The sequence below is a fragment of the Rattus norvegicus genome, chromosome 13, assembly GCF_036323735.1.
Source record: "Rattus norvegicus strain BN/NHsdMcwi chromosome 13, GRCr8, whole genome shotgun sequence".
Lineage (NCBI taxonomy): Eukaryota > Metazoa > Chordata > Mammalia > Rodentia > Muridae > Rattus > Rattus norvegicus.
Window position 1 is genome coordinate 79,958,147 of NC_086031.1, and position 71,239 is coordinate 80,029,385.

Here is a 71,239-nt window from a genome sequence, read left to right on the forward strand (position 1 = left end):
AAACCTACTCTTCCCGCTTCTGGATGATTTTAAAATTTCCATCCAGCTATCGGTTACTGAATTCCCCCTGAGCTTTGTCTCAGATTATATGATTATAAGAACGTGCCACAGCCCCCACACTCCCGGCCATGTCATAGACAAGAAACTGAGCGTGGGAAAGCCAGGCTTAAGGACGGAGTGAGTACTCCGCCTCAGCTAGACCGTCCCTTAAGCTAAAAAGAAAACCTGGTTACATCTGACCCCAGTGGCATCCAGCTGCTACTACATGTTCCACGTTCTTCTCCAAGAACACGGCAGGGACACACATTCCCAAATCCCAAGCTGAGATGGTTCCAATATCCTCTACTCATGGCTTCCTTGAGCTCACAAATCTATTACCTTGTTTTAAAGGGTCGAAAATGGTGTCGGTTTCTTATATTCCTGTGGGCAGTGATCGTGCAATTTAAAAATACTCCTAATCTCTCCCAGAAGAGGGCGCTTGAACGTTATCTTTGCCAATGGCCCACTTATCTCCTGCTTGCTTTGTGGTACCTTCCCTCTAAAACTGTATCTACACGTTTCCCAGCAGAGCACACCACCAGGGTTGAGAGAAGCCAGATGCCCGGGCCTCCACTATGCAGACGCCACGGGTTCTGGAGCAAAAGGGATGTGTATTAGATCCTTTTTGGATTGATTGGAGAATAAATAAATAACTAAATAAATAAATAATAGGAGACTGAAATCAGAAGAGAGTCGGGGTGGGGGGTTGGGGTGGAGTGTTAGTTCTTTAATCTTGAGTCAGCTTCTCTATGCAGGGCGAATATTGAATCCAAACAAGGTTCCCAAAGCCCCTGTCCGTTACACCTATAATTTCCTCTCCTCCCTGGTGCCCATCTCTCTAGCACGTTTCCTTAGGTCTAGAGTCTAGTGTCCTTTCCTTTCCTTTCAAAGCACTACAGCAGGAGCACACACTCTATGTTCTGTGTGGGTCACAGTGCAGCTTCAGATCACTGTCCCCACAGCTGCCACCAACTCACCAGCCCCCTCCCCTGATCTGTCTTCGAGAAACTTGGCAAGGCCAGTGACTCAGCCAGTAGGCATTCCTGGGCCATGAGGGAGCATGCATTTAGCTCTTGTCATAGGTTCAATTGGGACTGTATTCTGAAAAGTTCCTGCAAAGCAACTGCCAAGCCAATAACAAATTTTATAACTCCTTTGTAGTCTGATTTTTAATAATATTTTATTTATTCATTATAAATTCCATTTAAGCATACAGTGCACTTTGGTCATACCCACCTCACACTACCTCCCTCCAATTCTTCCAGGAACCCCGAACCCTTCTGTCTGTCTTCATATTGTTGTGTTATCCTCGTTAGCGGCAGCAGTGGCAGCAGCAAGACCGGAGAGACTGCTCAGCAGTTAAGAACACGGGCTGCTCTTGCAGAAGCATCAAGTTCAGTTCCCAGCACCTGCGAGATGGCTCACCGTCTGCTGTAACTACAGTTCCAGGGATCCAATACTCACTTCTGACCTCCACAGGCATCAAGCACTCGTGTGGTACATAAACATGCATGCAGGCAAGCACACACACACACACACACACACACACACATATACACACACAGACACACACAGACACACACATAGATACACACACACATATACACACACACACAGACACACACACATATACACACACAGGCACACACAGACACACACATAGATACACACACATACACACACACATACACACACAGACACACACATGCACACACAGACACACACACATATACACACATACATACACACACAGACACACACATAGATACACACACATACACACAGAGGCACACACAGACACACACACACAGACATACACAGACATACACACACACACACACACACACACACACACACACACACACTAAATTTAACAATAATAACCCCTAAGTCTATGTTCTGAGCACATAGTCATGGATGTAGAGCCATCTACTATGGCATGCGTAGCCTACAAGATACCAAATCACTTCCCAAAAGGAAAGTGAGACCTCCCCACATCCCCCACCGACCCCTCTGTAACCCAGGCTGGCCTCACACTCGCTCCTGTCCTAGTCTCCTGGATGCTGAGGTCGTAGCCATGAGCTGCCAGACTCAGGTTATAAACTCACAAGCTTTACTCTTGTCAGCTCACCCAGTGGAACTTACCCTGAAGAAATAAAGAGAAGGGGCATACATACATATGTACATACATACATACATGTGTGTAAACATATATGTATATGTATGTACATGTATGTGGTAAGATATTCTTTGTAGCTTAAGTGTTAGCTTCACAGAGCCCCAAATTTTGCTGAAAACTTACATAAGTCCATTAAACAAAATTTTACTATGAGGCCCAGGCTGGCTTTGAACTCAAGTTCTTCCTGCCACAACCTCCCAAAGCTAAGGGTCAATGTGACCAGCTTCAGACTTTGTAGATATTTTTTTAAAATTGGATACTTTTTATTTACATTTCAAATGTTATTCCCTTTTCTGGTTTCCTGTCCATAAACCCCGATCCCATCCCTCCTCCCCCTTCTTCTATGAGGGTGTTCCCTCACCCATCCACCCACCCTTTCCCGCCTCCCCACTCTGACTACACTACACTAGGGAGTCAAGCCTTGGCAGGACCAAGGGCGTCCCCTCCCATTGGTGCCCAGCAAGGCCATCCTCTGCTACACATGCAGCTGGAGCCGTGGGACTTTGTAGATCTTAATTGTCTCTATTTGAGACCAGCAGTCTGAACCAATATTTCTTTAAAGCTTCATCACCTCACATGGAAAGTTATCTTTTCAGCCAGAAAAAAAGCAAAAGGGGGGTCAGAGATGGTCCAATTGGTAGCAGTTCCCACCTTCTCTTACTTTAATATTATTGGAACATTTGGCCACATACGACTGGCTGAGACTAAGTTACTTGTTATAAAACTGAGTCACACATCAAGTTGGATTTGACTTTACTATATACAGAGAAAACTTTAAGCTAAACTTGAAAGATACACAGCGGTTGCCTTAGGTCAAAGAATTCACCTTAAAGTAAATGGACAAGATGAGCTCTTATGCAGAAGAATTATAATAGAATGCTATGAAAGATGGGGAATACCATACAATTAAAGTTTAGAAGCTGTATCCTAAAATAGCATACAAATTGGATACAATTAAAGCTCTATAAATAGAAGATAATGTGATAAGATGGAACTCGTTCTCAAAGTAAGAGAACTGAAAGCAAATTTTTAAGTGTATTAAATTCCCTTTAATTCTGTGGCATTTTCTTTTCTACTTCAGAAGGAACACGTTTACAGAAAGACAAGTCATGCTATTTGTGAAGGTAAAAGTGTAAAGTCCTTCGAGATATGTTTTTCCCGTGAATTGTTTCTTTGTTGATACACAGTCTTACTGGGCTGGCTGGCACTCCCTGGGCATATGAAAATGGCCTCCAGCTTGTGATGATCCTCCTGCCTCTGGCTCCTGAGTGCTGCCTGTCACTGGGTATCTGAGGACACAGTCCTCCCCTGTCCTGGTCCTGGCTAGCTGTGGAGAGAGCAATGACTTTCCTAAAGGATCTCGGCCAGTGACGTGTAACGTCCTCACAACTATCCTGATAAAAGACAGGAGCTCAGATTCTCTGCTGTCCAGTGAGACAACCACCTACCCAAGTATCAGGCAGTAGCCAAGCGTCCCAACCCCTCGTCTCAGGCCAACCTCGAAATGTAAGTTATCCAGTCTCATTGAACAAATAAGATGAAACTCAGCCAACTTTCAAAACTGTGCCAGTTTGTCCACTCAACAAGGCGGGGCTGGCTTCAAATTAGGTCTGCTCATCTCTCAAGATGGTGGCGACATTCCTCTCCCACAATGCATTATCATGAGGTCAAGTGGGGGGTGGGGGAATCTAATATGGAAGAAGAGCTTAATGCTTACAATTGGCCACTCAGAGCTGGTTGCTTAGAGCTCATGGCTAAAACCTATAGCTAGGACTTGTCCTCAAAATCATTCTTTGGTTGCTTTAATAGTGGCCTTGGAATCTGAAGAGAGCATTTGTTCCTTAGTTAGATTTTAATCAGGAAAAAAATCCATTTTTCTGCAAACACACTAAGTTTGATGTACAGAAGGGGAAAATAAAACTTTAGGAGACAGGAGGCAGTGCTTGAGGGGATGGGGAAGGGTGAGGGTCAGTTAACCATCTAGAACACCATTTCAGTTAGGCTTTCATCTTGGCTTATCTTGCCACTGCTTTGTCTTTCACCGCAAGTGTACACCCAGTGGCTAATTGTATTAAATCACAACGATGTAACCCATCCAAGACACCCTCAGCCTTCCTAACCAGAAAGCCTCCCTGCTGCTTCCAGGCTCCGAGCCCTGAACCCACGTGTCCTTAGTGACTTCTTGGAGTCTCTTACCGTTACCCTCAGCATCTCTGAGGCCACCCCCTAGGCAAAAGGTAAGAGAAATAAATGTCCTGAAAGTGCTTCCTAAGTTATCAAACACCAAGCCTATCCTACCTTGGCGGGAAGGGGAGTATGCTGACTTTATACACTGGTCTAGAGTTAGCACTCACCCAGTCAGCTTCCTCATTCGAATGACTTCTGGCAAACAGGATCTGGGACTCAGCACAGCTATGAGTCAACCTCGCTTCCCTGGATTTACTTGGGCAGTTTACAAAGTAAGCAAAGGAATCCACCAGTTTTGAGGCATAGATGTAAAGGACTGGCTACTAACCAACTCGCATGCATTGCTCAGAGAGGGAAGCAGAAGCGGGAGCTTCCAGCAATGTCTGGACCAGGAAGATGAGTCTGAGGTGGATTTGCCCGGGCTGAGTGCTGTGCTGAGCTGAACAAGAAGCGAAATTCTCTCATCCCAGCAGCCGGGATGCTGAGAGAAGGTTAGGGAGTCGGAAGGACTCGGAACACAGACGCTGTTACCCCCTTTCACGGGGACACCCTGAAAGGTGAAGACATCCACACAGAGCCACACAGAGGGAAAAACAGGGCTTCTGGCACTGTGAACTCTAGCACTTTCCTGCCCTTAGGAGATGGAGAATAGGAGAAAGAAGAGGCGTCCGCCAGGAACTGCCTGCTTCCTGTCCATGGCAAAGGCCTTTTGTGTTGTTCCTTTGGAATCTCTGAATCCTGTGGCTAAGCCAGTCATCAAGCAAGGTTGCCTCTTCAGCAAGAACGCCTCTGTGAGGTGACAGCTTTAACTGGCATGGCCTCACTTCTTCTTCTTCTTTTTTTTTTTTTTCTTTATTTACATTTCAATTGTTATTACCTTTCCCGGTTTCCAGGCCAACATCCCCCTAACCCCTCCCCCTCCCCTTCTACATGGGTGTTCCCCTCCCCATCCTCCCCCCATTACCGTCCTCCCCCCAACAATCACATTCACTGGGGGTTCAGCCTTGGCAGGACCCAGGGCTTCCCCTTCCACTGGTGCTCTTACTAGGATATTCATTGCTACCTATGAGGTCAGAGTCCAGGGTCAGTCCATGTATAGTCTTTAGGTAGTGGCTTAGTCCCTGGAAGCTCTGGTTGCTTGGCATTGTTGTTCATATAGGGTCTCGAGCCCCTTCAAGCTCTTCCAGTCCTTTCTCTGATTCCTTCAACCGGGGTCCCATTCTCAGTTCAGTGGTTTGCTGCTGGCATTCACCTCTGTATTTCCCATATTCTGGCTACGTCTCTCAGGAGAGATCGATATCCAGTTCCTGTCAGCCTGCACTTCTTTGCTTCATCCTTCTTATCTAGCTTGGTGGCTGTATGCGTATGGGCCACATGTGGGGCAGGCTCGAAGACAGCGACAGTGTACTTATATATAATGGTCTGACTTCTTAAAAGACTTTGACACCAGGGTCTTTGTTTGTGTTTGTTTGTTTTTTAATCTTGCCGAAATAGCATCTTCCACGGGAGGATGCGGGTCTGATGGGGGGCAGGGTTAAGGATGATGTGGGATGGGAATGAATAGGGTGGGGCTCCCAACTTCTAAGGACTTGGTGGTCTGTGCCACTTTGTCTCTGGAGACAGAACCCAGATTTCCAGAGCCTTAACAGACTTGTACTTCCTGCCTCCCATTCCTTTCTCCTCCCTCTGGGATGCAACCATGTACGAGCTGTGTATGGTGTTTGCATCAGTTCAACCCACCACCTCCCCAAGGAGCAGAGGACCCCCAGAACCTCTCATCCTGGGTTAGAATACTGCTCCATCCCCTCATCCTGACACCTGACTGAAGTTCACTTAGTCTCAGCAAGAACTCCTGAATCGCCGATTCCAGAGCGGGCAGAGAGGAGCTCTGAAAGCCACAGCTTGGTCCCCTGGCATGCCTTTGCTATAGTGAATCGTCAGCAGTAAAGCACCTGGTCCAACCGCAGCAGCGTAGCAGTCTCCCTAAAGATGCTTCCTAAGTGGTGGTTTGCTTTAGGGCTTGTTTACTGGTTTGGTCTTTTTTTTTTCTTTTTTAACCAATCTAATAAGAATGCAGTTCTCATCCAAACTGTAGAAACAAACTCCAGTCTTATATTGGTCTGCAAGTCTTATATTGGTGGTGATCTCTAAAAAGGAAAATTATGCTGCATCACTTTTTTTTTTTTTTTTTTTTTTTTTAAGTTTTGCAGCAGGAGATCTTTACGCAATGCGGGAGGTTGGCGAGCCGGGCTTTTGCTGCCCCCTAGTGGCGGAGAGTGAGTGTCAGTTTAGAGGCTGGGACTGCGGTAATTTAGGATAAGGGCTGGAGCTTAATGGGCAATGCGGGGGACAGAAGCGATTTTGTGCAGAGTTTTGAGGAACATGATTGGCTCTGATTAAAGGGTGCAGATGACACATCTACAGCTGTGACTGATGCATTCCCAGCTACCCATCGTCAGGGCAGGCCAGGTGACACTCCCCAATTCAGCAGATCTTCTTAGAGATTTGTTGAGTTTTCCTCCCACCTAGATCACCTAGACCCAGTGTCCGCCTCCTCACTGACCACCCCCAATCCCTGACGACTACATGGGAGAGAAAGCGGCATGGCAACCGGTGGTGTGGTTTTTCTCTGGCTCTACCGTCTCCTGTGGAAAGCAAAGAGCACTGAACCCTAAGCTGTGGACTCTGTGGTGGGATAGCAAGAGGTCTCCACTCAACCCCGACACACAAACCGTGAAGGCTCTGTGCCTGACTTTCCCATGCCGAGGGCCTGGAGAGAACCCCCTCAAATACCTGGAAGCAAACACTAATAAATAATGAGAGTTACTGGTCATCCTCTGAGACACACAGCCCCAACTTGGGGACATTCACGCAAGACCTCCCACAGACTTTTAATAACAATGCCATGAACTTCCACTCCTCAGAAGGACAGGGGGCAGGAGGTTGGATCAATTTGGTTTACCGCTAACTAGGAGTTAATGAATAAACCGATTCCCTTTTCGAGAAAGTAATTCCTGACACGGATCACTCTTGCAGCCTATGGCTGCTTCTGTTAATGTGTAAGAAGATACTGAGCTGGGCTTCTCATATTTGGTGTGGTATATGCTGTTACCATGTGACAAATACTATATGGCAGAATTCCATTCAAAAATAATTCCACAGACTTATCCCAGGGGATCTAAGACTCAAGTTCTGGAAAGAGTCTTGTTTAGGTTGACCACACACAGATCGGGGATATGGGGTAGGTACCCACCTAAATAGCGCCCAAAAACATCAAAGCTTAGTGTTTGGAGGACAGGGGGTAGATGGTTCTACTGAATACAGATATGGAAGAAACATGTCTGCAAGCAACACTCTGCCAGGAAAAGGGAGGAACCACATTGACTGAAACCCTGGAAATCATGTCACGGGAGGCACTCTGAGGATACTGAATGTCCTGGTTTCATTTCTGTCTCTGTCGGAGCGACAAAAGCAGAGAGTAGCTCAGGAGGGAAGAGTTTCTTTCTGCTCACAATTCCAGGCGAGAGTCTACGACCAAGGCAGGACTGACAAACAGCCAGTCACGTCACGTTCACAGTCAACAGCTGAGAAAAGGAAGTGCGTAACGTGATCACATGCTTGTTCACTTGTGCCCAGTTTGATTGAGCCACTCTCTGGTTAAGATTGGTTCCCTTACATGTATTTGATGGGGGAGTTATGTTTTCAGGAGTACAAATGCCCACAGAGGCCACTGTACCCCGTGTAGCTGGAGTTGCAGGCATGGGTGCTGGGATCTAAACTCCGGTCCTTTGCAAGAGGAATACATGTAATTAACCACTGGGCAATCTTCCCAGGGCCAGGAACTCCACTCATAAACAGTTTAGGGCTCCTGCCTAAGAAATGCTGCAGCCTACAGTGAGCTCAGTGTTCCACATCAATTAAATAACATGAGACAGGTCCTTCACAGGTACAGCACTGGCCAAGCCAACGTAAATAACCTCTCATTGACACGCTCTTCCCAGTTGACTGTAGGTTGTCAAGACAACAGAGCTAACTATGACACCAAGCAAAGAATGAAGACTCATGGGAAACTAAAGATGTATGCTCAACGTGTGGAAGGTTATCTTGGAATATTTGCTTTTGGCTTTGCTTGAGACAGGGTCTTACTATGTAACCCGGGCTAGCCTTGAACTCACTAGGTAGCCAAGGATAACCTTGAAATTCTGATCCTCCTCCCTCCACAAACATGTAACCCTACTCGAGGGTTTCTCTAACGGCTGGAGATAGAAGCCAGCGCATGCTGGGCAAACACTTTACCAACTGAGCTGTATCCCCAGCTCTGCAGAAGAATAACTCTGAAGCGATGAAAAGAAAAACTCAAGACAAAACAAACTTACCAAATTTTATTTGGATAAGGAAGGCTTCGTGAGAGCAGCTGTACTGATGATCAGAAGTCTAGAGCATTCTGCTGCCACAGTCTTGGCAACCAGGCTCAGCAGGCAGGGCACAGGCAGAGGACAGAAAACACATTTGACTGTGGGAAGTCAACTTAGATGTTGGTGGGGGTTTCTTTTCTCTTTTTAGCCTTTTTATTTATTGGGGTGTGTGTGTGTGTGTGTGTGTGTGTGTGTGTGTGAGAAAGAGAGAGAGAGATGTTTGACGTGTGTGTGATGTGTTTGATGTGTGTGTTATGTGTGACATGTGCGTGTGATATGTGTATGTGATATGTGGTGGGGTGTCTATGTGATGTGTGTATGTGTGAGAGAGATATGTATGTGTGATGTGTGTTATGTGTGTGGGAGTGATGTGTGTGTTGTGTGTGTGATAATGTGTGATGTGTGTAATGTGTGTGGTATATGTGAGGTGTGTGTGTGTAGTGTGTAGTGTGTGTGTGTATGTATGTGTGTGTATGTGTGTGTGCGCATGTGTGTGTGTGATGTACTAAAGTGAATATGAGAATCAGAGGAAAATTCTGTGAAGTCAGTTCTTTCCTCCCACTTTTAGGAGGGTTCTGGGAATTGAACTCAGGGCATCAGACTTGCATGATGAGCACTGAGTCATCTCACCATCCACTGACCAATAAAGTCTTACTCATTTACTGTTTACAGTAGGCTTCAGTTTATCAGCCTAATGAATTCCAGTTTTCACTTTTATACGTGTATTTATTACTGTAGTCAATTTTAGCATTCCCTACAGGAACAATAGCCAGGTATGAGACTATTGACCATAAAGCCTACATTAAAGGCATCTTAAGCCTGCCCTTCTCACAGACACGGGAATTAAAAGTATGAAATGTTCGAGATGATCTTCAAATTACCCATCACCCTGGACTCACATCTATCTTTTTCCTTGTTCTCCAGCTGCAAGCCCAGAAATCACCCCCACAGACATAGCCCATGATGCCTCTGCACTCAATGACTAAATTCTTCTCTTGGCTCAGGTCCTCATTTACCGCCATGATCTAGCTTGGGAGCAGAGAACCTGGCGGGTATTTTTCCTGGGACTTTAGAGTGTTACATCTTAAACTGACCATTACCCCCCATGCTAATAGCATCCCACCCATAGAAAACACACATCAAATTAAGCAACTGGTTCCTAAGCCCAACATCCAGCATTTAACACTTCTCCTCAGCTGTTGAGAAAAATCTGGGACAATCCCAAATCCCCAAGGCACTGAGGCTAAAACAATTGCCTGTTGCCTGGAAACTCATTAGCACACAATAACGCCAGGAGAGTGCCTGGTTCTCTAGCAAAGTGTTCTTGTTCCAGGAAATGCTTTCTGAGCTGGATCCATAGACCCCGGGTATCACAACTTGCTGGTAAGACATCTGGGACACAAGAAGCATGATTTCTTTCTGCAGGAGAGCTACAGAGTAGCTGAGGAAAATGGGCCAAGTTCGTTACAGGCATTTCGAGAAAATTGTCTCATTGCGCGTTCTTGCTACAGTAAATGCTCAAGGGATTATTCAACATGAGTATTGGCCCAAATCTCAGCCTTTTTACAGTTGCTTCACTTCTCCAACCCCAGTAAAGGTTAATTCCCTTTGTTTTGGGTGACAAGGTTCGGCTCACTGAGTGTCATTCCAACTCCTCCATCTTTTGGAATTCTTGACCAATAAGATGGTTGACGTTCGGGCTAAAATAACCATCCAATAACTAACGACATGGAAATGATTCTTACCCTTCAAGACTCAGACAGCTGTCCCACAGATGAAGTCCTCCTGGTCTCTGCCCTGGAAGCCGTCACTCCATCACTCCGTTGTGCCTAGATGGTCCAGCGCTGGCGCATCATTCTCACTGCGCATGTACCTCTCTCTCCACAGCTCCGTCTCCCCTGCACCTGCGCATGCCAGTGCCCTGTACTGCACTGAGCTGCAATCAGGGGGGTTAAGCAGGAGCTTCGAAAGTCACTCATACTCCACATTTATTTCCGGCTCACACACATCTCCTTTGAAACTCAATGTAGCTTGCTAAGGACTTCTTTCGTTAACCAGATCAACCCAATCCATCTGCTTGGTTCTTCTTCTATTCTGATGTTCTCTGTCGGCAAAGGATCCGTGTGCAACTTTACCGAAAATGCTAGAAAATAAAATGGCCACAGCTGCACAAATAGATAGGATCAAGAACTAAGATTTCCATACTGCCCATGGTGGCGCACATCTTAGTCCCAGCACTCCGGAGGCAGAGGCAGGTAAATATCTGTGAGTTTGAGGCCAGCCTGGTCTACATAGGGAGTTTCAGGACAGCCAGAGCTATATAGAATGACAATGTCTAAAAAAAAAAAAAAGAAAGAAAGAAAAGAAAGGAAGGAAGGAAGGAAGGAAGGAAGGAAGGAAGGAAGAAAAGACTTCCACAATAACGTGCTTTTCTGTATCCAAGTTCATTGTTATGAAATTCTCAAAGAATTAATAATTACTTTTTTAAAATAAATTTTAAAATATTACTGCTCTAAAACATTCTTTTGCCGAAAGAGAAAGCTGCCGATTCTTTAGTCTTTCCTTCAAGAATGGGCTGAGATGGGGAGTGAGTGCGTTTTGAACACCACTATCAACTTGACTGTTTGGTTTTGACCTTGGATTGTCTGTAGTTCACTTAGAGTCGCTTTCCAGCAGTTACATCACAGTACCCGAGCACAGACACCCCAGTGGCTCCCGGTGCCTCCAAAAGGAAGTGGGGATTTTATTTTTGTAGGTAACCTCTGGACTAAGACTTGTCAGGACTTCATTAAATTTATCCTTAAGAAAAAACTAAATTTATTCATTCACCAAACCCTGCTTCAAGGCGTGAGCTCAGCCCCGTGGTATCTGCCTCACAGGAGCTCTAGAACACTAGGAAAGTATAGTATAAACCTACTTCAAAACCCCACCACTGTACCTATCAACCCCTGACCTGGAATATCAGAAACCGCTCCCAGTTCCAGTCAGACATCATTGGAACCTTCAGCCACATCCTCAAACCCTGACCAGCCACATTGGCCTTCCCTTCTGAGACATGAAGTTGGTGGAGCCCTTCACTAGAACAAATGATATTCAGCTTTGACTTACCAACAACTATCGGTGGTGGTCTTTTGGTGGGGTCAGCAGTCTATGTAGTATCTTTTTTTTTTTACATCCCAAGTGCTGACCCAACTCATGGACCCTCTCTTATAGACTCCCCTTCCCCCATTCACCCTCACTTTCTCCTCTGAGAGGGTGGAGCCCCCTGGGGATCTCCCCACCCTGGTGCACAATTCTCTGCTGGAGCAACCTCTCCCACTAAGGACAGACAAGGCAGCCCTGTGGAAGGGATTCCACAATCAAGCTACAGCTTTAGGGATAGCCCCCTTATCTAGGTGTTGGGGATCCACATGGAGACTAAGCTGCACATCTGTTACCTATGGACCGCCGGGGCCTAGATCCAGCCTGTACATGCTTTTTGCTTTGGTGGGTCAGTCTCCGAGGGCTCCCAGAGACTCGTTAGTTGACTCTGTTGGTCTTCCTGTATGTACTATCTTTTACTGAACTGAATGCTGCTGAAGTTCTGCCTGAGACTTTCCTGCTTCAGGATGAGAGCGCCTCCATCCTGTGTGAGTGTTACGTCAGTGGTGGTGTATGGGAGGGCTACCAGACAAGGAGTTAACCAATACTATTTTTCTCAGTCACACAGCTAAGGCATTGTGGCAACTCTGAGGTACACACAGAGGTTATGGGTTTTGTAGTAGAACTTTCTGCCCCAAGAAAAGGGGGGGGGGAGATGTCTCTAGGAGAGTCCTGCATTTGATTCCAAGAATGTGTGAGATGAGGTAGGTAGCTCTTGACTACCCTCTCAAGAAATTACATCCATTTGCCACAAGCCCAAGGGCCTGTGCAAGTGAAGGCCTCTCAAAGCCCCGAGTCTCTGAGATCCCACAGTTTAACCTCCCTGCCTTTATCCACAGGACTTTGTATTTTGATAGAAATTACAAACCTCTCATCAGCTTAGCCATTCTCAGTGAGACTGTTGGGGTCCGGGAGTCACCTCACAAACAAACAACATGAACAGCAGTCTCGGCCAGACAGGGATAGTTTGTTGAGCACTCCCCCAGGACAATAGACCAGGACCACAGCAGGCTCAGAAGCTGACTGTGATGCTGACCCAAAATCCTCCAGAGTGTTTAAGCCTGAAATCCATAAATAACTGTGCCAAGTTATTCCACCAATCAGGATTCAGGAATAGGGGACTTCCTTAGAAACAGGTCTTTGTGGTACCCTTATCCTGGTCTCATTAGTTGGGTTATTCAACTGTGGCGGGGGACTTGTCTTGCCTGACACTCATGTCTTAACTTGCCAACCAGGATGTCAGTTACCCAGGAACATGACTCTTTCTGCCAAGTTGAATACCAATTCCCAAGAAGATCTTGGGAACTTAAAACCTTACTCAACCTCTACTCAGAATGAAAGTTTTACTCCAAACACCTTCTTATATTGGTGCACGTGTCTCTCTTACGTTGGGGTCCATCCCAGGTCCAGCTTATAAAAGCAAAAACTGTAAAAGCTTGTACACATGTACAGGAAGTGTTGCTGGCTGGCTGGCTTGGGTTCAGGCTTATTGTAGCTAACTAGACAAAGAAGTTCCAACTGACCCCTATTGTGAGTGGTTTCCAAGAGCACCAAAGCATAGAACATAACAGAATATTCATTCAACTTGGGCATGAAAAAGTTTCCTAGTAACAGCAATAATATCATAAAATGGCAGACTAGACCGGCAGCAGTTACCCAGGCCTTTGTTATGGATTTGACTTAAAGCTTACGTTATGTCAGTTGGGTTCAAAAATTGTACACGAATCCTGCATGCAAGACACTGAGTGTCCCTGTCCCCAGTTGGTTTTGATTGGTAAATAAAGTTGCCAGTGGCCAATGGTTGGGCAGGGAGACAGAAGCAGGCAAGGGGATGAGGAAAAGAAGGAGTTAGATTGCCATGCCTGAAAAGGAATATGATGCAGGCTTGAGAGCTGCAGAAGATGAGTACCAATCAGGTAAGAGCTGGGGAAGAGCAATCCCAGGGGACATCCTCATTGGGCATTGGGTAGCAAGGATTGAATACAGATTTTAGAAAGTAATAACTCGGGAGTATTGGAGGGGAGGCATTAGCCATGTGGGAGTTTGAGAGCGGCCCAATCATCGAGCTGATTAAGGCATATTAAGTACTCAGAACATTGGGGCAGGTAGCAAGGAATTTGCACTACTGCTGCTGTCAGGGAGATTAGAGCAGATTGATTGAATACAGCACAGGCCTTAACAGAGACAATGTATCAGGTATTCGTTACAACGCAGTTACAGCCAAGACCTTCCTGAGACCAGAGAAACAGTAAATGGGAGCCAGGAAGCCTTGAGTGTGAAGAGCCAAGAGGTCCAACGTTCTCTTACTAATGTCCTTGGTGGGCAGCAGACTCACTTCAGAAGAATGAGGACAGCAGGGACAAAACAACTCAATGACTCAATAAGGAAACAATAGGACTCAAAAATGCATAAAGGACACCTCTCCAAAGAAGATGTGCAAATGCCCAACGTCAAAGCTACCATCGGAAAGCAGTTCCCACCCAACGTGGTAGCTATTAATAAAAAAACAGAAAATGGTAAGTGCTGACAAGGACTGGAAACAAATGAGCCCTGTGCACTACTGTGAAATGGCACGGTGCTGTGGAAAACATGTGTCAGTTCACAAACAATTAAAAGTAAAACTGTCCCGTGATCCAACAAGTCCACTTCTGAGTAGACACCCAGAAGAGCTGAAGGTCTCCAAGAGATATTTGAATGCTTGTGCTCACAGTAGCATCATTACAATAGCTAAAAGGTGGGAGCATCCCAAACATCTGCTGACATACAAATGCATGAACAACAGTGTTTGGCTTTATAACAAAAAGATTCAGGCACATATTACAAAAAAAAAGGATTGTATATTAAGTAAAGCACTCCAGGTACAAAAAGACAAGAATTGTGTAATCCCACTAATATAAGCCAGCTAGAACAGTCGATATCATAGGGATGGAGAGTAGAACGGTGGTTTCCAGGGGTTTCGCAGAGAGGTGTGAAGGTTTTGCTTAATAAGCGTCAGTTTTACAAAATAAACTGTAGGTCGATGTCATTATGTAGGGAAAGATAGAACGAGGCCCATCATTGAATGAGAAGGAAGGATGGGCAGGAGAAAGGTTTTAGAGAGGCAGAGAAGGGGGAAGTAATGAAGAAGGCAGCTGAGAGAATATGGCGGCAGGTGTTAAGATTCTCCTCTGGGCGTAGTTACAGGTTGTTATAGCTATTCTTAAGAAATGTACAAGATTTTGTGTCGTCTAGATGGGCAAATTATATCTTTTTCAATTGGATCAGAGGATATTGTGTGATGTGTTCTTTCATGTGGCGACTCTGAGTTCAAGAGAGTGTGTGGTGGCGGGATCTACCAGGCTCCCCACGGAATTGGGATGTGTGTGTCTGGCATGGTGGAAACCAGCCAAGACAGCCATGAATGAGGGCGGAGCGTCCTGACAGGGTGCAGTTTGGAGAGACTTGGCGACAGCAGGTCAGAAAGAACTTGGGGGCAGCGTGGAGCTGCTGAGATAAACTATCAATTTTTACCACAACAAAGAAGAATTTGGGTTGAAGAGATGGTTCAGTGGTGAACAACACTGACTGTTCTTCCGGAGAACCCGCATTAGATTCTCAGCACCCACGTGCTGGTTTGCGCCTACCTGTAACTCCAATTACAGGGGAGCTAATGACCTCTTCTGGCTTAAGTGGGTTTTGCATCCACATGGTACACAGACATTCATGCAGCTAAAAACACCCATAAACATAAAAAAAATAAAATAAAATAAAATAAAATAAGCAAATATAAACAGAAGACAAAGATGGTAAAATTGCTATGGAGATGGGTGGTGACGGTAGCAGTTGCTAACGGGGTGACATGGCCTAAAGGCAGATGAGAAAGCACAGCTTTAGTCTGTGAACATGGTGAGTATCTCAGCAAGGCTAGTATTGTGAGACAGTCCTTCCGTGTGAACAGATGGCCATCCACACATAAAAATCATCAGTGATGTTCGCTGCTCTTCCAGGTTTCTTTGGCTCATGGTGTTTATCACAGCAGCAGAAGGGGAGCCAGGCGAGCAGCGGGTCACCTCAGTTCTCTAATTTAAACTTCCGATCACTGGGACCATCAACACCCACCTGCTCAGGTTTGTAAAAAATTGTGAAATTCCTCCTGCCTCTCCTGAGTCACTCCTGTGGCCCTGGACGCTCTCTCCAGGAAATCACAATTAGCAATTTTTGGCTTATGCTGGAAGGGGTGAAGCTCTGAGGATCACCTCCTTCAGTTCCTGGTGCAGCCGATATCCCAGTTGCTGCACGAGCCCATGTTGGGTTCACACATGTGCGTCTCTGAACTCCACAGTAGGCTGACCTGCCCACATCAATCATTAATCAAGGAAATGTTCCCATGACATGAGCACAGGCTGGTTGGGTGGGCAAAATTGCTCAACTGAGGTTACCTTTCCCCAGGTGATTTTAGTTTCTGTCATGCTAACAATATGAAAGAAGGAGATAGAATTCCAATAAGCCAGCAATGACCCAACCCACAACAATGAAACTAGACTGAGGTGGGAGGTGAGGTCAGACGGTTGTTTGTGGCTGTCAATTGTAACACTGTTTCCCTCTTCTCCTTACCCTCAGCATTCAGAGTCAAGCACATCAGACGACAGGAAATATAGAAGTGTGTCGGGAACGGTTGAGATGGCTTCTCTTCCATATGTATATATTTAATGATCATTAAATTTTCATCTCAAATACATTTCACATGTTCCTTATTTCTCCTGACTTCGCTTATTCTCCACTCTTCACTTTTTAGACACACACACATCACACCACAAAAGACACATTGTCCCACAGTTTGCTAAAATCCTAGTAGACGATGCTCAGTGTGGATTTAGGGGAGTGACTCCAAACCCTTAAGCCCAGCACACATTTAAAATTTTTGGAGTCCTAGGCCCCTTTACAAGACTCCCCGCGTGTACAGAGGATAAAGTGGGGCGGCTGTGGGGTAGATCTTCATTTGCATTTGGATGGAAATAAAAGTAGAAGCATCGAGCCACAGGGACACAGAACTGGGGAGATAATTTTCCAGTCTGGTACCTTTAAAGTCCATTATGCTGAAACATTTATGTCTCCTGCTTTGCAAACACAAGAAGCCATATATATGCTAAACTCATAACATTACTAATTCATCAGACACTTACAGCCCCCTATCTCCAGGAATCACAAGGAGTCTTTAAACAACAAATGACTTTTAAAGTAATCTCAGCATATCCTGCTGAAGTCAGCAGGATGGATTCTCATTAAAGGACAGAAACATGACGTCACCCAAGAAGACAGTTCAGCACACAAACCCTGACGAAAATCTGCCATACTGTAGACGTTTAGGTTAGTCTGGGGAAATACAAGATAAAGGAGATACTCCCCTGTTGTAGAGCTTCACCCAGTGAAGGAGAATGGTGGTTCAAAGGGTCAAATTGAGACTATTATAAAACCAATCAGGACCTTCAATATACTTTATCATTGATAAAAAGCCATGAAGTTGGGGAAAGTCAAAGCATCAACTGGAAGAGGGAAAAATACTTGGAAGGTTTTCTACCCATGTCTGAATTCTCGCTTGATTGCTTAAAGCCTGGGGTGACTTAGTTTCAGCTGTGAGCTTGAGATCTGGGGGAGAGTTGGTTCAAAAGTAAAGAACAAGAAAACCAAAATTGAGAAGTTAGCAGTAAAAGCAACCCTGGACTGGTATAAAAGATTAATTTGTTGTTGTTGTTGGTGGTGGTGGTGGTGGTGGTGGAGGTGGTGGTGGTGGTGGTGGTGGTGGTGGTGGTGGTGGTGGTGGTGGTGGTGGTGGTGGTGGTGGTGGTGGTGGTGATGGTGGTGATGGTGTTTTAACAAAGCGGCCACAGTAGTTGCCATAGGGTGTGGTTTTGTATTAACCATGACTCCGATGTACCTTACCTACTATCTATCCAGGGGTAGCACTCTGTTCCTCTTTCTCCATTAGATCCAGGTGAGCTCCAATCACTGTGGGCGTGATCCCGAGTAACTCCCAAGCCTGCAGATAAGAGGCAAGAAGCCTTTTCCTGTTTAGCTTCCAGCTCACTATTTAGACCCACGTTTTAGGACAGGTTAAGGATAGTAAAGTGTGTAAGATGGGGTTCCTCTTGACACCCATGAGAGCCACAGGCTCTCACAGCCACAGTGTGTCTCCTTTCTTCTGGGTCTTCAGTGACAGCATGAAAAGCTAAGACATCATGCGGTCATATTGCTTCCATCCCTTCAGGAAAGTTCTCTCCAAGCAAGAGTCCCTAAAGCCAACAAAGGAGTATTATCCAGAAGGGATGAAGAAGAATTTGCAGACCTAGAAAACTGAGAAACTTTCCAGAAAAAGAAAGCACTCTGGTCAGAGTAAAACTATAAAAAGATACTCCCAGCTAATGTGAAAATTAAAACAACTGAACAAAATGTTACAGGATTCAAAATTGGAAAAGATTAAGAGCCAAGTTGCACCCTGGACCCAAGGTTAGAAACATGTTACCACTGGAGCTGTGACCAGGTTCAATCAATTTAGAAAACATTGTAACAATAGCCACAGGGGTAAGGTGGCAAGTGGTGAAGATCGTTTCTAGTCTGAAGTCTCTGGTCTGTGGACACTCACAGGCATTCGCAGCAGACAGTAGGAGGACCTTCACAGCAGCCCTTTGTAACAGAAAACAAGTAGAGATCAACTCTTCAGGAAGGGTGAAGAGAAACACGCTGAGGTTTCCACAGAAGGGGAAAGTTACCCAAAGACGAATTCTAAAATAATTAAAATTGTGAGGAGCAAATACCCTGCCCCACTCCTAATAATTAGCAAAGGAGACTGGGCAGTGAGAGCGACCTTGCAAGGTCAGACGCCACCCATTCAGTCAGACACGTGAGTGCAGTGAGCACGGGAAGGGGACAACCGTTCACGTCGTTTACCACTTACAGGCATGTGGGTTTATCTTGACTCTTTATGACCTGTTTAGTTTAAAGCTTTTCAAGAGTATGACCCTGTCACATCTGTAGGACATGGGACAGGGTGAGCTGCTGATAATTTTTTTCACTATGATTAAGTCTGAGCTTACTAGATGAGGGCAGCTAGAGTCGGAGTCCTTAGCCGGACCGATGTTGTCTGTTCATTTGTATCTATTTGGACCTAGGATGACTTAAGCCATTTTTGTTTTGAAAATTGACTCTCAATTTTTTTTATTTTTACTTATTTATTTACTTACTTATTTATTTTTACAAAAACGATAGCTATATTGAGGTTTATAAACATGGAAGCCATTTTAAAGTGTCTGTTGAGGGAGCCGGAGAGATGGCTCAGTGCTTAACAGGTCCTCTCATAGAGGACCAGAATTGGGCTGCCAGCATCCGTATCCGGTATTTCACAATCACCTGAAACTCCAATTCCAGGGAATCTGATGCCCTCTTCTGGCCTCCACAGGCATCTCCCCACATCTACAACCCACACAAAGACAAACTTCACAGATATGCACCATTAAATTAATTTTTTTTTCAAGAGGGGGAAGAGGAGGAGACAACTGAGAATGACCTAAGATTTCTGTCATCCTCCCAAGATAATGAGTTCTTCTTTCAAAGCTTCACTGATACTGGACACACACACACACACACACACACACACACACACACACACACGCCTACCTTCTGGGCCAGAAGCAAAGGACTTCCTTGTCAGACTAGACAGCTCATACTCCATTTTCCCATCAGTTCTCTTGCCTTCAAATTCCCATAAGGGCGCTGCAGAGTGGTCCAGGTGAATGCTCCTTCTGCAGTGGGAATGCTACATCTGCAGTGGGACTACGTCACAGCCGAGGGGGTCTCTTAATCCCCCATGCATGTGCATGGGTGCACATGTGTGTAGTGTGAGTGTGTAAATGTAAGTCAATGGTTAGCATAATGCCCAGGACCCTGTTGGAGGCCAGGTCTTACCGGGTGAGTTCCAGTCCTGTGACTTGCGTGACTCAGCAAATCTAAATTTTGATCTGTTATGTGACATCTCGCCCTCTGTTGGACCATGCTCTAAGCCTGGGGTTTTACAGCTTGAAAAAGGAAACTCTTAAGGACACATGCAAGTGTACCTAGGGATCCGGGTGCAAACAAGGGCTTGGGGGTGCTTCCAATAAAACTGAGATAAACATACAAGGTTAACTGCAATGAAGAAACAGCGGCAGCGGCTGGGTCTTCAGGTTTCCTTCCATAAATAAATGTGTTGAGCAATAGCTCCACCTACAGATGGATTTGAGAACTGCAGCGGTAGGAATGTAAGGGGTCTGGAAGCTTTCTGCTCCTTTTCCTCTCCTCTCTCAACTTTCCTGTTTTGGTTTTCCAGACAGGGTTTCTCTGTGTAGCCCTGACTGTCCTAGAACTCGCTCTGTAAACCAGGCTGGCTTCGAACTCACAGAAGTCCTCCTGCCTCTGCCTCCATGTGCTGGAACTAAAGGTGGGTGCCACCACTACCAGGTGGACTCCTCTACTTCGTTTCATAAAAATATTCATCCTCCATTTGATAAAAGTCAGGATCTTAACCCCCTCCTGGTTACCCCTCAAGCATATGTCCCCGTGTAGTAATGTAAATGCCTAGCCCAGCACGAGCCCAAGCCATCCTGGGTTTCCACTAAAAAGTCCACAGGAGAGGGGAGCTGACCTTATCCTCTGCAGAGAAAGACACCTTGTTCATGACCACCCTGGAGGCAGGCTCACCAAACAGTGACCTCACATGGCAATGGCCTCCCAATCCAGAGTCTCATCGTGACAAGTGCGAAGTTTTTCTCCCACTTACACCCTTTAAATATAAAATCAGTTCATAGAGCGCCCTGAATGTTTCGTCTGCAGCATATTTTGTGTTAAGTGACAAGTGCGCTTTTAATAATCTACTCCAAGACCAATCATCCCTTTCCTAATTATAATTAATTTCGCAAGCTTCACTAAGCACTTTTTGAGATTACATTTGCATTAATAATCCAAATTATAATGAACTCAAACCCCATATTCTACTGTTCTGGGAAATTTAGTTTTTAACAGAACCTGCCCCAAAGGGATTCTGGGAAACTCCCAGTAATGTTTTCCTGCCATGTAAGTCCTTCCTGGAACCAGCCATCTGCCCCCAGGCCCCTGAAATCCGAAGTCCATGAGGCCCTGCTCTGATGGCCATCTCTCTGTCTCCCGCCTTCTTGCTACCTCTAACAAGTTTATTCCCAAGGGGCAGGCCCTTCGCTTTATTTAGAGCATCCCTAGAGACTCAAGTTGACATGGTGAGAGGCTAAGGGAGGTCCCTACAGAATCATGTGACCATCCCTGCTTGGGTCCCCTCCCAAAGCAGCAATGACACTGTGTTGTGTGCAAGGATGTGTAACTCTATCATCAGAGGCCTGAGTCTGGCTTCCTGGAAGTTATAAGGTGTCGGGAAGTCCATCTCAGCTTTCTGAGACTCCCTCCTCCTCCGTACATTGGAGGGTGAGCTGGCAGCCTCTGGGCCACAAAGGAACTTACACACAAACATTCAAAAAGCGGCTTCAGTGGGGCTGGGGATTTAGCTCAGTGGTAGAGCGCTTACGTAGGAAGCGCAAGGCCCTGGGTTCGGTCCCCAGCTCCGAAAAAAAGAACCAAAAAAAAAAAAAAAAAAGCGGCTTCAGACCAGATGCCCGTTAACCAAGTGAATGAAAGCGTGAACACGATGTATGTTTATATGAGTGAAAGAATACCATTTGCACAGAAAGGCATGTTGGCGTGTCCTGTATCAGTGAACCAGGATGCTGATACTCCCTGCATCAATGAACCTCTAAAGTTACACACTGGGTAAAAGAAACTACCCGGGAGAGTCACCAAAATCACATGAATCCATGTCTGTGAAGTATCCAAGATGGAGAAGTCTACACAGGAAGTTCACTCATGGCTACCTGGGGCTGGGAGTTGTACAGAAACCCGAAGGGAGTAGAAATGACAACCAATAGAAGTAAGTTATCTTTATAGGCTGATGAAAATGGTTTATAATTAAATGGTGCTTGTTCAACTCTGTAAATATGCTTTAAAAACCTACAAACTGAAGCCAGCAAGATGGCTGAGTAAGTGAGGTACTTGGTGCCAAGACTGACAGCCTGAGTTCAGCCCCCAGGACCCACGTGATAGAAGAGAACTGACTCCTGAAAGGAAGTCCTCTGACCTCCACACAGAGTCAAGCACATGTGCCCTCCCCTCCGCCCCACATACATATAAACATAATTTAAAAATTAAATATCAAATACTTCAACCCTTTAAACATCTAAAGCTTCTGGTTGCAAGTTAAAAATTAATAGAGCCCTTTAAAAATGCTAAGTACCTTTCGAATGCATTTAGTTAGATAATGCATGCAAAGTACTTAACACAGTACTGTCACATAGTAAGTGCTCAATAAACACTAGCAATTCAGTTCAGCAGTCCAACCTCAAGACATTTCACTGAGTCATTCTTAAGTAGCATAAAACACAGGCGCACCATGCAGGCTGAGCTGTAGCAAGTGTGTGTTATCTGGTTAGTTTTTGTCAACATGACACAAGCTAAAATCACCTGGGGAAAGATAACCTCAATTGAGCAATTCTGCCCACCCAACCAGCCTGTGCTCATGTCATGGGAACATTTCCTTGATTAATGATTGATGTGGGCAGGTCAGCCTACTGTGGAGTTCAGAGACGCACATGTGTGAACCCAACATGGGCTCGTGCAGCAACTGGGATATCGGCTGCACCAGGAACTGAAGGAGGTGATCCTCAGAGCTTCACCCCTTCCAGCATAAGCTAAAAATTACTAATTGTGATTTCTTGGAGAGAGCGTCCAGGGCCACAGGAGTGACTCAGGAGAGGCAGGAGGAATTCCACAGTTTTCTACAAACCTGAGCAAGTGGGTTTGATGGTCCCAGTGGTCGGAAGTTTAAATTAGAGAACTGAGGTGACCCGCTGCTCGCCTGGCTCCCCTTCTGCTGCTGTGATAAACACCATGAGCCAAAGAAACCTGGGAGAGAAAAGGGTTTGTTTTCAGCTTATGACATCTAGATAAGAGTCTATCACTGAAGGGCAGGAAGGTGGGAGCAGGACCTAAAGCAGGAACCATGGGGGTCCTATCGTTCCATGGCTTGCTTTCTCATACAATCCAGGACCACCTACCCAGGGGTGACCTAAAGGGAATAAATTCCCCAAAGTTGTCCCCTGGCCACACATAGCGCCATAGCACATATGCTCCCCCAACTCCAACACTCATAAGTAAATAACATGCGTGATAAAAGCTGTAAACATCAGTTACTTAAGTACTTTAAACAGGTAAGGTTTGTAGCTTGTAAATTAGAAATTGGTAAAGCTATTTATGTACCAGTGGAAAGTTACAGACTAGCTTGCTCTCTGTGGCTTCCTCAGACTGTTTTCTTGTGCAACCCAGCCTCACCAGCCCAGGGTGGCACCTCCCTCAGTGGACCAGGCTCTCCCACAACAATCAACGAAGAAAATGACCCCACAGAATTGCCCTCAGACCACTCTGATAGAGGCAATTCATCAACAGGGGTTCCCTCACCCAAGGTGACACGCGATTTATTCTGTAAAACAGATTTACTGAGACTTCCTGTCAAGGGCTCAGGTGATAGAAACAACACACCCTCACATTCTGCCTCTCTACAACTTCCTCCAAGTTCAAGAGGCTCCCACCGAGTGATAGGAAGGAAATTATTGGTTCCCTGTAACAACTGATACCAGCATGGGGTGCAGAGGGAGGTGGCGACTCCAGGTTCACGGGGAGAGAAGAGCTGGTAAGGTCTCACCAGCCCAAATAAAAGCCAGAAAAGGAGCAGCCGGGCTTTGGACCAGAGCAGAGAATAGAATGAAACAGAATAGAGAAAGTCAGGATCTCGTCCGTAGCTAGAAGAATTGTGTCAGTCTTTCTACCCAGGGATTTCATCTCCTCAAATTTCACATGACAGGGCAGAAAACTTGATGGGGTGCAGGTTTTGATTTATCTGGGTAAAAACACGTGAGTAAGAAAACGGCACACTGGCTCCAACGTTCACCTAACATACCAGATACCATTTTATTAAACCAATTCCAAGAAACAGTATTGTTCTTCCCAAGCACAAATTAGCCCTTGGGTATTTAGAGAGAAGGGCAGAAAGTCAGTGGCTCTGGCTGGCCAGCTCACTGCAAGGAGATCCTTTATGCAGAAACCATTAACTTGTGCACTTATGAATTTTCTCAGAATCCAAATCGAGCATCCCACCACGCAGATGAGATCTCCCACTCAGCTGCTGCCCACTGTGGGGCTTGGCAGAGGATGGGAGCCACGGAAGCCAAGTGAATGAAAACAGAATGGAGGTTACTGGTTTTTTGCTGTTTGGAGCCTCTTAACCATATATATGTTGTGTTCACTGTAGGCTGGGAGGCCTGGGAAAGGTAAAGATGGGCTTACATATTTTAATACATGTAGAAAAGTATACAGACGGGGTTGGGGATTTAGCTCAGCGGTAGAGCGCTTGCCTAGCGAGTGCAAGGCCCTGGGTTCGGTCCCCAGCTCCGGAAAAAAAGAAAAAGGAAAAAAAAAAGTATACAGACATGAATACGTGCATCCCTTGGCACATAGGAATGACTACAGCAACTGGGGACAGGGCCTTCGCCGGGAACTGGAAGTGGCCATCACTCAAAGCTCTGACAGAAGAAGCTATGGCCACCATTTAAAACTTACACAAGGGGTTGGGGATTTAGCTCAGTGGTAGAACGCTTGCCTAGGAAGCGCAAGGCCCTGGGTTCGGTCCCCAGCTCCGGAAAAAAAAAAAAAAACTTACACAAACACCACCTGGCAAAGATGCTAATGCTTCCAGACCTTAATGTTGTCTAACGATGTCAGAGACACTGGGGACCTGGGTACAGTACAGCCATGGGAACACAACAACGGAGCGTCCCTTGAATAATAGTCACACGAGGATAGCTTGCCTTAGTCATACACTCCAATTAGTGGCCCCGAGTTCCAGCCAGGCAACCCCAACTGGAGGAATATGGCCTCCCAGGATACCACATAGTGAAGTATTATTGTTTCCAAAGACCTCAATTAGTCCCACGTTACAGGGAGCGCCAAGAGCCCAGTGATGCCCTCGGCTTTAGAGCGGAGGGAGCTCAGCTGATGGGGTAGTGGTGGGACCACTGGGCCTCAGCCGTGGTAGAGCTTTGGGCTCCCTCAGTGGCAGTCTGAGGACTGCTATCAGTGTAGTCTGACAGCGCGTGTGCAAACCTCGACACTTGGGTCTGGACAGTGCGTGTGCAAACCTCGACACTTGGGTCTGGACAGCGTGCTCCTACAGTTAGTCAGCAGCGGGCAAGAGCAGATGAATGAAGGATGATGTCTGTCTCACTGGCTGCAGCGATGACCTTGGTCAGGGTAGAAGTTCAAATTCATGAACCAAGGACCTGAATGTTCTCCATTCTCTTTCTCTGTTTGAAATGAATGGTCTCCTTCTTGACTCTTCAACGACTTCCCAGGATTTTTGAGGTACAGATTCCTGAATCTCAGCCCAGAGGTTCTACTCCCACAGGTGTGGGACATACCAAGGGATCTATGTTCCTGTACATGTCCCAGCGGATCCCAGCACAACATACACAGGGAGCTGTTGGTACATAACGGCTCAAGCTCACTCGTTCCCACACATCATTAGCAATCACAGAACTGGCTGTGCCTCAGGTGAGGAGACTGAGTACCATCATGTCCCCGGCTTCCATAATGGCTTGCTTCTGTATCACAGGCTAGCGTCAGACTTCGCCCTCCTCCCAGTCAGTGCCACACAGTCCTTTTGACAAACACACATGTCACATCAACTCAACTCAGCAAATGTTTATTGGGCACCTATGGTGGTGAAGGCACAATACCAGGGGCTATGGGCACGATGAGGAGGGCGAGCTCTCACCCTCCAGAGGCTTACAGTCTATGAGGGGGACAGATACACTCGCAAAAATAGAAAGCAGAATGAGGTGAGGTGAGCTCTATGCCTGAGGTAAAAATGGCGGGAAAGCAGGGGACAGAGATAGTCAAACATCACCTCAGGTGATTGATACCAGAGTGGCCTTTCAACCAGTCCCGGCCAAGCTGGTATAATACACACAGGTAGGGCAGGAGAGAGGATGCTTCAGGCACAGAAGCAAGTATTCAGAGCAAGGAAAGAGGTCTGCCTTGAGTGGAGGATACTAAGAGGTCAACAAGGAGAGTCAAAGCTGGAGGCGCAGAGGAAGGCCAGATGGGAGAGGCTGTCTTAGAATACAGGGGCATCCAGCTTCACTCTGTAGACAAAGGGAGCCACTATTGAGGGCTTAACCTCATTTCCTGAATTCCAAACACACTTCTGTCAACATGGGGCTGCCTTTGCACTAGCGTACTCTTGTTAACTTTACTGGCTCTGTCTTCTCTGGGTCTCAGCGCAGACCTTAGGGCCACACAGCCAGCTCAGGTCTTAGGGCCACACATGCTTTCCAAGGCTGCACAAAGCTAAGAAGCAGCAGCCTCAAAAGGGAGAATCTGAGCTCTCCTCAACACCATGCACCGACTCCAGAAAAAAGGAAGGGAGGCTTGACCCCAGGACCACTTGAGAGTAAGGGGCAGGGGCAGGGCGGGCACTTAGACATAGCTGACTGCAATGTAAGCATGGTCAAGATAAACTCAGAGAGAGCCAGAGAACCACAGGAAACAGTGGGAGACGCAAGTAGTAAAATCAGCATCACCCAGACTAAACCACTTTTTGGGAAGCTTTTGGGCATCACCATGCACCCCTCCAGGCCTCTGGGTGAAGAGACCCAGGAGCTCGACTGCCTGGAACCAGCAATGAGGTTGCTATGCACATACATACACAGTTCTCTGCTGGCAGCGGCTCAGAGGGCCCCACCTAACTATCCAATGAAGAGGGGGAATGGCGTCCAGCTCCACCTGGTCCACCCCAGCCTGGGAGGGGATGTGAGGCCACGGCTGTCCAGGTGGACACGGCAATGCTGGTCAGCGAAGGCTCACCCAAGACCTCCACGCCAGCTGACGTAGTTGCTTGGGTGGGGAGCAGAGAGGAAGGTGAAGTGACAGTAGGGCTCCCAAGGAGAAAGGTTCCTGAGGCGCTGGCGTGCACCTCCGAGCCGGATGCCACAGGGCCCCCACCTCCATTGCTGATGGTCCACAGACACGGATAGGGGCTGCGGAAGTGGAGAGACAGGAATCGGTGATGAGACTTCAGCAATGAAATGTTACCCACAAGCACACATACAATGCCGAGAAGAGCAGCAACATTCCCGGGAGGACTTCTGGCAATGTCTGTGTCTCTTTTTCTGCAGAAATCCAAGAGTCCCGGTGAAATAGAGATATAGCGAATAAGAAGGCAAAACAGGGCTAGAGTCTGGTGCTGACCCTGCTGGTAATAAGTTATTCACTCTCGATCAGCATTTCATCTCTCTGAGACTCCCTCACAACTAAGATAGCTAAAACTGAATGGAAGGTACTTGGACTGTATGAATGGTGGTGACATGGTCTCTCCCTAGCCAAGGCGGGGGATGTGACAGACCAGCAGAACACTGCCCCCAGAAGCCCTTGGGTGTGACTCTTCCATCACCATTAGCTCTGTGACCTTGGTCAAATTACTTCCTATCTCTGAGTCCCACCTTCTACACCCTCAAAACATGAAGAAGCAATTCTGCATACCAGAGATTGTTGTAGAAACTAAATTAAAAGGCAAATATGCAATGCCAGGCCCACAGTACTTCGAACATGGTGTTTTCTACCCTGCTTACAAGCCAGAGCCTCACCTCTCAACTCTGCTCCCTGGTCCCAACCCTGGAGAGATGGACCTGTTTACATCACTGTCCCAACCCATAAATGATGTGGCCATAAAATAAAGAGTGTCCTGCTGAACAGGGACTTCCCACCACCCTTTCTCTAACCACAAAAGAGCCATCCACTGTCACCTTCGTTTCCTATAGCTTAAAGTCGGAACAGTGACTTAAACGGACACATCCTGGAAGTCATGCATAGTCCTTGATGATACAGGAAACCTCCAAGTCCCGCTGTGCACGAGTTCCTGGCGCTACTCTTACCTGGGCCCTGGGTTGATCGGCCCACTGGTATGGGGTACAGACAGGATGCCGCCATGGGGTGCGGAGGGTAAGGAAGTCCAGCTCTCTGGCCCCGAGAAAACTTGCAGATTGTTGCTTGAGCTCTCTATTAAATTTACTTTGGGGAAATAACAAACAGTTCAGTTGACAGAATATGTATAGATGGTGAGTTTATCTCAAGGCAAAACACAACTGCAGCATAACAGTGCTTCTGAAGTACACAGACAAAATAGGAAGGTTGTCTTTATTGAATGCTAACTACAGCCCAGGCGCTATTCCGTTTATAACCTTCCCAAACTCTTCGCCGCCATCACTTTACCCACACGGCTGGAGATTGGGGAGGGGCCACTTTGCCCTGTGCAATGCACCGCCACCTGACCCCCTTCATTGTGTTCACTACCCTTCGAGAATGGACCATAAGAGCATCCCTCACACGTGGTCCAAATGCCAAAGCCCAGAGGATATTTCTCAGGTCCTAGTCTATCCTCCTCAGAGATCCCAGAGATTGGAACTTTTCAGGAGAAGTGTCTTTTCACGGGAACAAAGCACTGCACAGCCTCACTTGTGTGTGGACTACAGAGATATTCACTGCAGAGAAGCAGAGGCTGGATCGTAGTACCAGGGGAGGGGAGATAAAGAACATAGGCAGGAGCCCAGAATGAGTCAGTCCAGAAATCTAGTGTTGTGTGATGGGCTGAGGGTGTGGCTCGATAGGTTACCTAGCCTGAGTAGAGCCCAAGATTTGCTCTCCCAGTACTGCATCAACTAGACATGATAGTACTTGAATCCAGCACTTGAAGATGAGGAGGATCAGAAGTTCAAGGTTAGCCTTGGCTACATACTTTTAGGCCATCCTAGGCTATGTGAAACACTATCTCTAAATAAATAAATAAATAAATAAATAAATAAATAAATAAATAAATAAATAAATAATAAAGCATTATGTCCTGAAATTTTACTAAGAGAATCCTTTTTTGGTCTGAGACAAGGTTTCTCTATGCAGCCCTGGCTGTCCTGGAACTCGATCTGTAGGCCAGGCTGACCTTCAACTCATAGTCCCCCTGCTTCTGCCTTCCAAGTGCTAGGATTAAAGGCATGTGCCACCACTGCCCAGTGAGAATCTGTTTCATATTTTAAATGAATGCTGATTTGCCTGAACATAGAAATAATTTCACTCTCTCTTCTCTCTCTTTCTCTCTCTCTCTCTGGGGGTGTGTGTGTATGTGTGTGTGTGTGTTTGTGTGGTGTGTATGTGGTATGTATGTGTGTGTTTGTATAGTGTGTGTGTGTATGTGTGCATGCTTGTGTAGTATGTATGTGTGCATGCTTGTGTGATGTGTATGTGTGTTTGTGTGGTGTGGTGTGTGTGTGTTTGTGTGGTGTGGTGTGGTGTGTGTGCGTGTGCATATGTATGTGTATGTGTGTGTACGTGTGTGTGTGGTGTATGTGTGTGGTGTATGTGTGTGTATGTGTGTGTATGCATGTGTGTGTTTGTGTGGTGTATATATATGTGTGTGTGTGTGTGGTGTATGTGTGTGTGTGTGGGTGTGGTGTATGTGTGTATGTGTGTATGTGTGTGTGTGTGTGCGTGTGTTTGTGTGGTGTAATTATGTGTGTGTGTGTGCATGTGCATGTCCATGTGTGTATACTACATAGACTTCATGTCTACCTGTGCATCCACCACCGCCATGCCCCAGGGTTTAATTAGTAGAGTCCCACACCTGAGGGAGAATGGTTCCTATGCATGTACGCAGAAGGGTAGGGAGCCTGCCGATGTCCTCGGAGGCCAGCGTAGTGCTCACAGCCATGGCGTGTGTGGGGAGCAGGCAGAGGCAAAGGCGTCGCATACTGGTAATTGGCACTGCCGGTTGTGCACATGCCGTCAGGATTGGACAAGATCCAGCCTCCCACTAGAATAGACGAGGAGAAAACAGAGATTTCCACACTAAAATCAGGCGGCAGAAGTCATTCTGGCTTAATTAAACATTAGTTTAAGAAACATTAGATGTGTGTGTAACCCACTGACTGCAGATACAAACTAGGGCTGTTTAAGGGGTTACACAGAGGAGTAAATAAAGGTCCCTTTCTTTTCTACTCGGTGGGAAAATGATGCCTTCCAGCAGGAGCCTACAAACAGGATTCTGAGAGCACAGAAAATGAAAAGAACTAACTGCATGACAAACTTTTTACTGAATTTTTTTTGAAAGCCTGCAGAACGCATCATAGATATGGCTGATGAAGATTCTGACCAGAATACCCTACTTTGAGTGGGTTTCTAAGCAAAACAGACTTAGGCATGTCAGCACTGCAACAAGAAACCCTTCTCAGCTGAAATGAGAAATGGACACTGGACACTAGACAGGGCCCCAGTTGCTCCTCGAGCAGTGGCTGAAGACTGTCACCTAGACCTCAGTAATGTGAAGTTGTGAATGAGAGCCCGCCCTTCTGCTTGAAATGCTGTAGAAGCAAGTAACGTGTACAGGGTGCCTATTGTGTTAAGCGCATGTCAAACAGGTGGGTTTAACCCTTCCCAATCCCTTTGCCTTTCTCATTAGCTCTACCTGGTAAAGGGAGCACAAAATAGCCCACCCCAAAACGTACATTTTTATTATGTTCTGAGGTCCTTCCACAGGGACCTCCCACATAGGAAGAGCTCTAAAAACTGTCCTTGTGGGGAGATCTAGATGTGTGAAGAAGTGAGTGGCAGTAGTGAACATGCTTCTCCAGGGCTCCCCCTGACTGGCCTTCTCTAGAGCTGCCCAAAAGACTTTCACAGGATATCACAACAGATTCCCCAGAAGGCTGTCTGTCAGTGCCACCTGACCTCCAGAATGGAACTGCTTGCTCTCTTCAGCCTTGCACAATGTCTCATCATCTCCCCTCTCCCCAACCCCCTCACCCACAGAAGCCTCAAGGCTCTCTCCATAACCCAACATGCTATTTCACCTCCAACCATGCTGCCCTTTCCTCGAGTCTCAGGCGCTCATGCTCCTGCATGTGTGAAATCTGCATGCTTGGCCTTTATTTATCAGTGTGCTTCTTAGATTAAAATTATAGACATTTCTGAGAAAATGTAAAACTTCTCTACATTGATTAAGAGAATCAGGATTCAGAGGTGTCTGCTAGGCAAAACCAAACCAGAGGGCCCCACTCCCAACCCCAAGACCATTTAGTTTGCCTATTGAGAAGGTGTGCTCCACACTGACCCTAACCTAAACAAGAAATCATTTGACTAAAGTCCCTTTAAAAGGCTTTCCTGGTGTCTTCTCTGCAAGACTCCACAGACACATCCTAGAAGGTGCCTTGCCTTTTGGGGCTGGGACGGGTGAAGAATGCCATCGCTTTCACACGGCAACAAGAGTCATTCTCAGCAATCCACTACATCTGAGTTATAGACTGGGTCAGCCACTGAATCAACTAAAGCAGGGCTCGTCTGGGCTAACAGAGAATACAGCAGCAAGCACTGGGCCTGCATCGGGTCTCTGTGAGTATACATGGCTGCTTGCTTGGCGGTTTTTGTGGGACTCCTAAGAGTGGAAGTCTGACTCTTTTGCCTGCTCTTCAGACACTTTTCCTCCTATTGGGTTGCCTCGTCCAGCCTCAAAATGAAGGCCTTTGCCTTGCCTTATTCTATCTTGTTTTGTTGTGTTTGGAGGAGTGGAGAAAAGAGAAAACGTGGTCAGAGTGTATCGTATGAGAAAAAAATCTATTTTCAATTAAAAGAGTGTGTGAGAAGGTCAACTTTACTCCCATCTCTGCTCTTGGGTCACCACTGTCTCTTCAGAAGCCTGGCTATGCCACAAGGCCTCTGCTGTGCCGGGGCCAGGATAAAGTGGTACCACCAGGAATGTCACTGCTGCCTCAGAATCCCAGGTGTGATGGTCAAGCCCGCCCTCAAGTCGGCTGGGCTGAGTCCTAACACTCGAGACCACAGTCTGCTGAGGCACCTCACTAACTGGATTCCGGTTACAGAGTTCTTTGTTACATGAGACCTAGAGAGCATGCATTTGTCAATTCCACTTAAGGCCCTACCTAAGGTTGGCTTGGGCCTCTCCAGCCTACACACTTGGCTTCTCTCTGAGAACCTGGGAAGGGCATAAACTTGCCTCGGGTGGGAGAGAGAATCTGGGGGGCAGGGGGTGTTTGGAGGGGGACGGGAACAGATCTTGCTAGGCCTTATGAAATCGGGATAGTAAAATGATCAAGAAAGGAGATGACTTCCATGTGACCCCGAGTGTCCCCACACATTGTCACTCCACTCACGGTGAGAGTAGGTCACATGCTGGCTCTCAGAGACAGCCTCTGGAATTTCCTTGAGGTGGTTTCTGAAAGAGTAATGAAAGTCACAGTGTCGGTTCCGCCCCAGCATAAAGCACGTAACCCTGCCTGCCGCGGTCAAAGCTACGACCCTCCCCGAGTTCACCTTCCCAGAGGCACTGATGGGCACTGTAACCATGGCAACCTCACTTCTCCTTTCCTGTCATTTTTGCAGCCATCAGTCTTTACTTTGACTTGATTGGTTTCGTGACTCTTCTCCCTGCCTCACAAGATTCAGGCAGTAATAACAGAGGCTCAGCTCTGCACAGGGCTTTGGGACAATTCCATAGGTGATTATAGTACATCTACCATCGCCCACCCCTCTGTGTGAAAAACCACACGGTTCTTCCTTCTTTCTTTCCCTGGCTGTCCTGAAACTCACTCTTAGACCAGGCTGGCCTTGAACTCACAGAGATCTACCTGCCTCTGCCTCCTGAGTGCCAGGACTGAAGAAGGCCTGTGCCACCACCACCCAGCAGGTTTCTGAACTCTTTCCATCACAGCATAGCTACTATCTCTAGATTTTGTCACATCCTGGATCAACTTGTTCTTCAGGACAACTAAAGAACAACTATCTGAAAAACTTATCCAAGTACGTCCTCTACAGCATCAAAATGTTCTCGGATAGCGAACAGGACAGACTCCTGTGGCATACACTCAAAATGGCAGTCCTTTAAAATGATAACCTTGAAAAGGACAAGGAGAGATTAGACATTAAAAATAATAAGTGGGGGCTGGAGAGATGGCTCAGTGGTTAAGAGCACTGCCTGCTCTTCCAGAGGTCCTGAGTTCAATTCCCAGCAACCACAGGGTAGCTCGTAACCATCTGTAATGGGATCTGCAGGCAGAATGCTGTATATGTAATAAATGAATCTTAAAAAAATAATTGAAAAAAATTGAAACTTGGTCAGTAAAATTGGAACAATTCAAAAGCAACTCTGGCTGAACTTTAGGAACCATCCGTAAAGCATGAACTGGGGACGCTGCTCTATCTCATTTTGGCCTCCATGGAAAGGAAAGGTGGGAAGCTAGCGAGACATTCACCCAAAATGGTAGATCACCAGTCATGCCCCAGGAAATCTCTAACTTCTCTCCTCACAGTTGAGAAATAGGAACTTCCCATTGTTTTTTAACTCGTTTCTTGCACTAAGGATAACTTTCTTCTTAAAAAAAAAAGAAAGAAAGAAAGAAAGAAAGAAAGAAAGAAAGAAAGAAAGAGGGAAAGAGGGAAAGAAAGAAAGAAAGGAAGGAAGAAAGAAAGAGGAAAAGAAAAATTGAAAGCCGGGTGTGGGATACACGCCTGTGACCCCACTACTCCAGGGCAGAGGTAGCGAAATGGGCACTATGAAGTCATAAAGAGATCCTGTCTGAAGCAAAAGGGGGAATTTTTAGAACCATATTCCTGGTTGGAGATTATAGCCGAGTTGGTAGAAAAGCTTGTGTTACATGCACAATATTCAAGCTTCAATCCTAGCCCCACATACATGAAGCAAGGAGGTGCACATGCTTGTAAGCCAGCACTTGGGAAACAGAGGATCAGAAGTTCATTCTCAGATACACAGAGAGTTCAAGGCCAGCCCGGTCTTCCTGAGATCATACCTCAAATAAATAAATAAATAAATAAATAAATAAATAAATAAATAAATAAATAAATACAAACCAGGGGTGGTGGTGCAGACCTTTAATCCCAACACTCAGGAGGCAGAGGCAGGCAGAGCTCTGTGAGTTCAAGATCAGCCTGGTCTACAGAGTGAGTTCCAGAACAGCCAGAGCAGCCAGAGCTTCACAGAGAAACCCTGCTTTGAAAAAAACAAAATAAAACAAAGCACCACACATATTCTTAAAAGTTGGGGAAAGTACGGAGTAAATTATTTAAAATCTAAATCACATTTTAAGGTGGCTATGTTACCTTCATTAATCCACAGTAAAACAAGGATGGTGAAATACTGACAGCTGTGGGCTATCCTGGACTACAGGGCCTGCTATAGGAACAAACACCTGGGACTTGGTTTGAACTTTGTTGAGTTTGTTTGTCGGTAACCTGAGCATTGCAGCGTATTTGCAGCAAAGGCACGGCAAAGGCCAGCTCTGCTCGAGAAGCCTCGTGTCTGCAGAATTCAGCTGGCAAGATCTGACTGAAATCCCACTCACCTTTCCTTGGCATCCAAGAAGGCCTTGGCGAAAGGGTTGTACTTGATTTTGAGAGCTGTTATCTTGCAAAGACAAGAAGTGTTAGTGAGACAGTGCAAGACAGGCAGAGAGCCCTTGTCTCCCCCTGGGAACGGTTATAAAGTCACAACTCCCTCCCCATGTCTCGTCATTAACCCCTGCACTGACTAGTGTACTGTGGCGTGAAAATGGTGACCGATGTGCAAAGCGAGCAGTGAACGAAGTGGGCACAGGGTCAGGAACTGGGAGAGCCCTGCAGTGCTAACAGACTCACTGCTCCTCCTTTTCCGTTCCTTGTTTTCACTCTTTTTTTTTTTTTTTATTAACTTGAGTATTTCTTATTTACATTTCGAGTGTTATTCCCTTTCCCGGTTTCCGGGCAAACATCCCCCTAATCCCTCCCCCTCCCCTTCCTTATGGGTGTTCCCCTCCCCATCCTCTCCCCATTGTCCCCCTCCCCTCAACAGTCTAGTTCACTGGGGGTTCAGTCTTAGCAGGACCCAGGGCTTCCCCTTCCACTGGTGCTCTTACTAGGATATTCATTGCTACCTATGAGGTCAGAGTCCAGGGTCAGTCCATGTATAGTCTTTAGGTAGTGGCTTAGTCCCTGGAAGCTCTGGTTGCTTGGCATTGTTGTTCATATGGGGTCTCGAGCCCCTTCGAGCTCTTCTAGTTCTTTCTCTGATTCCTTCAATGGGGTCCTATTCTCAGTTCAGTGGTTTGCTGCTGGCATTCGCCTCTGTATTTGCTGTATTCTGGCTGTGTCTCTCAGGAGAGATCTACATCCGGCTCCTGTCGGTCTGCACTTCTTTGCTTCATCCATCTTGTCTAATTGGATACATACTGTATATGTATGGGCCACATGTGGGGCAGGCTCTGAATGGGTGTTCCTTCTGTGTCTGTTTTAATCTTTTCACTCTTACCCAAGAGTCCCCAAGTTCTGCCATAAAGGACTCCCTTTCCTATCACGCAGTGGGGAGCACAGCACCGGTGCTTCCCACCTCACCTCACTTACGGTGCTCAAGTTCAAGTCCCTTGTTCTCCTGTAACCACTTGCCCACCAGGCCATGTAAACTCAAAATCACATCATCTGTTCCCATCCACCATCCCTGTACATCATCGAAATCCATTCTGTCGGTGAACAGGACAGAACGTTGTGACACACCACAAAATGCATCTGTCTGCTAACACGTGGCTTTTACAATGAGAGGGAAGTATTAGACTGTTATAAAGGAGAGGGAAAGTGTAAAACTTTACAGTTCGAAGTCTGCGTTTTTCCCCTCACCAGCTCCATCTCTCATAGTGATCAAGACAGAGATACAGAGACATACTGAAAGACAGACATAGAGGCGGGGCTAGAGAGAGCCGGAAGCAGGGGGAGAACATCTGTGTTCATCTCCCACTAACCGGGAGCCCTGAAAAGGGCATCCGTCCTGTTTTGTTCGTTGCAGTCTTTCTAGCGACTGTGGTAAGAGCCAGCATGTGCTGATAACCAGCAAATACTTTTGAAGAAATAGTGAACAGAATATTGATGTGTGCAAGAGCCCATGACTCGCTGGGTGAGGGAAGAAAAGTAAAAGCCCAGCTCTTTCTAGAAAGGAGAGAGGGGTGCAAGCCCGGACAGAGCAGCTACCCTGGTGTTTCTCTTGGGTGAAGCCTGGAGAGGTTGGATGGAACTGAGGGAACCCTCAGCAAGCCCCATACCTGCTCAACCACCCGGGGAAGCTGTAGGAGGCTCTGTGCTTAGGTTTTACATAGCTTCATCTCCAGGGGACGTGTTCAAATTCAAGAAGTGGCTAAAAGGGTCACCATTGCCAGGAAGGTGGTTCAGGAATGACAGGAGCCAATGGCTAAGAGCAAGAGCCTAGAGGTGGCCACCGCCTAGGCCGATGAACAGGGACACTTCCCAGAGACACAAAAGTCCCTTCAACACGGACTCCGCCCAGAGAGAAGTGGAGAAAACCTGGCTGAGAGAAGGTGGGTGTTACCTTGAGAGAAGCAGCAGTGAGGGGTATTATGGGAGTATCTTCTCCTGCTGGCCCACCGCCAGGCTTCTGTCAAGAGCCTGGGCTGCTTTATAAAAGAACGGCCTCATGCTCTCTCTCTGCCCCAAACTAGGTCTGCAACATCATTTCACCTACAGAAACCAAAATGCCAGTTTCCTACCTGATGATCAACAGGGCCCTTTCTGGGAAACCAAACACTGCAGATTCTAGAAATTGTCCCCCGGGGCCAAGTTAAAGCAGCCAGAGGCTACTGGGTTTTTAACCTATCAGATTGCCAAGGGGCCGTTTCTGTGTGAAGGCTGCCAATGAGATGCCATTTTAGGCAGATGTGGCCTATTTATTAATAACGTATGCTGCAACATACATTCCCCATGTGGAGCAATCCTGTCTCTAGGTGTTCGCTACACAAGCAAATCACGATAGATTACCTGGCACGCTCACTGCAGCGTAATATCTAATAGAACATAAAACAACCTACATTCTGCTGGGGGCAGGAAGCCATTTACATGCCATGCCATAGATGTCTATAAACAAATGCTGGGAGTATTATAAGAAAAAGAGATAGGCCTGACTGTAATTTCATAGAAAGAGATACACTGTGGACTATAGAGTTGTTTAGGAAGGAAGGAAAGAAACTTCTAAGCTAAGGTTTACAAGATGAGAGTATTTATGTGAGGAAATCTCCATACATATAGCAAATGGGGGAAGGGGTTACTTTAACGATGGTCATTATAGCATCCATAAAAGTGCACTTCCAAAAGCAAAAAATAATGCATTTTGCCTTTTAATTCTTATTTTTACCTTGCATACTCTGCGCTATCCATCACTGTATTTTTTAAAATAAACCTATATTATCTTTCACATTTAAGCTTAATCAAAAGGTATCCAGTGCTGCCCAGTTGTTGCTGATGATTCTCCTGATGAACGCCCTCCCCCCACTCCCCCAGACAGACTCAAAGCAGTTCATTGAGAAGTCAGGCTTGGGATTCTAAAAACTCTGTCAATATTCAGGTTACTAAGAAAGAAAAAACCTGACTGTGCTCGGAGAGAAAAAAACTGACAAGAAGACACAGAGTCTTGTAAAAACCACAGGAGGACACAGGTGTCAACCCCACACTCTTCAGAAACAGAAGGGAGAAGCTGCCTGCCACCCTTCCTGTCCACACCCCTTTCAGACACATCAGCAAAACAAAGACTCCAGTTTTCCCATAGGGTTGAGCAGTTTTATAGCCCTATTCAACTGGATCTTGTTGGCACCAGGTGGCTTCTGGTGGGCTGCTATAGTTTGGATTGTGAGGGTGTCTCAAAGGTCCGTGTGTGAAGGTTTGGTGCCCCTGGGAGCTGGTGGAATGTTGAAGGTTAGGACTTGGTCAGAGGCCTCCAGATCACTGAGATATGCCCTTGCAAGGAATTTGAGGAGGTTTTTCTTTTCCCCATAACAGTAAAAAGAGCCTCGAGAACAGTAAGACAAGGAAAGCCTTTCTCTGTATTGTCTCCTATACTGTAGTAGCAACAGAAAGCTGAGTAACGTATGGGCCTTTGGCAGACAGACTGGCCTAGGAGCCCCTAAGCACACCTCACCGTTCAGCCTTATCACCGATTTGAGCGTCAGGATCCTCAAAACTCTAAATTCTATTTAGTCTTGCTTGCAACAAAAAGATTCCCCACCAATTCTGCATGGTCTTCTGTGTAACATTCACACGAATCAATACAGGGGGAGGGGGCAAAGATGTGTGCACAGGCGCCCGCGTGCGTGCGCGCGCGCACACAGACACACACACACACACACACACACTCACATGCACACACACACACTCACATGCACACACACACACTCACATGCACACACACACACACACACACACACACTTGTATGCCAGGCACAGGCACACACACTCATTTACCTCCTCGTTCTGATAAGCAGTCACAGCGATGAACTGAGTTTCAGGGAATGAGCAGTTCATGACCATTCGATGGGCGCCTCCGACGCGCACTATGTGAACCTGAGGTTCATATTTATGCAGAGAATTCAGCATTATCTGTTGAGTGGGAGGGGAAGACATTTTAAAAAGCAAGGCTAAGCCTGCTGTGTCACAGTTGATCAGCAGCCAGCACCCTGGGGTCCTCCCAAGCTCGGCACCCCACCCAGACTAGGGGCACCCATGAAATCCTACGTCAGATGAGTGGGGAGATGTTTTTCAGACACTCCCAGCCAGCACTGTACTGATGCTCACACTCAAGTCGGCCGCAGACAGCCCAGGAAAAGCTGTTCTTATATTTCCTACCTAAATCCAGGCTTCCGTTTTCTTGATGCCTGTGTTCAGCACAACAATATACATTTCAGTCCATTCAAATATATATTTGTTCATATATGAAGAATCCCAGTAACTCAAGATGTGTTAGTACCTACAGGCTAAGGAGATCTGACACCAGAGGGTTATACAAAACTTACCCAACTCGATTTAAATGAGAGGCCACTGAAAGACTCCGGCTGTGAGATCTAACAGGGCAGTAACAACTAACCTTCAAATTTCCATTTTAATGAGTAACATTCTGGCTTGCACCAAGCCTGGGATTGCATTACCCCCTAAACAGTGGACTCCCATGGTCCCCTCCACTGAGCACAAAGAGAAAGGAGAAAACACAGGCTGGGCACAAAGGAAGCCAAATATGAGGGAGGGCTGGGGAGAGAGAGCAGCAGGCTGTTCCCCCTCCAGGTCCCACCTCCTGCACCCCCACATAGTCTGCATTTTGTAAAGTTACTAACCTTCTAACCTAGGGAGCTGGATTTGCAACCCGCCACAGAAATGGAGGCGGAAAAGGCTTCCCGTCCTGTTTACTCTAATTGGAGATTTTAAATAAAACCTTCCTTATTTAAGGTTTGTTTGGATTGTATGGGTTTTTTTTTTTTTCTGGGGGGAAAAAACGAAAGCTGATTCAATATTCTATTGATAATTATCGTAGTGCCCAAGCAGAAGAAGTAATTATTTCATTTAGGAGCAGCTTTTTATTAAGGTATTTGTCTGTTGCCAACATGCCACTTACACCAAAAAAAAGGTGGGGGGAGAGAGAGAAACAAAACCCCAGTACCCACAAACATCTCCCTCCCTGGGCTGGGTAAAAAGCACCACACACAAGACAAAACGGAAAAGAGCCTGATGATTAAGTAAACTAGTGCACTCTTGTTCTCTTAACATCGGGAAGTCCATTAAAAACTGAAGCACCAATTAAGAGCTGTTTATTCCTGTTTACATTTGGACTCCAGGAAATAACTGGCTTCTGTGGGCAAAGAGGCTGATGAGGACCTCTCTAATTGCCTAAATGCACCCTTGATATTTCTTGATTGGTGTGTGGGGAGGCCACGCGTACCTGCCCACCTCCACTAAGCTTGTTGGTCAGCTTCACTTTGCTGAAGGAGATGGGAGCTTTCATCCAGTGAGCCCCAAAGTTGGGGGAGTCAGGGTGAATGTAGACACAGCTGTGGCTGGAGACCTCTGGCTTGCCCGCGGGTACCCATTCCCCGTTGACATACTTCCAGCGGTGACTGTCGGTCGGGACGAAGTCCAACAGAAGGGAGTACATAGCATTAGGGTCCAGTCCCGTGACACTGATCTTCAAAACAGGGAACATCCGCCTGAAGGAAGTCAGAAACAGCCATGAAGGGATCTCAGAGGTCCTCTTCCCATCCTGGTCCCAGAGGCTTCTCGCCTCTGACACTGGGATTTGACTATAAAGCACTGCTCTGCGGGTTAGAATCTGTGCGAACCACCAGTCTGGTCATTTCATACAGAAGACCATACAGACAAGTATGTCCTCAGATGTACCGAGAATGGCCACACTCACAGACAGCTTTCTCCCTCGCATCCCAGTGCTACAGACCTCCCCAGACTCACACAGAACCCTGGTTGTGAGTAAAGGTAATAGCGTGTGGACGGCTGCATCGGAAAGCGAGGGGAAACGGGGATTTCAGCTGAATGGTTAGAGGTCCCTTCCTGCAGACTTCCAGAGTCTCCCTATACCCATGCCCAGGCTGAACAGGGAGGGAGACGGACATGGATTCACTGATCCTTCCTCTCCCCTCTAGAACAGTGCCACTGCTTGCATTTACCTAAACATCTGACTTCTGATCCCACTGCTTGCTGAGCACACACAAAGAAACGACATAGCAGCCATCACTCAGTCCCCAGTTCTTTCTAGACTTCCTGTTTCCAGGAGGAAAAGCAGATGGAGGTGGTTCCTGCCAGCCAGGGGCAGGGTTGACAATGATCTACTTATAATGTCCAAAGTGACCCAAGGTGAGACTCTAGAACGACAGCAGGACTGGCCAGCAGGAAGCCACGAGTCTAAGGGCAGATGGCTAGTACTTGGCACATTCACTGGGTATCGTAATAAACACTTCCCAAGAATCAACTCACTGAGTCCCTGCAACTTTATAAAAATGTCCTGCTGTGACTTGCGCTTCGATAAAGACCACCTGCATCGAACAAAATGTCCAGGGGAGAAAATGCACGAGAAAGTGCACTGCCCTCCTGTATTCCTGACTGAGACTCGAGAGTCCCACCTCACTCCCCTTCTTGAGATGAATTCCCTTTCAGGCCACCAGGAAGGTTGGTGATGTAACATCCTTTTGCCTGTTCCCATTTCTTTTGTTATTTTCCATCATAGAACCAGAAGGTGCTTTCCCCTCTGTTTTCTCTTGATATCAGATTGAACTGCTCCTCCTCTCTGTGTATTTTAACATTCTCATTCACAAAGAAAGATAAACATGGACATTAGATAAATGACCTACAGACCCAGAAAGTCGTTCTAACAGCTGAAAAGGTTTCTTATTCATAGGAGCCATGGCTGCAAATGGACTCTGTCTTCTGGCCCCAAGCTTCTCCTAAAGTGATATGTTTTTGTTTTTGTTTTGCTCTACTTCATTGTACATTATAAACACACACACACATACACACACATGCACACACACACACACACATACAAATAGAGTATGGTCACTCATTATTAGGGGCAATGGCTAAGTGAACAGTCACATTTGGGAGACAGAGGCTGGTGGATCTCTATGAGTTCAAGACCAGCCTGGTCTACATGGTAAGTTCCAGGCCAGCCAAGTCATGCATGTATGTGTGCATGGATGGATGGGTGGATGGATGGATGGTAGATAGATAGATAGATAGATAGATAGATAGATAGATAGATAGATAATTTAATGCAAGGTCACTTTCTGGTGATAATAATTACGATATGCACCCGGGGGTTAGAGTAAGTTACACCTCATTTAAGTATTCCTTCTCCACAAGAAGATGTTACTATGCCCCTGTTTTAGTACAAAGGCCCAAAGGTTCTAATAAGCCTATCAGCCAAGAGACTGAAAGAAAAGGCTGTATCTGCTGGGGCAAAGAGAAGGAAATGCCCCCATAGGCTTGTCCATATAGGCTTGTCCATATAGAACCCTGCTCTTAGTCTCAAAGCTCTATTGTGTGAAGAAGTACCTCTTTTTAAAGATTTATTTTATGTATATGAGTATGCTGTCACTGATACACCAGAGAGGGCATCGGATCCCATTACAGATGATTGTGAGCCACCATGTGGTTGCTGGGAATTGAACTCAGGACCTCTGAAAGACAGCCATTGCTCTTAACCTCTGAGCCATCTCTCCAGTCCCCAAAGAAGAATCTCATAATGGTATCTTTTCCTTCTTTTTAAATTCAGAGATAAAGTTGATATTGTAAAGAAACGATGACTTCACAAGTAGATATTTCAACATCGCTAGCCATCCTAAAAGCATACAAGTAAGATGCCACTTCCTGCCTTCAAGGACAGCTACAGTGGAAAAGCAAAACAACAGAAAATGTTGGTGAGGAAGGAAAAAGACTGGAGCCCCTCTTACAGTCCTATGGAGGGATTTAAATGGCACAGTTCCATGTCTGACTAAGCATGGAGTTACTGGCTAATCTGGAGTTCCACTCCTCAGCATGTATGCAGAAACGATGGAAACACGTGACTACAGATATGTCGTAGCAGTGGATTATGAAAACAGATGCACTGAATGATGGGTAGATGCTAAATGCGTTACATCCATTTGCTGGGGTTTTATTTGGTCTCGAGATCCTCAGTACTGCTCTGCACTACAGTATACATGAACCTTGAAAACCCTTGGCTAAGTGACAAAATTTTCACAAAGAATCACAAGACCAGAACAGCTAAATCTACAGAGGCAGAAAGTAGACTAGTGGGTCGGTGATGGCTAAAAGATATGGTGCTCTTTGGTGGGGGAAGACAATGAAAATGTCCTAAAATCAATTGTGGAGAGGGATTTTCAATTCTGGGGATATGCTAAACCCCACTGAACTGTGTGCCTTACATGGATGAGTAATCTGTTATATTAATCACACCACACAGTAATGCTGTCAATTAAAATGAGGAAGCACGGAATGAGGTCCTATATGAAAAATGATTGGATGATCAACTGTGTTATACCCTATAGTGTTCCATTTGCCAAGAACTTTATAATTATTCTTCGTTTCGAGGTCAACATGCGAATGAACCAAACGGTAACACATCATTTTAATCGGCATTGTATCGAGACAAGGAATAAATACATCTGTCAGCTTGCCGAAGGTCTTAGATCTGGATGAGACCTCCTCTTAGCTGAGCTAATCTCCTTCCACCTCATCAACCCTGTCCCCTTCTTTGTCTTGACCCACAATGACCTTTGACACATCATCTAGACACGTGTGGCCATCGCTCAGAGCAAGGCCGTGCTATCAGGGATGAAATCCACTTTGATCCAAAGTGATTTTTTTCCTTCCACTTTCCCCCCAAAGCTTGACTAAGCAGAGAGGGTCGAGAGTCTTTGAGGAGTTTAAAAGCATATGGTGAATCAGCCTCTAATCACAGACCCTCATCACTTAAATCTTCCTTGAAAGAAAAAAGCAAGAGGGTTTGGAGAGAGAAGAGAGAGGAAACGTGACAACGTGAGCAATGTCTCCCTAAACACCATAACTGATGGGTCATGGGCATTGAGTTTTACCTGCAAACCTGACTTTGGTTTTACTGTGAAGCTCGCTATCCAGTTTTCATTTCACCAACAGGAATCTTGGGAGATAGCCCTGTTGAAAATGGCTAGGAGTGAGGGCTATCGTGAGGGGAAGAGATGAGGCAGGCTTTGTAAGGAGGGGAAGAACAGTGGCAGTCCAAGGCAACATTCAGGAAAAATACCTTCCTCACTCTGCTCATCAGACAGTAACTGTCATCAGATGCTCAGTAGAGCTGTCAGGATTAAGGTGTGTGTGTGTGTGTGTGTGTGTGTGTGTGTGTGTGTGTGTGTGTGTGTGTGTCTGCCTGTCTGCCTGTCTGTCTGTCTGTCTGTCTGTCTGTGTGTCTGTCTCTGTGTGTCTATGTGTGTCTGTCTGTGTGTGTCCATGTGTGTCTGTCTGTCTGTGTGTCTGTCTCTCTGTGTGTCTGTCTGTGTCTGTCTGTGTGTCTGTCTGTGTGTCTGTCTGTCTGTCTGTCTCTCTGTGTGTCTGTGTGTGTCTATCTGTCTGTGTGTGTCTGTCTGTCTGTGTGTATGTCTGTCTCTGTGTGTGTCTGTCTGTCTGTCTGTGTGTGTGTGTGTCTGTATGTGTGTCTGTGTGTGTGTCTGTATGTGTGTGTGTCTGTGTGTCTGTGTGTGTCTGTGTGTCTGTGTCTGTCTGTCTGTGTCTGTCTGTGTGTGTCTGTCTGTCTGTGTCTGTGTCTGTGTGTCTGTGTGTGTGTCTGTCTCTGTGTGTGTGCGTCTGTCTGTGTGTGTGTGTCTGTGTGTGTGTCTGTATGTGTGTGTGTCTGTGTGTCTGTGTGTCTGTATGTCTGTGTGTGTCTGTGTGTCTGTGTCTGTCTGTCTGTGTCTGTCTGTGTGTGTCTGTCTGTGTGTCTGTGTGTGTGTCTGTCTCTGTGTGTGTGCGTCTGTCTGTGTGTGTGTGTCTGTGTGTGTGTCTATCTGTCTGTGTGTGTATGTCTGTCTGTGTGTGTCTGTCTGTCTGTGTGTGCGCTCGCGCCTGTGCCTGTGCTGTGTTCATGCTCATGCAGGCTCTATGATTATGAAACACATGGCCCATGAATGTCAATGCATGAAAGTAAGCAGAAATGAGCTCAGCTGCAGCTGTCAGCTCCATATAAATCAGAGGGAAAGAGAGCAGTCGCATCGGGTTAGAAGCAGAGTATGCAGATAGCTGTGATATCATTTGTAACTGTAAAAAGTAGAGAAAGTAGTTCACGGGCTATGCAGACACGGAGATGAACCTACCTGAGGTGCAATTTTCGCTTCTTCCTCCTTTGTGCTGCCCTCACTGGATGCCGCCAGCCGGGCTAGGGATGCCTAGCACCCCGAGTTAGCAACAGATTCCAACTCCGAATTCCAGCCCTCGTTTATGAAGCTCAGTAGGTACCAATGCCAAAAAGGCTTCCAATTCTTAAAATCTGTACAAAGCTAATAATTGCAGATATATACATGCCTCTCAGAGGAAAGTGTTCAGAGATAAACAACTGAACTCACAGACTACTGTTTCAACTACTCAGGAGGCTAAGGCATGAGAAACACCTCAAGACCAACCTGGGGCTCCAAGTAGGTTCAAGCCCAGCCTGGGCAACTTAGTGAGACCCTTTAAAAGAAGGCTGGGGGTAGCTCGATAGTATATTGCTTGCCTAGTGTGTAAGCAGTCCTCAGTACTGGAAAGAAAGAAAGGGAGAAAGATAAGGGAGGAAGAGAGGGAGGAAAGGAAGGAGGGAGGGAGGTAAGAAGAAAAAGAGGGGATGGGGGAAGAAAGAAGGGAGAAGGAAGGAAGAGAGAAGGAAAGAGCTACAAGAGATTTAATTTAGTTGCCTGTTTCCTCGGAATTGAATTCTTTTCTGCCACCTAACATATAAATTCTCAAGGATGGAGGTGAGAGCAAGCACAGACCAGCCGTGTTGTAGTTACCATGAGATCTGAAACCTTATCGAACATCAGTGGCTAAAAGTATGGGTGCTGCTGCTGCTGCTGCTGCTGCTGCTGCTGCTGCCGCTGTTGTTGTTGAATTTGCAGTGGGAACAAGGCAGAAAGAGGAGAAAAGGGAGCCACGCGAGTACAAGTGTTCAGGGCTTAGCTCACTGATCAAATCGAAGGTTCTGGAAAACTCGACAGGTTGGTAATGCACAGAGCCAGGTGGAAATGCAGCTTCCCCTGGAGAAGGACTGCTGGGGAGGCAGCGGGAATCTGGAGAAGACACAGGGAGAAGAAAGGAGACATGGGAACAGATGGGAAGTGGGGAGGAGAAAAAGCTGGAAAGCGGTGGTCTATGGTGAGGAAATAAAGTCTACTAAAGCCTCAATCAGAAAACCCAAGGATCGAGAAAGCCGGCCCTGAGCAAGCTCCATTGATATCCCCTGAAGCCACAGCCATTCCCCTCCTCCTCTAAAAGCATAAAGCCCAACGCCTGGGGAAATTTTGGCCCCAGAGGAGGCTCAGCAGACATAAGGTAAAGAAAAAGATTTCATTCACAGCAATGAACCAGTTTGGCCACAAGTTCACTGTTTCCACACACACACACACACACACACACACACACACACACACACACACACAAATTCACGTAATTAATAGGAATGACGTTAAGCACAAGTAACTTTAAACTTTAAATATGAAAGAAATGTTGCTGAGGTTTAAAAAAAAAAAAGCAGGCAAGAAACGCTCTTTTCAAGTGGCAAAGGGACATTCTGCTACACTTTGCTATCGGTGTGGACTCTGTAATGCCTCCAAGAATCCTATTGCCTTTATTGAAATACTTGAAGCATAGTTCATCTCTTGGTTCTACTCACTTAGATTGCACTATAGGGTCACTCTGACGGCCAAATAATGGCATATAGTTGGTCACCCAGTAACCCAGCACAAGCAGAATGCGCCCCACACAACAGGCTGCAATTCACAAGTGCATCTGCGCTCCTCTTTGAAAGGGGCCGAATCCACTTGAGAATGCAAGGCAGTCCTTTGAAGTTAAAAACATTTCGCATCAAGAGAAGAAACGTGAAATTAAACTTTCAAATATTCAAAGCAATAAAATGTCTAGTACACATATAGGGGTCTGTTTGGAAAGGAAAAAAAAGTCACTCTTAGACGAGGTTGGTAGCTTCGCAGTTTACAAAATGTACGTGTTCACCACCTGACTTTGACTCACAACACAGTTTCTTGTCATGCAATGGCTCCCAGGTTCTTAAGCCTCTCAGCCACATAAGGATAGCTCACTTTCGGGCTGGTGTTTTGTTTAGAATTAGAACACTAAGGCACTAGGAACTGAAGGCTTTTTCTCAAGGACAAAAACCAGCCTGAGATACAACTGGTTTCAACTTTTCTCTATAAGCGAAATTTCTCTCCAGGTGTCAGAATAAGAGTCCCGGCTCAACCAACACTACTGAAGGTGCTTTTGTGCCCATGGGTACCCAAAAATGTGTGAGCACAGGAGTGCAAGTCTCTTTCAAAATATTTGCATTTCCTCTGCTAAGCACAAGCTTTTAATGTTCCGTCAAAAGCCACTTAACTGGCTAAGCTTCACAGGATCTGAGAAACACCAGCAGGGAGCGGTATCTGCAATTCCCACTCTTTGCAGGGAGAACAGAAGAAGAAAACTTCTCTTCCCGGAGACCGGGACATTAGGGCTTCATTCCCTGTTGCCACACCATGCTAACTTTTCCATACTCATAACTATGTGAAACACACAATCAAACTCAACACTCTCCCTCAACGCGCCCAAGGAAGCAGGCAGAGGCGGTGGCCTTTCTAAGCCCAATCTTCAACTCATCAAAATTGTCTGACAGGTTCGCTGTGCTTACGAAGCAACTGTCCGGTCTCCAGATAAAATCAACTTTCACATTATCTGAACAGGACTAAGCACAGGTCTGCTCCAGGGGACACAGTGATCAAAAATTGATAGCAGTTTCTGACAGTTGAGTCCATTTCCCTAATGCATGAGGCATGCTCCCCTGCAAAATAATTCCCCACATAATATGTGTATAAGACAGGTGGCCTTCCTCTTCCACTACTCCGATGATCTCCAAGAAGTTAGGTTGGCTGAGTGGCAGCCAGCTGAGACTGTCTTTAAGATACTCAGAGTCTGCAGCCTCTGACCTAAGAGTGGCAGCCTCTTCAGTGCTAAAGGCGTCTTACCTTCCTCGCCAAGCGAAGGCCGGCACAAGCAGGCTGCGGTCAAACTCACCTGCCATTCTTGGTCACGATCATTTCATTAGTGACTTCCTTGAATCTCTGCCAGAGCGGAGCATCCTCCAAGATGATCTGAAGTTGCTTCTCTGTAGGATCTCCCTTCTCCCTCCCTGCCTGAAGCTCACTTTCCACCACGTTGAGCAGGCGAGACACGGTGCCTTCGCCAGACTTCTGCGTGGCCAGTTCGCTCATGGCCATAGACCCTGTCAAACTTTGCTGAGAGCTGCCGTTCCCACCTTCTCTACCTCCGGCTCCTTCCTTCTCTCACTTGCTAGCTTTTCAACCCCAGCTGGTCAGTGTCTGGGAGGAGAACAAGATGCCTTGGCTCTTGTTTAAGCTTCCAGTGCGACACCCCTGAAAGTCTCCAAATTACCACCGACCTGTTAAGCTTCAGTTGGGGAGCAGGGAGGAGAGGGGAGAGAGGTGGAGAAGAAAAAAAAAACGGTCTCTTAATTACTCACTGGATCAGGTGGGAGTCAGCCTGGCTTTCCCATTGGCTGCCCTGCCCACAGTAGCCGTTTAAGAAGAGTACTCCATCCAAATTATCAGGCTTTTATCCCGTTGTACCTGAAGAGGTCTAATCAGTGGATTGAGGACCATTTTCCCGTTAATTAAAATTATTCCAGGCCTGGACCACAACAATCAGTCAAATCATGTCTGTGTATAAACTGTGGCATGTGGCACCTATAGAAAAGGAGGTGCAGGCGGGGGGGATCCACAAACTTGCTGCCTGGGCGAGCTGTCCTGTCAGAGTTGTCAGCTGAACTCCCTCCACCCCGATCTAGCAACTTGAACAGACACAGAATCCCTTCAGACAAGAGCGGTTCGTGCTGAAGATCAAGGGCTCTGTGCCAAGATATAAGACCTGAGAATAAAGGAAGTTTTTCTGCGCTATACTCAAGGAACTAAAGTCAGGAGGAAAAGAACTACAGATTCCTTTTCCCGACGGGGCTCCTCTGGTCATCTGCCTCCTGACTGTTCCCACACACACACACACACACCTCTCACCTCAAAGGTCCTTTTCCTTTGTAGCAAACAGGAGAGCTCTGAATTTTGATCTTCCCCACCAGAATCCACATCCCTAGTCTCTCTTATCTCCAGTCCTAGAGAAGGGAAGGGAGAATGCAATTTGTACAGAATTATTCTAAAACAAAACTCTGTGTCACCTGAGTGAGAATCAACTTTTTACATCATTAGGCTGAGTGATGCTTACCCTTGATCCACAAAGGCTTCTGGTCCTCTTTTGGGCAGCCACGGCCAATGCTGCTCCTCTAGAGTGAATCCCGCTATTTCCTGAGGATGCAATGAGTAGAAACATTTCCTTTTCCTAAAGACACAGCCCAGTGTGACTGGTGGGGAAGGTGGAAACCAGGAAGGAGACTACCAAGACATCTGGAGCACCCCTACTTCCAGGAGAGCCGAGGGTGTATTTTGTTATAAAAGAAAACAATAATGTCAGAACAAAGGGAAAATGAAAGCAGAAAGTCCAAACATGGAGGATGACAAACAGGAACTGAGTACCTACTAAGCGCTTCTATGTAGCTTCGATAGAAGAGCATTGGTTATCTTTGAAGAACTACCAATCTGACAGGGGAAGGAAGCAACATGAAGTAGTTTGGTTATCAACCATGGTAAGAAAAACGAAGATTATGCAAAAGAATGGTGGCGGAAACTGTGCGAGGTGGGCCAGGGGGAGGGGGCGGGATCCTGACTCGATGCTATGCTGTAGAAAGGCTTATTTGAGAAGGCATCTCGACAGTGACAGAAAGGACCCAGGGAAAAGGGAGAAGAGTGTCCAGAAGAGGGGACCCAAGATTGTCAGTCATGGCTAGGGCCAGGCAGGACCTGCTAAGGGCAGAGTAGCAGAACACATTGGTGAAGGGAAAATGCGGGCAGTGCTGAATCGGGTATGAGGGAACCAAAGTCTAACGTGAATAAATCAGTCCATTTGCTGAGGCAGAGAAGCTGAGGGAGACAGGGAGTTAAGCAGAGCGACGCTCTATTTGGAAGTCGGGGTTCCAATTCTATACATATTTATAATGAAAAACAATGTGGCAGGATATATAATGACCCAAGAGATAACCCTGAGCCTCAGAACATATATCACCTCACATTAATAAAAAGGAACACTGAAAGTGTGGTCGAAGGAGGGATCTGAAAGCCTGCTCCCAGGGATAGCCTCCTCTAGAGAGGCCGTACTTCCTAAACTTCCTAAGCAGTCCACCAACTGGGGATCAAACATTCAAACCTGCGAGTCTATGGGGGCCATGCTTGTTCAAACCACAAGCAGTAAGTGCTCTTAATGACTGAGCCATCTTTCCAACTCTGCTTAGGAATACATTTCAGGAAGCTTCTGTATCATGGCTTCCACGTCAGTTTTCAAAGGTCTTTCACGTTCGTTATCCCTCCTCATCCCCCTTCCTTTACCCTGCTCTCATATCTCTCCCCACTCAATCCTTCTTGCTCCATTAGTCTCCATCCCCTATATACCACCTCACCCTATCTCTGCTCCCCTCAGGGGTCCCCGACCCCCTTGCTAGTTTCCCAAACTCTGTGTATTCCAGTTTAAACACACACACACACACACACACACACACACACATCAAAAGCCTGCAACTTAGTATCCAAATTCGAGAGAGAACATGTGACAGTTGTGTTTCCGGCTCTGGGTTACCTCACTCGGAGTGATTATTTCTGTTTCTATGCATTTACCCACAAGTCTCATAATCTCATTTTCACTAATGGTTGAATAATATCCCATTGTATAAACATACCACATTTTCATCTTCTGTTTATCAGGTGACATCTATGCCGTTCTTTTTTCTCTCTTGTCTATCATAAATGGAGCAGCAATGGACATGGATGACCAAGTGTCTCTACACTAGGATACAGAGTCCTTCGGGTGTGAACCCGAGTGGTATGGCTGGATCACGTGGTAGCTCTAGTTCTAGCTCTTGGGGAACGTCCATGGTGGTTGAATCGGTTTGCACTAGTGAACACTGGGTTCTTTTGGTCTTAACCATTGTGACTGGAGTAAGGTGTAACCTCAAAAAAAAAGTTTTATTTGCATTTCCTCAATAACTAAAGACGTTAAACACTGAAAAATATCTCCCAGCTATTTGCATTTTTCTTTAAAAAATAAAAACAAACCTCTTGTTTAGATCCACGGTTTTTAAAATTCAGTTGTTTGCTTTCTTGCTATTTAGGGTTTTGTAGTCCATTATCTATTCTAGACACTCTGGAAAAGACTTTTTCCCACGTGTACACGGCCTCTTCACTCAGATGAGTATGTCCTTTGCTGGACAGAAGCTTTTTGGCTTCATGAAGTCTCCTTTATCAATTTTTGGCCTACTGGGGTCTGTTCAACAGTCCCCCTCCCTTTTGTGCCTGAAAGTTGAAGCAAACTGTTTCCCCACCATCTGACCCAGAGGACCCAGCTTGTACTGAATCGTTTGCAATCTGGTTTTGTTCGGGTGACAGATAAGGATCCGCCCTTTAGTCTTCTGTATTCTACCCGGTACCTTATGTAGACGACGCGGTCTCTCCTCCAATGTGTATTGCTAGCTTCTTTGTTGAAAATCAGGTGGTAAAGAGAAAGAGAAAGGAAGGAAGGAAGGAAGGAAGGAAGGAAGGAAGGAAGGAAGGGAGGGAGGGAGGGAGGGAGGGAGGGAGGGAGGGAGAGAGAGAGAAAGAGAGAAAGAAAAGAAAATCAGGTGGTTATAGGGATGTGGGCTTATGTGTAGGTACTCAGTTCTATTCAATTAATCAATGTGTCTATTTTTATGCTGATTTTTTATGCTGGTTTTTAATTACTATGTGTAGTATACCTTGAAATCTGTGGTGATTATACCTCCTCCGGCAGTTTTTGTTTATTTATTTTATTGTTCTAGGTTGTTTGGCTATGCAGAGTTTTTGTGTTTCCCTATGAAATTTAAGATTATCTTTTTTTTTTTTTTGGTAAAAAACAAAACCGCATGGCAATTTTAAGTGACAGCATTGAATCTGCAGTTTGCTTTTATAGGGTGACTTTTTTTTCCCCACAAAATCAATCCTACTGATCCATGGAGTATGGGAGGTCTTTCCTTCTCCTGTTGCTTGTTTTGTTTGTTTGTTTTCTAATTTCATCCTTCAGTGTCTTAAAGTTTTCACTGTACAAGTCTTTAAGTTCTTTGCTTATATTTATTCCAAGATGATTTGGGGGCCATTGTAAACAAAGTCATTCTTCTAATTTGTTTCTCAGTGTATTTTTGTTAGTCTATAAGAAGGTCACTGGGACTTGTGTGTTAATTTTGTATCCTATGATCTTGCTGAACACGTTTATCAGCTGTAGGAGTTTTCTGATGGAATCTTTATGGTCTTTTATGTATGGAATCATGTCGTCTGCAAAGAAGGATACTTTGACTTCACTCCTTCCTATCTACTCATCTTTGTCTCCTTTATTTGTCTAGCTCAGAGTCCAAGCATTATATATACCGGGTGGGAAGGGAAAAAGTAGATGTCCTTATCTTGTTCCTGATTTTGGTGAAAATGTTTTGAGTTTTCCTGGTTAGCATAATACTGGTCATAGACCTTCAGTATATTACTTTTATTCAGATATGTCCCCTGCATTGCTAGATTCTCCAGGACTTTTATCATAAAGAGATGTTGGTATAACTGATGATTGGAAGTCCTCCAATGTAGCACATTTGTACAGTGGGACACCCTTCTGCCATAGAAGGAATGAAAGCCTACAGCTCACAGCAAAACAGATGGACCTGGATGACTCCATTAAAGGAAACACGTCACGTACAGCCTCCTCCTCACAGATAATCGTCCTCCTCTTGGTGGAGGCTGTCCTCCAAGCCTGGGCTCTTCCTAGAATTCAAAGTTACTCCAAAGGAACCCTTTCTCAAAAAAGTAAAAGACAGTGAAATAAAATTGGAGTTGATTGATGAACGTGCTTGACTTCACTGAGATGCACAGTAACCTTGATGGAGAATTAGAAGTTAAGTCAGTGGGGTTGGGGATTTAGCTCAGTGGTAAAGCACTTGCCTAGCAAGTGCAAGGCCCTGGGTTCGGTCCCCAGCTCCGAAAAAAAAGAAAAGAAAAAAAAAAACAACAAAACAGAAGTTGAGTCAGTGACAGATGTATGGGTTGTTGTGGGTTTTTATTTTATTGTTGTTGCTGCTGCTGCTGCTGCTGCTTCCTTACAATTTGCTACAAATGTCGAGCTTACAATGGCTTCCTTTGTTATCTCACCGTTTCTGTGGAACTAGAGTATAGCTGGGTTCCCTGCTCCTTCACATGGTACAGATAAGGTGTATGTATCCCCTTAACCGAGAGTGGGCTCTGAGGTTTCAAAGGCCCACCCCATTCCCAGTTAGCTCTCTCTCTCTCTCTGCCTCCTACTTGTGGGTAAGGATGTAAGCTCTCAGTTACTGCTCCAGCACCCTGCCTGCCTGCTGCTCCTTGCCATGATGGCTATGGTCTCTGACCGTCTGGAATCATAAGCCACAAAGTAAACACTTGCTTTTATAAGTAAAGACAGACAGACAGACAGACAGACAGACAGACAGACAGACGGACGGATGTGGCTGATCAGGGTGAAGGTGTTGCTCTTCTGCCCGACTACTTGACTTCGGTCTCACAGGTCCAGCAGGGCTCATTGTCGGAGGGTGGGGGTGAGGTGACGCACTGTTAATTAAAGTGTTCAGCCTAGCTGACACCTGATAGTACCGCCATGTCCTAAGGCACACGGTGGCCCGCGTGTCCAACTTAAAGGGCAGAAATTAAAAGGTAGGCAACCTGAGCTCACAAGCCTGAGCCCCACTGAACTAACTGTACTGTTCCCCAGTCACACACCAGGCAGAACCCACATCTGCACATTCAGTCCCTGCAGAAACCTAACACCTCCTCCTCCCTCAGCCAGCGCCACCAGGAAATTAACACCCACCCAGGTACATGGGTGGAATTAAACCGAACAAAAAGACAGCTGTTCTTACCTCTCTTTTTTAATCACCGACACACGGCCCCAGGGATTACTAGCTTTGGGGTGATTTGGGGAGGATTACCCTTTCATTAGTGTCTGGGGTCAGTTCCAATACAATGTCATAGGAGCCTTTTTTTTTAAATATTAATTTATTTATTTTATGTGAGTACACCATAGCTGTCTTCAGACACACCAGAAGAGGGCATCAGATCCCATTACAGATGGTTGTGAGCCACCATGTGGTTGCTGGGAATTGAACTCAGGACCTCTGGAAGAGCAGTCAGTGCTCTTAACTGCTGAGCCATCTCTCCAGCCCCGTCATAGGAGCCTTTTAAGATAACCTCCCATACCAATAATGCATCCTTCCCATGTCTGAAAGGTTAGATTTTGCAAGCAGCCAGCAAACCAGCTCACTGATTCCTGAATGCCCATTAGTTTTCAACAGAAACATTACACAAAATTTTATTTCTGCACTGAGTTTCCAAGTGTCTATGAGAACATCACTCTAAACCTCCACATTAATCTCTAATATTGACAAGAAGGATTGGGAACTAGACAGATGGCTCAGTAGATGAGGGCACTTGCTCTTCCAGAGCTCAGTTCCCAGCACTCACTCAGACGCTCATAAACATCTGTAAATCCAAATCTGAGGGGATCTAGCGCCCTCTTCTGGCCTCTATGGACACTGCACACATGCGATGCATATTCGAACACTCAGGCAAAAGACTCTTCCGCATAAAACAAATCTTTAAAAGAAGGGACAAATTCAATTGATCATGTAGGTGAAAAAACTAAGAGAACTTTGACTCCCCTATGGTTGTTATCATAAATCTACCAGACCTTTGCAGAGCTAATGCAGAGAACACACACTAAGAAACAAGTGGAGGCTGGGCATGACGAGACTGGGGGAAAGCAAGCCACATGTTCTTTGAGAGGCCTCAAAAGATGCTTCAGTCTTCTATACAGAAAAGCAAACTGTCTGTAGGCTGCTTGTGCATTCAGACTCCTTTACAAATTCATACTTTCATTCATTCAGCAAATAGTTTGAGTGTCTTTTCTGTGTTAGGTAGAATACTAAAGAAATAAACGAATGGGGCCTTTTGGGTTTTTTGTGTTTTGCTTTGTTTAAGAGCAATCCGCCACTTGGACTACAGGAAATAATACGGCATGTTCTTCAGTCAAAAGGAAAACTATCTCCGATTATACATCAGAGGAATTGGAAGGAGTAGAGAACAATGAAAAGCGCATTCACTGAGAGACATCAGTCCTGAGTAGGTTTAAGTACACACTGAATGAAAATATGTTTATAGAAGTTGGGAAGAAGTAACAGAGTCAAAATAAAACGGAACCCGCCAAATGTCTGAGAAGAAAGGGACCCAGTGCCTGGATGTATTAAAGATGTACACAGTGCTGTCTGGGGTAATCACTGCCTGACGCCCCAATACTACACGGTTCTCATTGCTACTGGAGTGTGTGGGGGTTGAGGAAGCAAGCAGGCTTTCACTGCAGCACTCGGAAGGCAGAGGCAGGAGAGTTTCTGTTGAGTTCAAGGCCAGACTGGTCTGCAGAGCAAGTTCCAGGACAGCCGGGGCTACACAGTAAAATTCAAACTCTGTCTCAGAAAAACAAAAAAGAGGTGGAACTTAAGTTTTAAAATAACCAACCAATAAATGCAATAAAACAATGAAGGAGATACGAAGACAACGTAAACAGCTACTTAAACAAAAAGGCTGGCAGTACAGGTTAGGACGATTTTACTACTGCTTACTAACACAAACAGTCAAACTCTACACTGGTATTTTAATTTTTATTTTGCCTTAACCATGAATATGCTTTGCAAACAGAGAGGACTAAGGAGCAGACCAGGGAGTGGCAGCAGTACTAAGCGACTAGAGAAACTGCAATTATAAAAACACTAAAAACCCCAAAAGAAGCCAGGGGTGGTGGCCTGGGTCTCTAATCCCAGCACTCCAGAAGTGGGTCAGGAGTTAGAATGCTGAAGTATGTTCATTCTATTCCGACTTTGGGGGGCCTCTAATGATAAGATGTTTACCCTTGTCAAAGGTCCTTTCTGCGTTGGGTGAGAGGATCAAGCAGCCTCTGCCCATCAGTCTACTTATACGGCCATCTGTGTACATTGAAACCAATTCGCATCCTTAGAATGAAAGTAGCTTAGTCAGGTGTGTGATGGTTTTAATGTGTTCTGGAATTCAATCTGCAGAACGTTTATTGAGACATCTGCATGTATGTTCATAGGAAAATTATCTCCGACAGTCTGGAATCATAAGCCACAAATTAAACACTTGCTCTTATAAGTAAGGATAGACAGAGAGACAGACAGACAGACAGATGGACGGACAGATGGACGGACAGATGGATGTGGCTAATCAGGGTGAAGGTGTTGCTCTTCTGCCCGACTACTTGACTTCTGTCTCACGGGTCCAGCAGGGCTCATTGTCGGAGGGTGGGGGTGAGGTGACGCATTGTTAAAGTGTTCAGTCTAGCTGACATCTGATAGTACCACCATGTCCTAAGGCACACAGTGGCCCGTGTGCCACTTTTTTGATGTGTCCTCATCTAGCTTTGGTCGCAGGATGATGTCGTCTGTGTAGAGTGAGTTTAGGACAGTCCCTTCATACCACGGTTTGCAAAGTGTTGGACTTGGCCCTTCTTTAAGTATAGCAGATTTCACTGTGAGTCTATCTGGTCTGAGGGCTTTTCATTGTGGGTAGACTTCTCATTATTGCTTCAGTCTCATTGCCTGTTGTGAATTTTTTACAGTGTACTCTGGATTTTTAGTAGGTCATGTCTATCAGAATTTATCCATTTCTTCTAGATTTTCCAGGTTTGTTTTTTAGATGTTTTTAAAATAGTACTAAGTAAGTGATCATACTTTCGGGGAATCTGTTGCTATCTCTCCCTTTATAGCTCTAATTCTATTGATTTGCGCTCTCTCTCTCTCTCTCTCTCTCTCTCTCTCTCTCCTCCCTCCCTTTCCCTCTCTCTCTCTCTCTCTCTCTCTCTCTCTCTCTCTCTCTCTCTCTCTCTCTCTCTCTCCTGTGTGTTTGGCTAAGGGTTTGTCCACCCTATTTATTTTATCCAAACACCAACTCTTCTCTCGATTGGTTCTATAAGTTGTTTTTTCTCCATCTCATCACTCCATTACTTATTATTTCTTGCCATCTGCTGTTTTTTTGAGTTTGAGTTAACCTCTTGTCTATCAGAGCTCTTTCTGGATTTTTAATGTGAGCATATATATAGCTATAAACTTTCCTCTTAGTTAATTCTAACTTTAAACTATCCCCAAGATTCTGGCAAGTTGCGCTTTCATTTTCCTTTGATTCTAGGAATTTAACTTCCCTCCCTGATTTCTTCAACACTCTGGTCACTCAGAAAACTATTGCTTTCTCTACTGTGTAGTTTCTCTTACTATTGACTTGTAGTATTATTCTATGATATAAAGGAAATTATTTTTATTCTCTTACGTCTTATGATTTGCTCCATGTCCTAGAATGCGCTGCTTTAGGGCTGCTAGAACAATGTTTGGCATATTCTAGAGTACTGTTAAAACCCATTTAGCCTGTTTTAAGTCTGAGGTTTGACTTTTGGTTTGGATGGTCTAGCGATCTGGAGAACAGGGCATTGAAATCATTATCAGTGTGTTAATCTGATCTTTTATGTCCATCAATTACTCCCATGTAACTAGGAGCTCCAATATTGGAGGCACATGCACTTATAATTGTTATAACTTCTTGATCCCTTTTATTAATATGTAATGACCTCGTTTATCTCTTCTAATTGTGGTTTGTGTCTACTGCAGCTTCTTTTTGGCTTCTATTCCCTTTTACTTTCCATCCTTTAACCTGGAGCGGATGGGTATCCATCAGTGTAGTTCATTTCTTGGAGGCAACAAGGAGCTGGATGTAACTTTTGATCATGTTAATTGGTTAATGTTGATTGGAAGCTGGAGCCATTTACATTTGAAGTTACCAGGAAAGCTTTATTCATTTTTGTAATTTTATTACATGTTTCTCTGGTTGGATTGTTCTTTAGTCTCTATAGGCGTGTTTCCTAGTCTACTGTGTTGGACGTGACAGACTCCTTCATAGTACTTTTACCAGTTCCTCTCAAGGCATCTCTTTCCTGTGCTCTCATGGTTGAGGCTTTCTTCCTTCTCTGTGTACAGCATTTCTACAATTTGATTCTGCAGTGGATTGGTGTGATCAAGAACTGCCTTAGGCCGTGCTTGTCTCAAATACTATTTTTCTAGCATTTAAACAAAGTGTGATAGTTTCCTCTCCTTTGCTATGAAAAAATACCACGACCAAGAGCAATTAAATAAGTTTATTTTGGTTTATGGCGTAAAGGGGCTAGATGTCCATCATAGCTGGAAAAGCAGGGCAGGAGGGACAGGAAGCTGGTCGGACACAAAACTTTCCTTCACATACAGGAAACGGAGAGAACAGAAAGTGTGGCATGGTTATAAACTCTCAAAGTCTGCTCCAGTGACCTATTCCTCCATCAAGTTTCCACCTCCTACATCTAAGGACTGAAAAGTTCTGAAACCTCCCCAAACAAACTTACCCCAAAGTAAGTCTTCAAATACAGGAGCCTATGGGGACACTTCTCATTCAAGTGGCCTCAGCTGGCGAGAGCAATCTCATAGTTATCTTTCTAGGCTTGAAATGTGTTTTCCTGGCTTTTACAGTTGCTGACAAGGGATCTGCTGTTATTCTGTCTGTGCCTTTCTGGGTGGGTTGGTGTTTCCCCTACAGATTTTAGTACTTTTGTTTTGTCTTTATAACCTGGACTATTGTGAAGTCGTCCCCCTGTAAAGTTTGTTCTTTTTTAAATGTCTCATGTTTGGATGTCTTTCTCTATATCTGGAGACGTTCTGCTATAACTTCACGGAATAGAGCCTCTACGCTTTCAGTGTTTACCTAAGTTTCCTACATCCTATAGATTCTCGGGTTTGGCATCTTGATTTTACTGAGTTGTGGGACACTGTAATCATGTCTGTTTTTTTTTTGGTTTTTTTTTTTCTTTCTCTTTATTGATGTTTAGATGAAGTATTTCCTCAATCTTGTGCTCCATCGCCAACACTCATTTTCTGCTTGTTCAATTTGCAGCATGTCCAGTTTTGTTTGGTTTTAGTTTGTGGAGATTTTCGTTTCTAATATTTTTGGTTGTGACCTTTGTTTTTCAGAATTTTAATGTCCTGACTCACTGCCCCGCACTGCTCTTCCCCATGCTTCTGATCCCTTCATCTACTCTGCTGACCTTTTTCTCGACTGCTCCCTTCTCTCCAGGACTCAGCCGTAACTTCTTGTCTTCTGAGTTCTTCTTTTTCATTAGCAACCTTATGACCCCTTCCTGGCATTTTACCTGTTTTAGCATCTTTGCGTTCAGTACATGAAATGTGTGATCTTTTGAAGAGCCACGCTGTCATGTGTGTTGGTTACTTCTAGCACTGACAGGACAGAATACCGGACAGGGAGTACCTTACTTATGGAATGGCGTATCTGACCGTAGGTCTGAGGGGTGGGCAATCATGGCAGTGGGAGCATAAAGTTGCTGGTCACGCTGTATGCAGTGTCAGAGAGGCACAAATGCTGGTGTCCTCAGATCAATGTTACGCTCTGAGAAAAAGACTACATAGCAACTGTGTGTGTATAGGGAAGGGGGCGGGTGTGTAAACACAGTGTATACACGCTTAGACATGTATAAACACAGTGTATACACGCTTAGACATCATCTTACAGCTGTTTGGTTCAGCGAGTCCCAGAGTAACAGACATGAGTAAGAGACAACACTAGTTCCGTTAAGGATCATGACGCTACCATTTATTGGAGAAAAGAAAAAGGAGAAGATAGCCATGTAAGGGAGAGGTAGCTCTCTCCAGCAACACTCTTTCTCTTTGAAAGGAGTCAAAAGAGAACATGAACCAGAGCCTCAAGACAGAAAAGGCAGTACTCAAGAATATATATTTTGAATATAAAAATTCAGTTATACAATCAGTAGCATTCAAAATCAACTACACCTACACAATTATAAAAATTGTTTGTGTTTTTTTTTTAACAATGTGTTTTAAAAGCTCACTGTATTGGAACAGATACAGTGTTCTGAAGGCATATAAACCCACCACGGTCATTTGGATTTGGCTTTGCTGCTGGGAAGTGTGCCCAGGGGCCCAAGGCCTACACAAGGGTGCAGTGCCCTCACCGCTGGCCTCTGCACACCCTCGCTAGCAACTTCACAATCAGTTACAAAGGATGGAGTTCAGGGAGGTTCTGCTTGTTTTCTGTTTGTTTGTTTGTTTACCTTTCCTTATTCAAGCTAAGCAAACATGATGAAAAAGCCCAAAAAAACATTCTGAACATTTGACAGGGCCATGTGCATGGGCCCAAACACCAGACTTGATCTTTGATTCTTTTTTTCTCTCTTTAAGATAGGGTCTAATATACTCTAAACCCTCGTGCCTCTACCTCCCCTAGTTCCGGGATAACAGACACGCGCCACCATGGCCAATGTATGCATTTGCAGAGATTGGACCCCAGGCTCCACGCGTGCTAGGCAAGCATTCTATTCGTTACTCTGAACACAGAGCATTTGTCACTATTTGTTATGATGCCGTGGGCTGACCTCTCATCCTCAACAGGATTTCTATGTACGGGGCCTCTTTTCTCTGGTTTCAGGTCAGCCAGTTTGCAGAGAAGCCTGCTGAACATACCCAAGTCTACCAGCCAGCTACCAGCTCCTGCTAGAAGGGATCTGAATGTCAACTTACATGATGACGGCTCTGCTACCAGTAATTTCAAGTGTCTCTCAGTCCCAGCAGGGCTGGAAATACTCAAATGTGGAACAGCCCGTCCTGAGTGAACTGGGATTTAACAAACTCCACCGTGTTGCCCCTTTGCTAGCCTAAAAACACTAGACTCAAAGCAAAAACTGAGCTGGCAGGTACTTCAAGATCACCCCGAAGCAATCCTTCTAATAAAACTTCCTAAGCAATTTAGACGTCTAGGGGGCGGAGAGGGGGATGTATATTTGCAATGAATTTCAGCTAAACTTCATTCACTTTTAAAAGGATGTTATCTGTAAGCTATAGCACATATTAAACTTACAAAAAAATAACTTGAACATTAAAAATAAAACTGCCACAAAGTCTAGCGCACATCTTTATACTGCTTTAAACACTGATTTTTTTTATTTAATTAACTAAAAATTAAATCTTCGGCTTGGCTATGAATGTAAAGGGTATACAACCAACTCTACTGTCCAGAGGAAGTGTAAAATCAGGATAGACAGAGGTGCACACAGGAAAGGAAAGCCACAGCCATGAGTGGACCTGGACTGGCCGATTCATTCCACCAAGTCTCCTCTCATACATGGCAAAACCTATCACTTACAGGGACACCAGCAACAAAAGCCAAACCAGCCCAGCTCTTCACATCTGTTTCAGATATCGTCTCACTGCTAGTTATTTATTCTAACTAAAGTATTAAAAAGGAACTTTATAGGGGATGCAGTTCATGATTTCATGTCTTATTCTCTCAGCCTGCAGTAACTATGTGGAAGGGAAGGCGGCAATTAAGACATGATCTACAACATCACCAACACCCAAGCGCTGAGATGATCTCCATGGTGAAAATGCCAAGCTGGAAATATATCTCACCCTTCCCCAAGACAAGATTTTTAGAGCGGCAGCCATACAGAGGAGCAGGATTGACAAAATCTCCCTTAGAGCTTGGTCTGTGAAAAGGCACAGTGAGAGAGACAGAACTCAGTGAGCAGGCACTCACCCCCACAGCGTCCCAACAATCAACCTGGAGTAGAGGGAGGGCCAGCCAAGGGGACCCAAAGCTAATTCCTGGAGGCGCAATGGTGCTCTCAGTGAAGCACTCCCCAGACTGCAGCCCAGGGAAGGCAACTTCAGGCCAGATGTCCCCCACAACTGGAAACACAGCCTGTCTGAGGACCGCATTGCTTCTACAGTGGTCACTCAACAGTTTGCATCGCTTGGCAACACAGGGATGCCCTGCCCACTGGGCAGTGAATGGGGGAGAATGAAGGGAAGGAAAAAGAAACCGACAACACCCACAGCCATAGTCAGAGGCTAACTCTTCACCTCAGCCTCACTCACTAAGCTGCTTTTAATCAAAGCTACTGGCTTGGTAGGAGACTCAGCAGACTTGAAGTGGCTTTCTTCCTTCCATAGTCCAATAAAAGCAGGGTTAGAAACCAAGAGATAAGGCAACTGAAGAAAAAAATCTGGGAGTCTGGAAGACAGTCATCCAAAAGATGCTTACATGTGTCCAGACTCAAGCTGTTGAGGCAAACTGACCACAAGCTGTGGGAATTAGGCCAAAGCCTTTTATCCAAGACTCGATCTCAACCTAGAGCCTCCTCAATGACGCCCCTGCTTGTGGGAGTTTCTGAGGCTGCTTTATGATGATGAAGGAAGTTATCTGTTGCCTGACAGTCACCGTGACCATTCAGTGAGACAATGTTTGGCAGTCTACAGTGATGGACACAGAATTAAATAAGTTAGACAAATTAAAGGGCAAGCACCCAGACAGCACCTTCGGCAGTCATCAGTTAGCTCATGGAGACTCAGCTTGCTGTGTGCACACCAAGCACTTGATGCGTTCCCCTTCACTGGCATCCTCCAGCGAGCCAGCAGCCTCTGTCAGCCTACAGCTCACATCTGGATCTGATTATTTTCTAAGCCCACATTCACACTGCCATGCTATCCAGCCTTGCTAACATCTTTAAAAGATACCTGAGCTCAAGCCCAGTCACCGACAAGGGCGTGGAGAGGTCAGCCTTTTAGGTGCATGACCACAAGGTAGTTGGAGCTTGTGACCGTACCCTCATGTCAGCTAGAAACCATGGGTACTCCTAAACACCCCAAGGGTCCTTCTCACCCCTGAGCCCTTCTGAGACCTGAACTGGTTCCCAAGGCTCCTGGGACATGAATGTGCCTCACATAGCTAGAAGGTAGCATATAATTTTGCTTCCTGACTGAAGACAGGTTAAAGACTTCTTGATGCCTTCAACAGCATGGCAAGAATCTAGAAAGATTGAGCTAACCTCTGCCCTAGTCCCGATCAGCCTGTCCACATTTCTCCATCTCAGGAGAAAAGAGAGCCATTAGCCACAGTTCAGCAACTGGCCACAACCGCAGAGACGAGAGTGCTCGCCTCCTCTGGTCTGGCAGTGATAAGACAGAGGTCAAAGTAGAACAGCCAGCCCTGAGCAAAGACCAAAGGGCAAACCTAGACTTCCAGGACCTCAAGCTGTCAAAACAAGTAAGTGCTGAGCAGCTACAAGGGACCATAGGATGGTGGCCATCCTACAGATGCAGAGGGAAGCTGCCCAAAAGCAAAACGAGGGAGCAGGGAGCACAAGTGACACAGATGCTGCATCAGAAAAGGTCCAAACTAGGAGGATGAAAACAAGAACAGGGTTACGAGAGGTGACGGAGGCTCTGAGCAGAGCCATGCCAGGATACACAGAGTCATAGCAGGAACTAAGTCAGGTCACAGCTGGAGCTCCAGGTGATGTGGAAACCAGCCTGAGCTCCAGCTCTGACTGCAGTGAGACAACTCGCATGGCCCTCGTGAGGAGCAGATGAGATCCCCAACACAAGAACGCTGTGTGTGGTTAGGCACTCGGCTGCAGCACCACCACCTACGGGCTGACCACCAGTGTCCTGTGCGGACCTGGTGCCAGTGCTGGACCCCTTAGGTTGCCTGCTTCTCACTGGCCCACGAGGGATCTGTCTTCCACGCACTTTCCTTAATCCCAACTCCAGCAAAGAATGGAAAGTAAACACTTATAAATGATGAAGGAAACCAAACCAAGCAAGGAACGTGAAGATTTTTCACTTTCTAATGGCTCTTGTCCAAAAGGAAAATTAGGTCACTCCTTCACTCTCAATTAACCAGTGTCCCAAGGTCACAAGACAGACATGGGAGGGTGAGGGCAAGAGAAAAGAATCCACATTGGACACCAGCCAGCCATGATTCAGAACAGCAAGAAGGTGCTGCCCAGGGAAAGGAACAATGTATCCAGGGCAGGCTCTCCGGGTCTTAGGACAGGCAGGATAACTTGCTCTCAGACACCAGGGAAGATGCTGTGTGAGGCTGGGCCAATGGTTTCTTGATAAGGGGCAAATCTTTAAAATTCTGTAGTTCCTGCTGCTCCACCAGAAGCCCTGCTAGACCTTCCTGCCGCCTGGGAACCAGAGGCTCCTGAGGTTTATGGACTGCTATTGGACAAAGACTGCTCTGGGAGAACTCAGTGGGACACCTCCCAGAGGAGAACAGTCACAAGAGTTGTCTACACAAGCCACAGAACCTCCATTGTGTTACAGACATTAAGGTTTAGGACTCATGACGGCTCCCACAGGCAACCCTCAAAAATGTCCGAACTGCAAGGAACACACTGCCACAAGTAGAAGGCACGTGTCTGTGCGACAGAGGCTTAGAGGGGATGTACAGAACTGTCCATCAGCTTCTGTCCACAGTGCTCCCTGCACGCTGGCAGCGTGTTACGTAAGACACACGGCAAAGCACTTCTTCACAGCGTCCCTAGGAGGGAAAGACACAGAGATGAATGGGACATGAACACTCATGACCTGTCTCGAGCATTTCCCAGGGTACCACGCTGCTGAAGGGAAAACAGTGAGGTCGGACCTACTCCATTGAACTTATGCCAACATTTCTTAGCAATTTCCTCCTTGGGCAAATTACTGGTCGTGCTGGAGTTTATAAATTCCTTATCTGTCAGCTGGGGTGTGGTCATATACCCTGCAGACTGCCCATGAGGGCTAGTACGTGGCAAAGAATAGGCATGTAGCAAATGTTACCATAGGGAGAGGAAGATAGAACAGAATATCAGAAAGGAAGGAAGTAGACTGCAGTGTTTTCATATCAGTCAATCAAAGAACACACTGACATCATTAAGGTTTAGTCACCGGGCCTGTCCTTCATGGCTAGCAAGCAGCAGAAGACTTTGAGGGAACATCTTCAGGTCGCTGGCACAAGAAGACGTGTGCAGGCACTGAGCATTACTAACAGGCTGCCTGGGACTCGGCAGACAGCTCACTGTCAGCGCAGACTCTTCTCTTCACTATACCTGGCAGTGTAAGGACACTGTCCTTGGTGTACAGCTGTGTGATCTGCTCTGTGGACACTGGGAAAACCTATTCTAAAAGCAACACTTAGAACTCACTTTGTGATTCCTCCCTACTAAAGGAAACATCTTTGGGGCTCAACAAAGCTCACTCGTTCAAAAAGAATCATATCATTTCCGTCCCTTGTACATGCCCATCCTGATCAATTCAGAAACCCTAAGGCTCCCTAACGTCAGTTTTGTGGACTACACTAGGCTCTGTGCTTAGAAAGGTCCACTCTGGTTAATACCTTGATGACTTATCTTAGCCCTGGCTGTCCTGGAACTTGCTCAGAAGGCCAGGGTAGCCTTGAGCTCCACCCACCTCTGCCTCCTGAGTGCTGGGACTAAAAGCATGCACCACCATGCCCAGCAAAAGCCCACATTTTCATTTTCACTGGGTCTAGGCAGCGTAGGCACCAAAATATGGTCAAACTTGCCAAACTGATAAATACTTCATTAGATGCTCAGATATAGACGACCTTGGTTTCTTACACATAGCAAGCTAACTTCTGGGATAGCCCTGCCATATTCTTCTCAGAATAAGTTCCTCCCTACCCCAAAGGCCATATTTCACAACAGTTATACTCCTGGGACCCAAGCACAAAAGTACTCCTCGTCAGCTTGTTAGCCTCTCTCCAAAACACCTTCAATCCCCGTCGGCAGGAGACCTGGAATGTACAAGACATAATGTCCTACCTCTTCCCCAGCCCCTGCACAATCTTTTATTTCCTCAACACAATTATGGAAAACATTTTTATTCAGTAGATGACCAAGAAGAATGAAATTAAGTGGCTTCATTAGAGTGGAATCAGAGGCAAAGGCCCTGTGGCTAACAGAAAAGCCCACCATCAAAAGTGGTTATTTAACAAACTCCCAAGCCTCTGGGTATGTGCTAGCCCCACACACTCCAGCTTTCAATGTCTCCTCTGAGTCTTGGTGGTCAAGAGTCACCAAGCCCACTAACCAGGAAGCACTGTTCCCCCACGGTCCTGACCTACCTTCTCTTTAGACTCTTCTGAAAATTTTAAGAAAACAGGCAAGCACTGGGGACCCCATAGCTCTTCCTTAGTTACACGAAACTGATCACCTTTCAAATCATCACCTCGAAGCTACAGATTATATGTGCACCCAAGTACTTTCCATTAGAGTCAAATGCCCCAAACACCAGGAACTCAGTCTGGTCAACACATCACTAGCTAAATCGTCATCACAGATGAGATCAGGAGAAGCGTGGCCCTTCCCATACTGATCTATAAAACAGACATGTGAACTGTGCCTATCTAGCTCAAAGAATTTTAGTAAAGATAGATAAAGAATATGCATTCTCTGCAACTCAACTAAATTCTCCAAACTAAACACCATTATCGGGAGCTGGAGAGACGGTCCAGTGCCTAAGAGTACTCGTTGTTCTTCCAGGGAACCCAGGTTCAATTCCCAGCCCCCCATGGCAGCTTATAGCCATTGTTAATTCCAGTTTCAGGGGCTTCAAACCCCTCTTCTAACCTCCACAGAAAATGCACACATATGGTAAATAGATATACACGCAGGCAAAATACACATTAAAAAAATAAGTAAACCTTTTAAAAAATTAAAAGCCCCAAGTAAACACATCAGGGTTTACAAATCAAAGAAACCCGATACCCGAATACATAGTCTTACCTTGCATACGGTATGTAGGAAAGGCTATACCTACAAAGGAAAACAAACCAAAGATCAAATGGGGGCAGTGGGAAAGCCCCCAGCAGAAAGCTCCTGAGGCTCTGTGAACACCCAGTGATCTATCCCACCATGTGCACTCACGTGAGTGCTCACACTTCCATGCCTGCTCTGTGGGAGCTATGTGGCAGAGGAAAGTAAGGACTCAAATCACTGCGACCCCTCTGACCTTAGCCTTGCCTGCGGCCCTGTTTAATCGCATGAGCCAGTAGTGACCACCTAACACAGGCAGACCCCAGGCGCCCATATGGCATCTGCAGAAATTAAAAATAAAATCCTCAACGGTTGTGTTCTGATGCTTTATAATAATAATTCTCAGGAGAATTTATCTTCAACCCAGTTGAGATCAGTCTTCTGTCCTGCTCCCACTAATTAAAAAAAAAAAAAAAGAAAGAAAGAAAGGAAGAAAGAAAGAAAGAAAGAAAAGAAAAGAAAAGAAAAGAAAAGAAAAGAAAAAAGAAAAAAAAAAAGCACTTTGGCACAATGCTTGCAATGCTTCGAGAACCCAAGCCACACTGCCTGTAAGAAAAACCATGCAGGGGAGAGACGTCTGCCCTGTGCCAGCCAGGATGTAAGTTGGTCAGACTTAAGACAAGTGTAGCAATGATCAGTTCAAAGGCAATCACCATTTTCCTGAGCTCAGAGGAACGCTGACTCTCTTAGGACTGACTTGAGAAAGAGCCATGTATAGGTAAAAACCAATTTCTGTATCCAGAAGAAAGCCAGAGTATAAACACAGGCCATCAAGCCAGGCCCTTACTAATGTCTACTGGCAAAAGTGCCTCATATTAAAATCAGGCACCATTCTTCTGCGTACCTCCCACTTCCCAGGTACACGTGCTTATTTACCTGTGGACATGGTCAATTCTGAAAGGCAGTTTGACAGAGTATTTCTTCCCAAGTTCAAAGTTCCAAAAAAGAGGAGTGGACTGAGTCTACATTTTCAAGATTCCTTCCTACTAACGAGGTGAGCAGGAGAAGTCTATTTAGAATGCTCACAGGCCTCCCTTTCTCCCTGTCCTAGCAGACATTTCATCTCAAATAGAATAATCACATTGTACTAAAACTACTTTGCCAGATATCATTACTCACAAATTAAACTTTCAAAGCAGCCCAGATACCTCAGATTAGATACATGCCACCCCCTCACTCCTATCTCCCTTGGACGTTAATCCAGGTTTAAATAACCAAGTATCTACAGTTCCATTCATGGCTTTCAAACGCCATGTCTCTGGTCAGCCTTTAACTAGACTTGGCCTTTGAGTTACAATTTCCTAGTCTTCACCTGAAGTTCCCCGTCACTGGCCTCCAGTGGGAATGCTGCCACCACACCCACATGGGTTTCCACTGGCCAGCTCCTGTTCCCTTGGCTCAGCTGGCAATGCCCTCTGTGTTTTTCTACAGAACACACTCCGCCACAATCGCTGATTTTCTCACCAGCATCCTTCCCAGGTAGAGTCTGTTTGATATAAGCTCTTATAACACTTTCGTTGTCTGGGCACTTAACAGACGTGAGTACCTGAGTAATATTTGTACATCTCACAACTAAAAATGCTGCGGCCACAAACACAGCCTCTGGTGACCACTGGCCGCTAACGCCATCTGTTGGTTGGCTGCGTCCGCTGGCTGGCTTCTGACACCTGCCTTCTTCTAGTGCATTAGTGATAGCTCTTTAACTCGAGAGCTTCTGGGCGTTCCTAACCCACCCACCCACAACACACGGGTTCTCCCTCCTCTCCTTCCGTGAGTCAGAAGCAGGGCTGGGGACAAGGAAGAGACGCTGATGTCACTTACCACGTCAAGGCCAAAGACTGCAAAATACAGAAGATGAGCGCAAGTCCCTTATTCCACTAGAGAAAAATGGCACAGTTACTGGAACGTGTGTGGCAAGGGCTATAACCAAAAAGGTCACAGAACACTAAAGTTCACACTTACCAAAAAGGCAGAGCACAGAGTAAGTACAAAAAACAACTAGAAAGAGATGGGAAACATGAATTAATGAAATGCTGTTCAAAACGTTTAACCCATCCAAACAATCACGTCTGGAAAAGCAGTCCAACTCAACAATAAAGATGTATGCAGTTGAAGGAAGGAAAGCTGAGCGTCTACATTTAAGCGTTCCCTAAATGTCTGCAAAGAATCTGGACGAGCTGTTCAAGATACAAGTTAGCTGGCCACCTCTGCAGCTTAACGCTTGTCAGTTCTGGCCTCAGAGAAAAGGTGTCTGACAACAAAGGTCAACTTGAGATGTCAGCCTCACAGCCAAGAAGCCTGTTATCAGGTTACCTGTCACCTGACACTGCTCTATGTCCTTTCCACAACACACTGGTTAGGCCACCTACATCTGAAAGCTGGAAAAAAGAAATAGGTGTTCCAGCCACCTACTGTGCCTTTCCACTCACTTACCTATAATTCCTTACTCAATGTGCCCAAGCCTTCTCTGCCCATCACATAAAGACCATAAATAAATGGCAAATATAGCCATGGCCTTGGAGGACACTCTTCTGTGAGTGAATGAGAGATGCATAAAAAGTAAAATTAAAAGTATGCTGATCAAGTTCAAATCCCACAACATTGATAGTTTGCTAGGAATCTAGGGAATGGGATCCAGAAAGATTTTGACAGTTATATGGATAACTGGGTCAAAAAGAGAGAGAAAGATGTAATCTGTGTTGCTGAGATAAAAATAAAACCTTCCAGCCATCCATGGCAGTACAAGCCTGGGATCTTAGCACTCTGCAAAGTGAGGCAGGGAACAGTAAATTCAAGGCCAATCCAAACAACCTGTTTAAACCAGAAAAAGGAAGGGCAGGGTCTCCTCCACAAAGCCTCTAGAAAGCAGTCTGTCCTTACCAGCACCAGGATTGTGGCGATGAGACGGGTAGGCTCAAACATACGCTTCAGCTGCTTCAATGGCCCCATGAGGAACATGGTACTACAAGGCAAACACACAAGCCATTAGGGGCAGAACAGAGCCACAGCAGCCACCTCCCCAGGAGCTCCTGCGGCAACAACAGGAATAGTATTAGTATGAACAGCTCTTGCCAGGCCCTGGACTTCCGGGCCTTTTGTGCACGGCCCTCAATTAATCCATCAAGGACCTATGAAGTAGAGACAATTAGTACACTCATTGTACAGAGGAAGAAAAAGCCCAGGCGGTTACAGAACCAAGGTCACCCAACCAATGCTAAGAGCAGGGCATAAGTGCAGAGTCTACCTCAGAACAACTCTCTCCACACTGCACACCGTCCTCTCTGAAAGGTGTGACTGCCTCCTTGACTACCTACCATAGAGGCGAACCAAGACTCAGACTTAAAAAACAAACAAATGAACAAAAACATGCCTTACAGGTTCAGACTGGTGCACTGAAAAGTAGAACACGTCTCCCCTATCATACCCCCAGGAGTTTTAATCAGAAGAGTAACATCTACTACGGTTGCTGGTGTGCCCCGCAACGAGTCTGAGCTGGTGTTACTGTACCTATCTGAGCTCACACAGCAAGACAAAGAGCTGGGGCTCAGCCCACATCTACTCTGGAGGCTCCTTAGTGTGGTTCTGTAGGAAGGGAATGTGTGAAGGGAATGTGAGAGCTTGCTAATGGAAGAGAGAGGTCACAAGGGAAGCAGACACACACCTAACACACCAAGTGCAGGCACCAGGCTTCAGTCACACTTCCTGGATCCCAAAGAAGTGCACAAGTGGCAAACAGTGGGAGCTCCCTATAGGTGACACTCAATACTTAAGTGACAGCAGATGACATTAAACATTCAAAAAAGGCAGTTTGTTGTTGTTTACAATATGTCTGCCTCTCTTTGAAGTAAGCTATTTTCTAAGCTTAAGTGTCCACGCTCAGAAATTTCTTTACCTAACAGAATAAGGAGCAGACACAAGGCACACATGTATAAATTGATTCTGTGTAAGGTCCAAAATCCCTCATAACACAAAAAAATAACACCCCTTCAGTGTTTCCCTCCGCCCTGCTAGAGTCTGTCCCATTAAGGAAGGCTCTTTTGGAGTAAGCAGCATACATGTACACTTAGGCTCACTCTAGACTATACATTGAACCCACAGTATAGGCCCAAAGCAAACCCACAAAAGCTAGTATCTGAGAAAGCTTCAAGGGCAACATCCCCGAGGGCCAGCATGTTACTGACAACTCCAGGATGGAGAAGATAAGACCAGCTGGGTATGGTGGCACACAAATGGGCAGATCTCTGTGAAGTTCAGACCATTCTAGTCTATGTGGTGAGTTCCAGGACAGACAGGGCTATGTAGAGACCTGTCTCAATCAATCAACCAATCAATCAACCAATCAATAAGCAAGCAAGTCAGCCAGCCATCCCAGATCATATGTTCCACCACCCACCTAATTCTGCCAAGGAGGTACAGTGCTAGGGTTTGGGTGCAACTGGGGACAGTGAGGCATGCATGCAGGCAGTCCTTGACAAGTATTTTATACAGGGTTAACAGATCATTGCAACCTGTGCTGTCATTTAAGTACAGACGGGACAGAAGGAGCCCAGAGGAGGGAGGAATGATCAGTTCCAGGAAGGAGGCGGTAATCAGCAAAGCTTCACAAATACACACACACACACACACA

At 45.8% G+C, this 71,239-nt stretch overlaps 2 protein-coding genes and 1 long non-coding RNA gene across 7 annotated transcripts in view; 1 reads left to right on the forward strand and 2 right to left on the reverse strand.

The window, feature by feature from the left end:
• The first annotated feature begins 13,334 nt into the window (after window positions 1-13,334).
• LOC120096303 (uncharacterized) lies at window positions 13,335-16,674 on the forward strand. The gene is made up of 3 exons (XR_005492609.2): window positions 13,335-13,877; window positions 15,948-16,067; window positions 16,561-16,674. It is a non-coding gene; the product is annotated as an uncharacterized LOC120096303 (long non-coding RNA).
• A 9,114-nt stretch (window positions 16,675-25,788) lies between these two features.
• Window positions 25,789-58,073, reverse strand: Tbx19 (T-box transcription factor 19). Of its 5 annotated transcripts, XM_039090785.2 has the most exons (10): window positions 48,988-58,073; window positions 48,783-48,877; window positions 47,770-48,162; window positions 39,914-40,178; window positions 38,449-38,583; window positions 34,521-34,582; window positions 32,316-32,377; window positions 29,774-29,962; window positions 28,035-28,170; window positions 25,789-27,140 (listed from the first exon to the last, which is right to left on the reverse strand). In XM_039090785.2, the coding sequence occupies exons 3-10, from the start codon at window positions 47,970-47,972 to the stop codon at window positions 26,846-26,848; spliced, it is 1,347 nt and encodes a 448-aa protein (XP_038946713.1). In that variant the 5' UTR covers window positions 47,973-48,162; window positions 48,783-48,877; window positions 48,988-58,073; the 3' UTR covers window positions 25,789-26,845. The 5 variants fall into 5 exon arrangements, with proteins under 5 accessions (XP_038946713.1, XP_038946714.1, NP_001381159.1 ...); XM_039090786.2 differs by having other exon boundaries at window positions 47,770-48,877; NM_001394230.1 differs by lacking the exons at window positions 48,783-48,877; window positions 48,988-58,073 and having other exon boundaries at window positions 47,770-48,197.
• A 1,634-nt stretch (window positions 58,074-59,707) lies between these two features.
• The window catches only part of Sft2d2 (SFT2 domain containing 2), a 19,291-nt gene continuing 7,759 nt past the window's right edge, over window positions 59,708-71,239 (reverse strand). The window contains exons 4-8 of the mRNA NM_001034011.1: window positions 69,493-69,574; window positions 68,575-68,610; window positions 68,434-68,489; window positions 66,583-66,612; window positions 59,708-64,337 (exon numbers count right to left, since the gene is read on the reverse strand). Of these exons, the coding sequence (NP_001029183.1) occupies window positions 64,298-64,337; window positions 66,583-66,612; window positions 68,434-68,489; window positions 68,575-68,610; window positions 69,493-69,574 (244 nt within the window). The 3' untranslated portion in view covers window positions 59,708-64,297. The remainder of the gene's footprint in view (window positions 64,338-66,582; window positions 66,613-68,433; window positions 68,490-68,574; window positions 68,611-69,492; window positions 69,575-71,239) is intronic.

Excerpts from the sequence above, each read along its gene's own strand:
- Tbx19 (XM_039090785.2), bottom strand. The coding sequence starts at position 47,972 with ATGGCCATGAGCGAACTGGCCACGCAGAAGTCTGGCGAAGGCACCGTG. Across the intron at positions 40,179-47,769 it reads ATCGTGACCAAGAATGGCAG|GCGGATGTTCCCTGTTTTGA; the intron begins GTGAGTTTGACC and ends GACTTCCTTCAG. Across the intron at positions 34,583-38,448 it reads CTGCTTATCAGAACGAGGAG|ATAACAGCTCTCAAAATCAA; the intron begins GTAAATGAGTGT and ends TGTCTTTGCAAG.